The 72,089-nt window shown below is 32.4% G+C and overlaps 3 protein-coding genes across 4 annotated transcripts; 2 read left to right on the top strand and 1 right to left on the bottom strand.

Moving 5' to 3' along the window:
- Positions 1–21,527: 21,527 nt before the first annotated feature.
- On the top strand, positions 21,528–26,055 carry LOC115701452 (uncharacterized). 2 transcript variants are annotated; one of them, XM_030629259.2, is made up of 11 exons: positions 21,528–22,021; positions 22,482–22,633; positions 22,789–23,135; positions 23,267–23,350; positions 23,459–23,743; positions 23,856–23,991; positions 24,096–24,258; positions 24,384–24,512; positions 24,595–24,789; positions 24,882–25,004; positions 25,117–26,055. In XM_030629259.2, exons 3-11 carry the CDS (start codon positions 22,844–22,846, stop codon positions 25,225–25,227), a joined length of 1,518 nt encoding a protein of 505 aa, XP_030485119.2. In that variant the 5' UTR covers positions 21,528–22,021; positions 22,482–22,633; positions 22,789–22,843; the 3' UTR covers positions 25,228–26,055. The 2 variants fall into 2 exon arrangements, with proteins under 2 accessions (XP_030485119.2, XP_030485118.2); XM_030629258.2 differs by having other exon boundaries at positions 22,780–23,135.
- An 11,352-nt stretch (positions 26,056–37,407) lies between these two features.
- Positions 37,408–42,596, top strand: LOC115698781 (isopentenyl phosphate kinase). Its single transcript, XM_030625955.2, has 12 exons — positions 37,408–38,100; positions 38,710–38,940; positions 39,237–39,334; positions 39,651–39,693; positions 39,804–39,865; positions 39,980–40,036; positions 40,470–40,505; positions 40,591–40,668; positions 40,798–40,864; positions 40,976–41,035; positions 41,144–41,247; positions 41,337–42,596. The coding sequence occupies exons 1-12, from the start codon at positions 37,872–37,874 to the stop codon at positions 41,430–41,432; spliced, it is 1,161 nt and encodes a 386-aa protein (XP_030481815.2). The 5' UTR covers positions 37,408–37,871; the 3' UTR covers positions 41,433–42,596.
- Positions 42,374–44,356, bottom strand: LOC115698782 (eukaryotic translation initiation factor 5A-2). Its single transcript, XM_030625956.2, has 5 exons — positions 43,859–44,356; positions 43,186–43,308; positions 43,029–43,085; positions 42,843–42,917; positions 42,374–42,652 (listed from the first exon to the last, which is right to left on the bottom strand). The coding sequence occupies exons 1-5, from the start codon at positions 43,979–43,981 to the stop codon at positions 42,551–42,553; spliced, it is 480 nt and encodes a 159-aa protein (XP_030481816.1). The 5' UTR covers positions 43,982–44,356; the 3' UTR covers positions 42,374–42,550.
- Positions 44,357–72,089: the final 27,733 nt, after the last annotated feature.

Genomic DNA, 72,089 nt, shown 5'->3' with positions numbered 1-72,089 from the left:
TATAGGTTGGCTAGCAATTTTAGATCCCTTCATTGAGAATTTCTCAATTATCTTGTGTATGTAGTCTTCCTGAGTTAGGCTAAGTGTTCCTTCTACTCTGTTTCTCTTAATAGAGATTCCCAAAATCTTAGTAGCTTCCCCTAGGTCTTTCATTTCAAACTCTGTCTTGAGTAGGCCCTTCATTGTGTTTACTCTTGCTCTTTCCTTACTGATTATAAGCATATCATCTACATACAGAAGTAGATATATGACTCTATTAATATCAGTTCCTTTGTAGTACAAACAATGGTCATAGTAACTCCTAGAAAACCCCAGTTTTAGCATAAATCCATCAAACCTTTTATTCCATTGCCTAGGAGACTGTTTTAACCCATACAGTGACTTAACTAGCTTGCATACATAGTTTTCCTTCCCCTTTTCAAGATATCCTTTAGGTTGTCTCATGTAGATCTCCTCCTCTAGTTCACCATGTAAGAAAGCAGTAGTAACATCCATTTGGTCAATTTCTAGGTTGAATTGAGTAGCTAGACTTAGCATTATCCTTATAGTCTTGTACTTTGCAACTGGTGCAAATACTTCATTAAAATCTATACCCTCTTTCTGTGTAAACCCTTTGGCCACTAACCTGGCCTTATATCTTATAGGTTCATCCTTAGTTCTACCTTCCTTTTCCTTGAATAGCCATTTGCAGTCCACTATGCTCTTATCTTTAGGTTTACGCACCACAATCCATGTTCTGTTTTTCTTAAGAGATTCCATCTCTTCATCCATTGCACCTTTCCATTTCCTGTAATTTGGTCCTTTAATGGCCTCTTCATATGATTGAGGTTCATTATTGACCATTTCCAGCTCACTCATAAAGGCATATGCAATGTCTTCATCCCATATATTGAAGCTGTACTTAGGATTAGGTCTTGGTACCCTTCTGCCCCTGTCCCTGACCAATTGATAATCCCCCAAGTCCTCTTGAGTGCCTTCATCAATAATGTCAGTGTTGTCCTCATCAGGTTCCACCTGAACCTGGTTTCCAGGTTCCACCTGAACCTGATCTCCCTGGTTCTGTTCAGGTGTGTTCACTGTTTGTTCCACCTGAATAGAGCCAGTTCCTTCATTTGCAGTGTTACCTGCATTTTCAGTGTCTTTTGTACCTGCACTAGGGTTAGAAGAAATAGGCAAACATGGAAAAATATCTTCCTTAAATATTACATCCCTGCTATTGATAGTTTTAAATCCTCTTTGTTCCCAAACCCAAAGTCTATATCCCTTAACTCCTTCTGGATATCCCAGAAAAACACATTTCATAGCCCTAGGTTCTAATTTCCCAACACTTTGGTGTGCATATGCTGCACAACCAAATACTCTAAGATTTGAAAGATTAGAAGGTTTACCAGACCATTTTTCTTCAGGAGTCTTGAATCCATTTGCACTGGATGGACTTCTGTTGATTAAATAAACAGCTGTTAAAGCTGCTTCTCCCCAGAAACCTTGTGACAACCCAGATTGTAACAGCAAGCATCTCACTTTGTTGAGAATGGTTCTGTTCATTCTCTCTGCAACTCCATTATGTTGGGGTGTTATTCTAACTGTCCTGTGTCTCTGTATGCCATGTTCTTTACAGTAATTGTTAAACTCATCATTACAAAATTCCAATCCATTGTCAGTCCTTAGAGTTTTAAGTTTTTCATTTGTTAAGTTTTCAACAAGTGTTTTCCACTGTGTAAATTTTGTAAAAGCCTCATTTTTATGTTTTAAAAGAAAAATCCAAACTTTTCTTGAAAAATCATCAACAATAGATAAAAAATAGACACAGCCACCATGAGTACTTGTTTTCTCTGGTCCCCACAGATCAGAGTGAACATACTCAAGAATTTTCTTAGTGTTGTGTGTGCCTGTGGAAAATTTCAATCTATGATGTTTTCCAAGCACACAACACTCACAGAAATCAAGTTTGCATACCTTGTCTTTACCTAGTAGGTTCTGTTCACTCATTAGTTGCAGTCCTTTCTCACTTATGTGTCCTAGCCTCTTGTGCCATAGCATTGCATTTGAGTCATCAATGTTGCTGTGAGCAGTATAATTACAAGGTACAACTGGTTGTCCTTTTAAGTAGTATAAGCCTCCATCCTTGTGTCCTTTCATGATAGTTAGAGCCCCTTTACTTATTTTCATTTGGCTAGATTCAATTTTTCTAACAATGCCTTGGTCATCTAGAACACTTAGTGAAATTAGATTCCTGGCTAGATTAGGAACATATCTAATTTCACTTAGAGTTCTGACCATTCCATCATGCATTTTAAAACTGATAGATCCAGAACCTTGTATATCACAAGTTTGATTGTTTCCAAGTATAACTCTGCCCCCGTTAGTTTTCCTGAAATCAAACATGAAAGCTTTATTATTAGTCATGTGGAAAGTGCAACCAGAGTCAAGGATCCATTCATCTTTGATGGATGGTCCAACTTGGTACACTTCACCACTTTCATATCCAGCAGTAATATTAGCATCATGCATATCAGATTTAGGTTTAGAATTTGAGTATTTGGAGTCTCCCTGTCCATGTGGTTTTTGTTTGTTATTTCTTTTTAAGAAATAACAATCTCTTTTAAAGTGCCCAGGTTTACCACAATTGTAACAACCATTAGTTTCATCAAGATTTCTTGTGTTTGAATTTGATCTGCCTCTTTGATAGCCTCCTGGTTTGTTTGAGTTTCTGCCTTGACTTCTGCCTCTGTTATTCCAAGGTTTTCTTGGACCTGGTTTGCCTCTACTCAAGTTGACTTCACCATTTGAATGTCCACCTTTCTCTGTTCTCATTTCTAAGTCTTTAGATTTGAGTGCAGAGATCACCTCCTCTAGAGTTATAGATGTCCTTCCATACTTAATAGCAGTCTTAACTTCTCTGTAGGATTCAGGTAGTGAATTTAGGATAATTATGGCCTGGTTTTCATCACTTAGTGCCTCATTTTCCCCAGAATTTGCAAGTTCAATGTGCATCCTTAAGAATTCATCCAAATTTTGATCAAGAGATTTGGATGAACTCATTTTAAACCCAAAAATCCTTTCCTTCAAGAAAATCTTGTTGGTTAAGGATTTCTGTTGAAACTGTTCTTCCAGTTTCTTCCAAATCTGGGCAGGGGTTTCTTCCTTGTCAATTAGTCTGATAATGGCATCTGATAAGTTAAATATCATGATACCAGTTGCAGTTTCCAAGTATTCTTCTTGTTGAATCTTGGTAGTACCTTCTGGCCATTCTATAGGATCATTAAGCACTCTCAACAGTTTCTGTTGAGCCAAGAGTGACTTAATTTTCCTTCTCCAAATCCTGTAATCACCAGAGCCATCAAACTTGTCAATGTCAACCTTTAAATTGCTCATAGTTAATGAATCTAAATAATGTAAAATAAAGATAAGTGTTAATAGGCAATTTAATTGTAAAGATAATTATAATGTGTCCCAGAAATCCTTTGTTAAAGATTTCAAATTGATCTGGTTGAGTTCTTGAATTTCTTGTTTGTGTTTCTTGATTTCTTGCTTGAGTTTTTCTCCTTCCTGATAAGTTTGAATGTTGATCTTTTCCAGCTCTAACCAAGCTCTGATACCATTGTAGGAATTTTAAGATAGAAATTTACTATCTTGTCCCTACACCAACAAAACAAACAGATCAGTAATTAAGGTCAATTTCGACCTTTCACTGTTCAAAGACTTTTCAAAGTCTGAACACTCAAAACGGCTTCGTTTTGTGTTTGAACAAAACCAAAGACTCGAGAATCTTCTCAGTCACTTTCTCTCTTTCTCAGTCTTCTCTTCGAAACCCTAGCAGAGAGTTTCTCTCTGAGAAACTCGAAGCCAAACCCTAGAAACCCAGAAATCCCAAACACAAACCCAACAAATAGATCAGATCTACAATGATCTGATCTTTACACTTATACACACACAAACAGTAAAGATTTAGGGTTAGAAAACACCAGATTTTTCCCGAAGTTCACCAATAAAATTGGCTACGTCTCCGTTTGAGCTGCTCCTCAAAGATGAGAGCTCGATTCCACTATTTCAAGTCAATCTGAAGTACAATCATGGAGATTCCAAGTCACAGGTAATTTCTGACTGGTAATCTCAAGTTTATACAAGTGTATGTGTTTAATCTGTGTTTAATCCCTCTCTCTCTCTAGATCTAACCCTTTGTTGTTTCTCTTGCATGTACGAGCTTCAATCTCTGGTTCTTCAAGCTTCAAAGTTCTGGATCTTGAAGAACACCCTCAACCGTGTAAATCTGGGCTTAGATTGCAGGTATATATAGATCTAGGGTTTCTCTTTTTGTTTCTGCATGTGTTAGTTAGGTAGTTACAGAAATTAGTTAGGTGTGGATTTAACCAAATCCATTCTAACTAATTTCTGTTAGGGTTTTTAGAGACCGAAGGTCAACTTAGGGATTTACTTGTATTTACAGTTCTGTCCTTGTGTTTAATTTGTATTTGGTCTTAATATCAGTGTAAGTGGAGGTTTATTCCAACAAAAATTTTATTAATTTCATTTTTTATGTGAAAATCCTTTGATTAATAAATATTAGTAGAATAATTAACAAAACACCGTAACTTGCCTTAACATTTCTATTTTTCTTTTCCTCCTTTTCTCCCATACTAAACAACCTTCTTTTTTTTGCTTCTCTCAAAATTTTTCTCCAAAATTGTCTTTCCCCCATTTTTCTTTCCTAACAAAGGTTAGTGTTGGTTGTATTTCACGTTATTGATTAAAATGTTACTAATTTAAAAAGAGCAAAAAATAAAAGATAAAAAATAAAACATCTGAAGATCTGAATTTATCTAAGCAAAATGAGGTTCATGTATGTACAGATTTAAATTTGAGAAGACCATACGAATCCCAATAAATTAACAGAAATAAGTCCCATGTGATAGGTTATAATATATAAGCTCAGCTATAAATTTGAGCCCCTTTAAAAATAATAATAAAAATAATTAGAAGATAACTATAAATTTGAACATGTGGAGTTTAATGCATTGCCAAGTTGCCATCAATGGATGGCTTACCCTTTTAAAATTATCTTGTATTCTGGTCTTGGGCGTCCTTAATCTTTGTCCCCCAATGCACTGTGGAAGCTTTATACAATATTATCTATAATAAGATTGTACCTAGTACAATGTGTGTGCATTTAACTTTGGTCAACACTGATTCCATTCCACTTATTGATATGAATTCCTAGCCATTAAGCTCTCATCATAGGTTAACTGGTTTATTATGTAATTTTCCAGATCCCATATTGGTCAATTAAATGGGTCAAAGTTTGGTTTGCAGATTAGGATCAAAACCACTAAATAATAAAAAATGTATGTACCCAATTTAATATCTTAATTATAATATTATGTTTAAGAACTCTACCTAGAGAGTTTTGATGAGATGTTTTCCAATCCCCTATTCTTGTAACATAGCAAGGCATTGACTTGGTTATGTTAGGCAGAGTTGAAGAAAAGGCCAAAAAAATTGGCTGAAGTAGTTGAGGGACTAAGTTGCAAGATTCGAAGTCTCAGTTCACAAACCATATATCATATGATATAAACCAACTAAGTCCCATTTCACACATTATTGAGTAATTTTAATTTCTTTTCCAAGGTAAAGTTTTTTTCACCTTCGTTATATTAATATATATGATATATTATGTATAAAATATTTGTAGAAGTATATTATATATAGGCAAAAATTTCTGAAACTAATTAGGAGCTTCTCTCTCTTGCATATAACTTAATTTGTAAATGACTACTTTTTTTTTTGAGGTTGTTGAAGTGGGGAGTGGTTCTTATTTGGCTGAAGGGAACAAATACAAATCCAAGGCCCTGAAGTGTTTTTGTAGCTGTTAACCACAGCACAATAATTGGTTTAGGTGATATGAAAAATAATATCCTCTTTTTTGTTTGGTTTCCATCAAACAAAACTTTATTAAATAATAATATATATTATATATAGGATTTTTCATTATAATTAGAGGACCCTCCACTTTCTGCATTAAACAATTCCTATTTAATATTAAACAATAAATTGAGAAAAAGAAAGGTATTCTGAATTGGTCAAGAAGCTCTACCAAATTTTTAAAGCAAGATGAATGAATAATAAAAGGAAATATTATTATAAATAATTATTATGATTTCGATGTAGTAGTTAGATATTCTCTATCCTGTTAAGTTTTTTTTTTTCTTTTTATTTTTCTTTTTTTTTTCTGGATCTGTTAAGTGTATTTGCACTTTTCATAAAATAGTTTCAATATTGTATTGTCTTATTTTCTTGATTCGTTTAATTTTAAAACTTTTATGTTAAATGTGATGTAATGTTCGATAGGGCAAAGAAAAGCCACATAGGAAAAATATTTTGGTGTATCAAAAGAATTTAAATGATATTTTTGTTACAAGTTTTGTCTTTTGAGTAGCTAGTTGTCCTTTCAAGTAGCAGTTCTAAAAAATTAGTTGTCTTTCCAGATAGAGGTTTCAGGAAGCTAGTTGTCTTTTCGGAAAGCTAGTTACTACAAAGGAAAGAATTTTAGGAAAGCTTGTCGACCTTCCAGAAAGCTTGTTCCATTAAGCTTGTTGCTCATCCGAAACCGTCCCTCCAGAATACTTGTTATCATTGCGGAGAACTTGTTGCGCTTGCTGACTTGGAGATCTTAAAATGGATGTTAGTTAAGTCGGTTAGTATTGTCATTAGCCTATATATACCTATCACCTACTGTAATCCAAAGCTTGATAGATTTAACCACTAAATTTTTAAGAGGTTAGAGAGAGAGAGAGAGAGAGAGAGAGAGAGAGAGAGAGAGAGAGAGAGAGAGAGAGAGAGAGAGAGAGAGAGAATTCTTGGGAGAGAAGTTAATCTTGTAACTCTCAATTGGCTTTTGAAAAATTCTTGTAACCTTGTAAACAATGATCAATGGAAGAAGAGTAAATGCTCTTCCAACCGAGATATTAAGCATTGCACTTAGATCGAACTGGTTAAAATCCTAGTGTTCTCTTCTCCTATTCTCTGTACTTAATTCATTGTTTTGTTTTTGATTCTTGGATGGTTTGGTTCTTGAAAGTGTGTTTGTTTGTTTAGAAATGTTCTTTGCATCATAAGCCTTGATTAATTCTCAATAAACTGGTATCAGAGCGGGTTTTAGAAGTCATGGTTGCCGCAAAATATGATGTTGAAAAGTTCACTGGTTCGAATGACTTTGGGCTATGGAGAATGAAGATGAAAGCCCTACTGGTTCACCAAGGCTTGTATGAGGCTTTGCTTGGGGAAAAGGCTCTTCCTAAGATATTGTCCGACAAAGACAATGAAGAGATTCTTGCAAAGGCTCATAGTACAATAACCTTGAACCTTCGAGATAAGAATCTGAGGAATGTTGAAGCTTGAAGGATGTATATGACAAAATCTTTCGTGAATAGATTGTATTTGAAGCAGACCCTATATTCATTCAAGATGATAGAAGACAAATCTATTAGAGAATAAATTGATGAGTTTAACAAATTGATCCTCAATCTTGAGAAAATTGGGATTACCATTAAAGATGAAGATCGAGCATTGTTGTTACTCAGTTCCTTGCTAAAATATTTTGGACATTTCAAGGATATAATATTATATGGGAGAGAATCCATTACTCTTGATGATGTTCAATTAGCCTTGAATTTAAGAAAATTGAATTAAAGGAGTGAGTTAAAGAACTATGGAAATAGTGATGGATTGTATATAAGAGGCAAAAGTAAGAAGAGAGGAAGCAATAAAAGAACAAAGGGAAAATTAAGATCGAAATCATAATTTGGTGACCAGAACAACATCAGATGATATCACTGCAAGAAAGAAGGACATGTAAGAAGGCTTTGTCCGAAAAAGGCAGCAGTCAGTTGATACAAGATCTAAAAGAGATGCAGTTGTGATCAGTGATGGTTATGACTCAGCTCGTGCTTTACCTGTTACCTTTGAGAATTCAGATTCTGAATGTATCTAGGATTCTAGGTGTTCATTTCATATAACACCAAACAAATCATGGTTCAAGGAATTCAGACCAGGGGACTTTGGTATTGTGTATCTTGGTGATAATAAGTCTTGTAAGATGGTATGAATCTGAACTGTGAGGCTGAAACTTCATGATGGCATGGAAAGGGGTATTGAAAGATGTCAGATTGGTACCTAATCTTAAAAGGAATTTGGTCTCCGTTTGCATGTTAGATGATTAGGGTTTTTTTGCCAAGATTGAGAATGGAGTCATGAAAGTTTGTAGGGGTTCAATACTGGTTGTGAGGGGAAGAAAATAAAATGGAATCTATCATATTGAAGATGTTACTGTAACAAACACCAAAGCATGTGTGTCAAGCAAGTAGTTGGATGCAAAAACATAATTATGGCACAAGAGGCTTGGCCATGTGAGTAGAAGGGGGCTAATTAAATTGAGCAAACAAGGTCTTCTTGGAAAGGTAAATCTTGAAAAATAAGATTTCTATGAATATTGTGTGTTTGGTAAATCTTGTAGGGTCAAATTTGGAACTGGAAAGAAGAGAACCAAGAAAACACTTGACTACATTGACAGTGATCTGTGGAGGCCCTCGAGAACTACATCTCACTCAAAAGGAAGATATTTTCTATCCATTATTGATGGTTTTTCTAGAAAACTATGGGCTATTATTTCAAAAAAATAAAACTGAAGTGTTAGAAAAATTCAAAAATCGGAAAATAATGATAGAAACCAAACCACTAATAAAATCAAAAGACATAGGACTGATAATGGCCCAAAATATTACTTAAATGATTTTGACATGTTGTATAAAGAATGTGGTATAGCCATGCACAAAATAGTGAGGAAAACTCACCAAACGAACTTGTAGAGAGGTTCAACAAGACTATATTGGAGCGGGTTACATGCATGCTATTGAGTGCTAGTTTTCTTATGGTATTTTGGGCAAAAGTTGTTAACACAACAACCTATGTCATCAACAAATGTCTCTCAACATCATTAGATTTTAAAACACCAGATGATGTATGGTTTGGAAAGCCATCTGGCTATGAATATCTCAAGGTGTTTGGATGTGTTTTCTTTGCACATGTGGGGTAGGACAAGCTTGAGCCTAGAGCCCAAAAATGAATTTTCTCAAGGTATCTGGAAGGAGTCAAAGGTTATAGACTATGGTGCCTATAACTAGGAATGAAAAAATGCATAATAAGCATAGATTTGACATTCAATAAAGCAAGCATGGGATTCATTGAGAAGTCTTCTAAAGCTAGAGAAAATTTTGATCAAGAGATAACAAAAGCATAAGAAATTGAGCTTGAGGTAGAGTTAGACACCAAAAATGGGAAACAACACCAAGTGATCCTAAAAGTAGTGGCTTTGAGGATGAGGTTGCACAACTAGACCTAGGGAGTTACTGGCTTGGAAGGGATAGGTCTAGAAGAGATATTAAACCACCAGATAGGTATGGTCATGATGCTTTAATTTCTTATGCTTTTAACATTGCTAGTAAAATTATGTTGCATGAGCCTATAAGTTATGCTAAAGTAATGAAAAAACAAGGAATGTAAGCAATGGAATGGTGCAATGTCTGATGAAATGAAGTCCTTGCACAAGAACAATACCTTAATAGTAATCAAGAAACCAAAAGGTGCCAAGGTTAATAGGCTGTAGCTGGGTATACAGGTACAAGGAGGGTATACTAGGAGTTGAACCACCAAGGTACAAGGCAAGGTCAGTGGCTAAGGGATTTTCTCAAATTGATGGTGCTGATTACAATGAACTTTTTTCACCTGTTATCAAGCACAGTTCTATCATGGTAATTTTTTAATTAGTTTATCAGTATAATCTGGAACTTAAGCAACTAGAAGTCAAGAATGCATTTCTGTATGGAATTTTAGAAGAAAGAATTTTAATGAAGCAACCAGAAGGCTTCTTGGAACCTAGAAGGGAAGATGAGGTATGCTTGGAAAATCATTGTATGGTCTAAAGCAATCTCCAAGATAGTGGAATAGGAGATTTGATGAGTTTGTTACTAAACTTAGGTTTAAAAGGAGAAAGTTCAATCCTTGTGTTCATTTTTCAAGAAACAAAATGAAGAAATCATGTACTTCTTACTCTATGTGGAGGACATTTTTTTGGCTAGTAGAAGCATGCAAGAAATAGACAAACTCAAGTTGAAACTGAAGGAAACTTGACATTAAAGACTTAGGTCCTGTTAGTACAATCCTTGGCATGGATATTAGAAGAGATAGAAAGAAAGTGTTGTTGCACTTACATCAGAAAAGGTACTTCTAGAAGGTACTTCAAACTTTTGGAACGACTGATTCCAAGGTTGTGATTACACCCTTGGCACAACACTTCAAATTAAGTGTTGCTTAGATGCCAAAGACTGAAAATGAAGTGGCAGAGACGTCAAATGTCCCTTATGAAAATGTTGTAGGATCTCTGATGTATGAATTGGTCCATACTAGACCAGACATTGCATATGCCTTAAGCATTGTAAGCAGGTTTATGGTGAATCCCGAAAGGGAGCATTGGGAAGCTATGAAGTGGACACTGAGGTATCCAAATGGAACCTTGGACAAGGACTAGTATTTCAAAGATGCGAGAATCAGATAGATTAAGACATAGTAATGGGTTATGTAAATTCTGATTATGCTAGCTGTATTGATACTAGGAAGTCCCTATCTGAATATGTGTTCAATATGTTTGGTACAACAATTAGTTGGAAAGCAAACTTTCAAAAGGTAGTGGCTTTTCCCACAATTGAAGTTCAGTATATGGCCTTGACAGAATCAATCAAGGAGGCACTTTGGTTAACTGGTCTAATGGAAGAGTTAAACCTCAATCAAAAAGTTATCATTGACGGAATTAATCAAGGAGGTACTTTGGTTAATTAGTCTGATAAAAGAGTTGAAGCTTAACCAGAAAGTTATCACAGTGCATTGTGATAATCAGAATTGTGTGCACCATGAATGTACCAAACACAAAAATATAAAGCTTCATTTCTTAAGGGAAATTAAAGAAGTTGTTAAGATTGCAAAAGTTCCAACAGAAGAAAACCTTTTCGATATGATTACTAAGGTGGTGCCAAGCAATAAATTTGAGCATTGTCTAAAGCTAATTGGGATATGAGTCAACTGAGCATATACGTGGCTAGGGAACAACAACATCGAGCAATCTTTTTCCAAACAACTTCAACTTTCAACCAAGGTCGAGATTTATTAGTTATGGTTACAATTTTTTTCTTCTGGGTAGCTAGTTGTCCTTCTAGAAAGCAGTTATAAGAAACTAGTTGTCCTTTCGGATAAAAGGATTCAGGAAGCTAGCTGTCCTTTTGAGAAGAGCTTTTAGGAAGCTATTTGTCCTTCCAAAAAGGAGTTATAGAAAGCTAGTTGTTACTCTAGAAAGAAGTTCATGAAAGCTTGTCGACTTTCCATTAAGCTTGTTGCTCATCCAGAACGTCCCTCTAGAGAGCTTGTTACCATTTTGGAGAAATTATTGTCCAAGCTGACTTGGAGATCTTAGAATGGGTGTTAGTTAAGTTGGTTAGTATTGTCATTATCATATATATACCTATCACTTATTGTAATCCAAATCTTGATCAAAATAATTACTGGATTTCAAAAAGGTTAGAGAGAGAGAGAGAGAGAGAGAGACAGAGAGAGAGAGAGAGAGAGAGAGAGAGAGAGAGAGAGAGAGAGAGAGAGAGAGTTGAAAACTGTTGGTTGAGAAATTAGTCTTGTAATTCTCAATTGGCTTTTGAAAAATTTGTGTAACCTTGTAAGTAATGATTACTGGAAGAGAAGATAGTTGTTGTTCCAACTATGTTGTAGAGTATTACACTTAGCTTGAACTTGTTAAATTCTTGGTGTTCTCTTCTCCTATTCTTTACTCTTTATTCATTGCTCTGTTTTTTTGATTCTCGGATAGTTTGGATTTTGAAAGTGTGTTTGTTTGTTTAGAAGTGTTCTTTCCATCATAAGCCTTGATTGATTCTCTAAAATTTTCATAACACAAAAGACTATTAATTTACAAGTACCATTCAATGAGTAGTGCTAAGGAAACTAAAATGATATTATTTATGGTTGCATGCATTACGCTATTTCAAATTATTTATTACACAAAATTTTCATTTTCACGTAATGATTCTACTTTATTTATTTAACTATGGAATTAAGTTGCGGTTTGCGTGAGTTCGACTCTACTTTTATATTTTTACTGATTAAGTGATATAATTTAAAAAGAAATATTTTAATATGTGTATCATTAATATAGTAAAATTTTGAAATTAGAAACCTAATTTACTATTTTTTACATAGGTAAGAATGTTGTGAAATTATAAAAGTAAATAAAGTTGCATATCTTTATGATAAAATAAATTAAAATAACAATTATTTCTAAGTTTAATAAACGGGAAGTGTAAATAAAAATTTAATATTTTCTCCACAAAACGTGAATGTAGGGTAATTTTTATAAAAGGGACCACACAACATTTTATAATTTTGAAAACGAAAATTGAGGGATTATATAATAATGTTAGTGATTGAATTTTTCTATATAAGTATTTAGATAAATAATTAATTTGGACAAATAAATAATTTTAATTTTTAAATTATATATTTTTTAAAAATTAATTTTTTTAATTATGAATGAAATTTCAAACTAATAATACTTATTATATTTTTAATTATATACTCAATTTAATGGTGCATATATACATATACTAATTAAGATATGTATTAAAAATAATTATAAAATAAAAAAATATAAATTATTAACAAAAACAATCAAATATGTGTATATATTTATAAAATTAAGTTTTTTTTTTACATATTTATATAAATTTAATTAATTAAAAAAATAATAACTAATTTAGAAATATTAAGGTATTCAAATCACCTATACAAAATGAAAGAAAAAGAATACTAATATTTGGACAAACTGAAGTTAATAAAGAAATACTATATTTATAAACTCACATAATCTATAAATACTACGACACTTTTACCACACAAAAAAAAAATTAAAAAAAAAAATTTACTACGAAGACATATTATTCAATATATATACAAAATTATAAAAGAAAAGACAAACTCACTAAAATCTAATAAAATAAATAAATAGTAAAAATAATTGTACAAAGTTACCTCATGTGATTGTGATTTTTATTATATAAATAATATATAGATAAATATGGATGAAATCAAGTGCAATCGGAGAGCCTTGGCTCCACCCAATTTTTTTTTTTTTTTAATTTATAATAAAGGTATATAAAAATTCATAGAATTATGCTAAATATTTTGAAAAAATTGTATTTTGACCCTCATCCTCGATCTTATTACCTATGTTGCTAAGGTCAAGAATGATTTTGTTGAATTCATCAAGATAGTTTTTGAGGTTCTTTGTATCATCCATCTTCAAGGTATACAACTTTTTCTTCAAGTAGAGTTTATTATAAATTGAAGTAAGTTTCTCCCATAACCCTATTGTTGTTCCTTCATCTAAAACTTCTTTGAGCACTTCATCTCCTAAGCTCAAAAGTATGGCATTGTGTGCTTTAATCTCGATCTCCCTGATCTTCTTTTTGTCTTCACCTAGTTCTTTCAATTCTTCTTTGTCTATGGCCTGATGAATGCCTTGATGAACCAGTAGTGCTTTCATTTTAATCCTCCATACCTCAAAATCATTTGTTCCTAAAAACTTATCTACCTCAAAACGTGTTGAAGCCATTGTTGTCTAGAAATCTTGATCTTGTCAAGATCTTGAGTTATTCTTGGTGAACTCAAACCTGGAGCTCTGATACCAATTGTTGAAGAAAACTCAACCAAGAACACAATGATAAAAACAAAATAGAGTATAGAAATGAGCACAAAATGAGAAGCAAATGCTACAACAATAAAAAATGAATTAACAATCACAAAAACAGTAAAAATAGAGATAAATTTTACGTGGTTCGAATAGGAATAACAACTTATTATTCTGCCTACTCCACGGCCAGATGCAGCCCTTTGGGCATTAATCTTTATTGATTGATAATGAACACCAAAAGTTTACAACAAGAGCTGTTAAGAATAGTTCATAACATCTCGAGTGAAGCTTTGCTTCAATTACAAAGAGGCACATCTCTCTCTCTCTCTCTCTCTCTCTCTCTCTCTCTCTCTCTCTCTCTCTCTCTCTCTCTCTCTCTCTCTCTATCTATTCTAGTTTCTCGCTTTCTTTCTCTAATTCTATTTCAGTAGCACACCTTAAGTTTTTTTTTACTTCAGCTCAAAATGCTAGGATTCCATTTATAGGATTTGGACAATGAGAGTTGATGTCATAACTGTCTTAACAGAATGTTAGTTATGACAATTTTGACATGTTCGAGCTGTTTTCTAGCAAAGTTCAAAGAATGAGGGAAAATCAAATGTGAGGCCAAACATAACAGGCTACAATAACCTTATTTTGTTTACCTCTAAGACTAATTGAAGAGGATTGTAAATTTTTAATTCCTTGGAGTTTTTATGTTGCCTCATCAAAGTTTCATTTCATTTGAGAAACATATCCGACTTATATGAGTTAAGAAACTAAAAACTAAAAAAAAAAAAAAACAATTGAGATTTACAAGTAATAATCCAATACGAATAACAATTGAACTTTTCAACAACATAGACATGGCCATGAGACCATCCCCTTTGAATCATCTCCATGGGATGTTTGCCTTCGAATCATCTCTAAAAATAGCGAAACCCAATCCAACTCACAATCGCAAAAAAGGACATACATTTTTATTGGTCGCATAATTTAAATTGCTTATTTTTTTTTATTAAGAGTGCAAAAGATCTTTTATTTCTCCTTTGCAAAAACAATTGCCTTTAAATTGTATTAGGTCCATAAATTATAGTTAGAAAAAAATTCCTTCTGTTATTTTCTCCATTGTTGTAAATGATTCTATGGACTTGTTTGGTACCCCGTATAAGGGTCGTATTGTATTAAACAATAAATAATACTATGTTTGGATAAAACAATGTATCATATTAACTATTACGACTAAAATTTTTAATACAATGTATGTTGTATTATTTAATACATAACAAATGATTTGTATTAGCTTGTATTATTATATTTACAAAAGATTCGGGGTCAACACCAATCTCCGACCTGAACTCGAACCCGTACCCGAACCCAAATCTGGGACCCAGACTCGGACCCGGACCCCGAACCCAGACTCTGAACTCGGACCCAGACCCGAACTAGACTTGGGACCCAAACCTGAACCCGAGACTTGGACCCGAACTCAAAGCCAGACCCGGGACCTAGACCCGAACCCAAGAACCAGACCCAAACCTAGACCTGGACTTGAACCCAGACCCAAACCCGAACTTGAGACCCGGAACTCGGACCCAGACCCAAGACTCGGGACCCAGACCTAGATCCAGACCTAGACCCGAACCCGAGACTCGGACCTAGACCCGGACCCATACCCAGACCCAGACTTGGATCTCGGACCTGGACCCCGAACCCCAAACCTAGACCTAGACCCGGACCCAAACCTGGACCTAGACCCGCAACTTGGACCCAAGACCCACGACCTGGGACCTAGACCCGGGACTCGAACCCGAACCCGAACCCTAGACTTGGGCCCCAACACAGACGCAGACCCAGACCCGGACCCAAACACGAACTTGGACCTAGACCGGGACCCGAACCCAGACCCGACCTGCAGTTAGTATTTTACACAATCTATTAATACAAGTCAATACCAAACATAGTTTTGTATTAAATAATACTAATACAATATAATATAATACAATCCAACACAATACAATACAACATACCAAACGAGCTCAATGTCTAAATTTTTGTTGAAAAACTTGAAGAATTTTAAATAATAGCTTATGAAATAATTAAAAACTTAATTATTTTTAAAAATTTGAGATTAACTATGCATAATCTATATCTATTCTATATAAATAAATTTTGGTTTAATGTTGTTATTTCTTATTCTGTTAATTTAAAACATAAGCATTTAACCTACATTAACTCTAAAAAAAAAAAAAAATTAAAATATTCAATATAAATAAAAAAATACTTAAAATCTTTAACTTTCAAAAAAATTAACATTTAAAAATAAATAAAAAAATAACAAACAATAGCATAATTTATGGACCTAACATTAAGTCTAAAAAAATTAAAATTTTAAAATATTACTAGTGAAGTGAAGTACCACGTGCTTCACACGTGTTAGTATATGAATTATACATTATGTTAAATTATATTTATGGTGATGTTTAGTTGTTATTTAATAAAATAGAATAGAATGGAAACGAAAAAAATTCTCATTCTATTTTTTTAATTGGTTGCATTTTAAAATATTCAAATGTCTTTTTTATTCTTATTCTTATTTTTAGGGAAACTTACAAAAATACTGGAATTTGGGTTAATTTTTACAAAAATACTGTCACACGGAAATCTTTACAAAAATACTATGTTTTTATAAAACACTAGTAAAACACAAAGCAGAACAGCTCAAAACAACAGTAGAACACCAGTAAAACACCAGTAGAACACCAGTGAAAACTTAACACAGTATACTGCAGTATGAAACTTATAACAAAACACAGTAAAAAAGTAAAAAATACCGCCTGGCAGTATTTTTGTAAAAAAATAGCAAAAGTTAGTATACCATGTAAATTTCCCTATTTTTATGGTAAATATCATTTTAGACTCTGTATTTTGTAGAAGTTAGCAAATGAACCATTTGTTTTGTTAAATAACGAAATGAACTCTATATTTTCCAAAATAATAAAAATAGGACCCTGAGCTCAATTTTTAATAATTTTATTTTTTAATATAACCAACTTTAAGACAATTTCTAACACGAACAAATACAGAAAATGTAACCAGTTTTGTCATAACATTACTATATCAGATTATTATTATGTTTTATTTAGACAAAAAATTAATTCAAGGTGCTATTTGTACAATTTTAAAAAATAAAAGGTCAATTTTGTCATTTAACAAAACAGAGGGTCCAATTAGTAACTTTTATAAAATACAGGGTCCAAAATGGTATTTACCTTTATTTTTATATTTTCATTCCTGCTAATCAAACATCATTTTAATATTTTAGTGATTATATGATAAGATCTTTTATAAAATTTAAAACCTAAATAAGTCATTTTTTATTTTAAAAATATAATGTATGTATTTATATTTTTATGTAGAATAAACAAAACTCTCCGTTTATTAGTTTGTTAACTTTTATTTTTATTTTCTTTGTAAGATTTTTTATGTAATACAATATATTATTATGTGAAATATTTAAATATATTTATTTGAAAGCAATAATTAAAATATTATTAGTAAACTTATGATGTGGTATATTCTTTTATTTTTTACTATTGTTTATAATAGTATTTTTTTAATATTAAAAATAATTTTTTTTTCTTTCTAAATTATTTACGTTGTTAAGTTTTTTTGAGTGTATATATGTACATTTTCTAGAAGGGTATATTCAACATCAAAAGTTCAAAATATTGTGACTTTTAATGAAGTTATTGAAGTATAAATAAAAAAATTACTAAAATTCTTTCTTTTTTTCTTTTTAGTAAAGGTCTGTTAATATAAATCAAATATATAGTCTTAATTAGCTAGATTTCAATAGAATTTGACATAAATTCGTGCTGAAAAACTAATTTTTTAGGCTCCCTAAACACAACATGTATTTCTAAAGTCTAGTTGCATGAATATTGCTATTGGGCACCAATGGTGCCTACCATTCTTAAGACGTGTCGCCTTGCGATTGGCTAGCGATACTTCCTAAAAGCTATTATATTAAACTATATGAGACTCGATACTTAATTAGACCAATAACAATATTGCACGTAAGAGGGTGTTTGGCACCACCGGTGCCTTTTAGTATTTCTCATATATTTATATACATAGAGTATATTGTTACGGGTATACTCAGAGTATCTTTAACTCATACATTAAATTTAGTGTCACAGTATCATTAAATTTAATATCAAAAACTATTTCTACTCTAACTATAACATTAAAAAATATTTCTTATTATTATATTAATTTTTTAAAAAGTGCTTCTACAATGCAACAGATAATTTGAACTTTATTTTTTGTGTGTTAAATTTTCTTGAATTTTTCAAAATTTTGTAAGAACTCTTAAATAATTATCATATACACGACCATAAAAAAAAAAAATAGACTAATATGTCACTATAATTTTTTATTCTAACTACGTCACTAGAATTCACACTAAAAAAATACATTTTTTATCATTATAATATTTTTTTTAATAAAAAATACAATATATATCTTTATATATTAAAAGTGTCTATCTAACGGCAATTCTTGGTTTAACAGAATATACTTAAAAATAAAAGAATATTCTGTTAAATTTAACGATTAGGTTTAATCTCCCGTTAACAAATAAACCCAATAATTAAACCCAAAAAATTAAACAATCTTTTAAATATTAATAATCTCTTTTTAAATTAAAAAAATCATCTATCTCTCTAACAAACCTATCTTGGGAGAATATTAATATTTTTTTTTTTATTTATTTTTTAAAAAAGAAAAATCTTTATATATTAAAGTTAACCTCACGTTATCTAATGTTTTCTCTGGATAAGCATAGGAAGCAAAAATCCCACTTCTATCTTTGTGTGATTGCAGATATACCACTTCTGTCATTGACCCACTTTTTAGCTTTATAAATGGAGATGTTCATATAATATTAACACTTTACAGAATATTTATAGATATAAACTTACATTACAATGCTATGTTAAAAAAAGAAGTAAATAGAATAATCTACTACTCCAATAATAAATTTATTTACAATTTTATAATTACACTAATATTATTTTTAATACATTATTAAATAATATTTCAAATATAAATATTTAATTTTTTCAAACAAAAAATTTGTAATCTTTAAAAATAAAATACATTCAAAATCTTAAAAAGACCAAAATCTTAAATAAAACTAGCAATACGTGGCTCGGCACGTACATTCACCTAGTATATATATATACAAAGAACTTATGAAATATTAAAATAATAAATAATTAAAAAAAAATGTAGTTGTTACAGTGTTACTATATGCAGTGCACTGTAACTAGCTAGTACTGCATATGTAGTGTTAAAATAGTGCTATGTTGGCAAAAAATTCCTACTTGAACTCCAAATTTGAGATTACATTGAAGATGTTCTAGTTTTTTTTTTTTTTTTTTCTGAAAATGAAATATCAACTTTATTGAAATTTAACATTCATCATACAAGAGAGCATGAAGCTCATTAAGAATGTCATTCCTATGAATGCTACGATCAGAGAAAAACCGAGAGCGCTTAACAACAATGTGACATAATGTTTTATAATTAATTATTTATAAGAGTATTAGGTACCATATAGAGATACTCTTTTAACATCTATTATATATACCGTTTGTATTTATAAATACATTGAACTCAAGTTTGAAAAGGGATTAAACAAGAGTCGCAAACAATCTTTGAAATTCCATGACCTAACATTGTTGATTTAAAAATAAAAAGAAAATGGAAATCAACAATTGAGGTGTCCTATTTCAGATCTTTATTAGTGTTAAGTTAATTTAAGTTGTTGATTTGCTTATTTTCTTAAAAGATTGGTTGGTGAGAAGGGATAAAGACAAAACTCGTCTTGAGATTGAAACTCCCTTTACGGCCCAACTACTTCAACACGGCTACAACCTCTGCTCCGTCCACTTCAACAATTTGTTATATTATTATATAATATAACCAATTATATTAATTAATTAATACACTCCTAAGTCCTAATCACAGGCCAAAACCCACTAATTAATTAACATTTTAAAATGGGTTGTGCTTGAGCATCCTATTCTCAAAAACCTTCTTTTAGAACTTATTTTATGTTTTCCAATTTTTTTATTATTTATATTTTCGTCATACTCTTATTGGCAATCATTTAATTCTATTGGATGTAGAAAATAAACATGCTACTAGTACTCATGCTTGAAAACTGAAAATTTTGGCAAATGATAATGATAGATATATACGACAGGATTTTATTGATTTACTGATTTATTTTTTATTTTTTTTTTTTTTTTTGGGCTTTCTTTGTCATATGTGGCGTAAGAAGTGGGATAAAGACATAAAAAAGAAAAACTTTAAACCCTTTTCTGAAAAAAAGACTTAAGAAAAGGGAAGTTGATCTTAAATAAATATATAATTATATATATAGTATATTTTGCGTAAATGGAACTTCTGAAGGTTGATGAGTCTGCTGACGTTCTACTAAAATTTCAGATTGAAAGCTGCGTAGTAATTCTCAAACCTTTTAAGAGACAGAATTCCAAGTTTATTAAAAACATCTCTGAAGTACTTCAGGGCTTTTCAAGCTAACTCGTAATTAGAGTTCATTAATATTCACATCTCCTCCTTTTCCATATCTTTGATTCATTTTCTTAATTCTTAATTTAATATATTTATTTTTGGAAAATCTCCTTCAAAAAATAATTATTTATATTATTTATAGGAATAACAAGTTGTTGGTTCAATTATATATAATAACAAATAAGAAAAATATATAGTTTATGTATGTGCCGACTGCATGGTGAAGATGAAAGACCCAGAAAAGTAGTTTTTGCTTGGTGGCTAATCGGCAGTGCCACTCTGCCACGATGTTGACATTTGACAAAATAAAAATTAAAATTGATGATAACTGCTATGCTACCAAATTTATTGCATATTATGGCTACGTGCACGCTCATCAATTCTCCATTAATAAAACTCAAATAATATTTTTTATAACAAAAATCTCAATAACTTCTCTAATTATATCTTTATATATAAAAAATGAGTTATTTAATTATTTTTATTAATTTAACAAAATATACTTCAAAAATAAAAAATTCTGTTTTTTTTTTTACTTAGTAGGATTAATTTTATAAATATATATAAATATTAATATTATTTATTTTAAATTAATTTAAATATATATACAAATATTAATATATTATTTTAATATTAGAAGTAGGTTGAATTTTAATATTTTTAAATTTAATATTTATTTTATTTAAAATTTAAAACTTTAATTAGATTTTTTTAAAAAAATTAAAAAATTAATAAATAATTTTTTTTAATTTATAAAATTTTAAAATACATATAATAAAATAAAAATTAAAAATATAATTAAGTATAAATATTCTTACGCTAATATTATATGTTCGCCTACAAAAAAGTCATGCATAAGAAACTTATTAATTCATTTAATCCATATAAATAAAAAAGGAAAGTACGTGTTCGTTTTTATATAATTTTAATTAGGCTTCGAATAAATAATCAATAAATATTAGTTAATAAGTTTATCGCATAATAATTAATGTCATGAATAAATATGATAGTATTTTTCTTTTGTGTTTGTGTGTGTGGCAGTATGATACTGTATATTGAGTTGACTGAAGCCAGTTTCTGTTGAAAATTTATATATGATAAATAAATCTACAACTGAAAAAAAAAATCTATATAACATAAAGGTAGAATCAATTTTGTTAAATGGAGTAGTATTTTTAGTTTTATTTGCTTAAAGAGTGATCATTGATCACACGTGGGGAAGTAGAACCGCAGTCGGCGGGAATTTATTATCTTAAAGTTAAAAAGCTTTGTCTCTGCTTTGCCATAATGCCATATGCCCGGTAATACTAATACATACATAATTAGTCAGAAACTAAAACCTTATATATAAATAAACAGAAAGAGAGGAGGACAGAGAGAGAGGTTTAAAAGATTGGATCCGAATAGAACGGACTTCATTCAATTTTGTGCTCTGTCATCGAATTGTGTTATGTGATATATTTTCTCCATATTATCTGGCTTCCCTTTTTCTGTCCTCGGTGGATTCCTTATCTATTTTTTCACAGAGGGAAAGAAAAAGGAGGAGGGAATTCCCCGTTCCTTCTCCCTTTCATTTTTTTTAATTCTTTTTCTTGACAAAAATAAACTCATCAATGCTGGATCATCTTTCCATCCCAGGTATTTATATTTATTTTTGTGTGTGCATGTGTGCGTGATTTAACTTTGTAATGAGCCTCTTAGAATAATTATTGGGTTCAAAGAGTTTATCATTTTTGTAAATAATTTATATATTTATATATTTAATTTTATTTATCGTGGGGTTTTTGCTTTTCATATATGGTTATAGAAAACGCTTTTGTAATTGTTTGTCTATTCCATAAAGTGTTATTGCAACATTTTTATCACAATCAATCAACGTATCAACTTCTGTCCTCTACTCTTTTGAAATAAAAATCCTATTTGATAGTGATAGGAACTCTCATACATCACTCGTCCCATAAACATTGACATTTGAATGTACTCATTTCATTTGCTAACTTGTAAGGAAAAAGAGAAAAGAGAAAAAAGTTCATGTTACTATTGTAAAATTATATGTTGTACATATCATTATCTTACTACTATTCTGTGTGTTTTCCAGGCTTTTTCCAGGGATGGAGATCAAGGGGATGGAGTATTTATATTAGAGTGGCTTCTGGGGTGGTTATATTTTAAAAGGAATTTATTCTTTTCTATTCTTATGATAACCAATTTACTCAGGAAAACTTCCTAGAAAGGCATATCAATTTTAAGGTATGTACTCAATGGTTGTGATTTGCTTCCTAGGAAAATTTACTTTAATGATTTGGCTGATTGCAAAGCTTAGCTTGCTCCTATTTAGTTAGTTGTAACTCCCAGGTGTCCATGACCTTTTGTTTTGATACTTTTTCTTGATTTAGTTGCTGCAGGTTTATTTTAGTATATCAACTGTTCTTGGTGTTTTTCTTCTTCTTCGTCTTCAAAATGGGGGCCTGTGTTTCGAAATCAAATAGAAGGATCGTAGCAAGTCGAAATGGCTGTAGAAGATCTAGTGGAAAACGAAGGGGAATAATCTCCACTTCCATTCCTGATGTGCCAATCAGACGAGTTAGTGATGCTGGAAATCGTGTTAGAGATTTTGATGTAAGTGAGCTTGTTCATCTTGGTTTCAAGAAAGGTGATGCTACAACAACCCGCAAGAGATCAGAGGTCTCCAACATGAAAATTCACCTTGCTCAACTTCAATGGAACCATGCCCAAGTTGACCCAAATGGCGGTATAACAACTCTCTTTTGCATTTCTCAACATTACCCTTTTCTTATTACACATTCTACTGTTCTGTTTTTTTTTTTAAAAAAAAAAAAGAACCCTTTTGTTTTCTGACTATATAATCCAATTTTTATGCAGGGGTATGCCAAGAAGAAGCCTGGTTTGACTCGGTTAGCATTCTTGATTCTGACTCAGATGATGACTTCAGTAGTGTTCATGGAGGTAACTAAAGTACTTTCCATCTCTTTTGTTCTGTTTATGACTTTATAAATGATATGTGATATTAAACTCTGCTTCTTTGTATTGAGATTTGGTTGCTTGGGTTTTTAGATGGTTTTCCTTTAGCGGCTAATCCGATTGGAAGCATACCAAACACTCAACTGGTCCAGTACGAAAGTGCTTCATGCTATGTGGATTCAGGGTGTAAGTATGAAGAATTTTATGAGAGTTACTTGAAAATAGATGGAGCCACCACAACACAGTACAATAATGACAAGAGTACTTATCAACCATTGTCTAGTAGTCCCCAACACCCTCAGAGAAAACAACAATCCACTTTGATCATGCTTTCTTACAAGAGAAAATCCGCTGATGGAAATGAAAAGACTGAATTTTGTACGTTCATTTCATTTTGTTGGATATCACTCATAATAGTAATACTTAACCCTTGAAGTTAACAAAAATCGCCCTCTTTTTCTTCACAAAAAATCTGTACCAACCAATTCAGGTGCTGCTGAGAAGCTATTATATCGTCCAAGAGCAGGACTAAGAATACCATGTTCAACTGGGGATAAGCCAGTACCTGGATGCTGGTCAGCCATTTCGCCTTCTGTTTTTAAGCTCCGCGGGGAGAATTATTTTAGGTAACTTTCTTTTCTTCCTCTTCTTTTGTTGTTGTTGCTGCTGCTTTGTTTTCCCATTAGAGATGGGAATGTGTTAGGCTGAAAATGTTTTGGCTTATATGCAGAGATAAACAGAAGCAATCGGCTTCAGGCTTTAGTCCTTACGTACCGTTTGGTGTTGATTTATTTATATGTCCACGAAAGATTAATCACATTGCTCAGCACCTTGAGCTCCCTTCTGTCAAAGCCAATGACAAAGTACCTTCCCTACTAATTGTTAATATTCAGGTTCATTCTCTCTCTCTCTCTATATATATATATATATGTGTGTGTATATGAATGTCGAATGTTTGATATGATATGACAAGTCTTATTTGATCAATCTGAATTTAAATTCGTTGTCATTTTTGCAGCTTCCAACATATCCAACTACCATGTTACTTGGAGATTGTAATGGAGAAGGCATGAGCCTTGTATTATACTTTAAAGTTTCTGAGAATTTTGACAAAGAAATCTCTTCTACATTTCAAGACAGCATAAGGGTATTGCTTTCTTTTCCATTTTGCAATGTAATACATGTATAAATTGTCCATGAATATTGACCTTTTCTGTTTATTTCAATAGAGATTTCTTGAGGATGAGACAGAGAAAGTCAAAGGATTTGCAAGGGAGTCAATTGTGCCTTTCAGGGAAAGACTTAAAATTTTGGCTGGAGTGGTGAATCCAGAGGAGCTACAGTTGGGTTCTGCTGAAAGAAAACTAATCAATGCTTATAATGATAAGCCAGTACTCTCACGCCCTCAACATAGTTTTTTTAAGGTTAAAATAATAACTCTTGTTGATGATGTACAGACATGAATGAACTCATTCAACCCATTTAAAATTTTAAAATGCTGATTGTGTTCTTTCAGGGACCAAATTACTTTGAGATTGACCTTGATATACATAGGTTCAGCTATATCTCTAGGAGGGGACTTGAATCATTCCGAGACCGTTTGAAGAATGGTATTCTTGATTTGGGCTTAACTATTCAGGTACCAATTTTATGCTAGTTGAGCTGATTATTACTTAATTAATAGTTCCTCAATTTGTTACAAGTATAAAGAAACTGACTGGTTTTTATCTATAATATGTTATGTTTTATAGGCACAAAAACAAGAGGAGTTGCCAGAGAAAGTGTTATGCTGTGTGCGGTTGAATAAGATTGAGTTTATAAATCATGGCCAAATACCAACTCTTGTAACTATTGATGATTGACTTGGAGTTTGGACTATATATATATAAATATTTATATTTATACATATAATTAACGGTACCATGGGGATGGGGACATTGCTTTTGAAAGTTTACAATTCCGGCCAAACTACAAAGAAAGTTATATCAACGTAGTTGGCGTTAAAAATGACACAGAAAAAATTAGAGAAGAATAATTCTTTCGGCATTAAAAAAATATATATATGTCCAACAAATCAACAATTGTTCTACTTCTTGGTTCTTTTGAAGTGTTTTGTATCATTTATTTATTTTTTTTAGTGACATTTTTTTTTTCTCTTTGTTATTGATTCTGTGACCATTTATATAATATGTTAAAAATTGATCAGGATGTAATATTAATTTGTTTAATTATGATAAATGGTTATTCTTGTTGTAAATATTAATAATTATGTGGATGTTCAAATCTTTTATTTATTACCATTAATTGTAATCAATATTCATCTTTTTCTTAGTTTCCCTTTTTTCTTAGTTTCTTAATATCTCACTCTTGTATTTGTATAAATAGGGGTTCACCCTATTGGAATAAACAACTCAGAAATTCTCATTCACTTTCTCTTTCTCTCTTCATCTTCTTCTTCTTTCCTCTCATTTACTTTATATTATTTTATAACACGTTATCAGCACGAGTCTCTGCCCAAGCTTCAAGCATGAGTCTCTGCCCAAGCTTCAAGCATGAGTCTCTGCCCAAGTCCCAATGTAAGTATCTTGTTAAAGTTCTTGAATTGTTTCAAAGTCAAAATACACTAAATATATATTTATATATATACTCCTCTGACTGAAACAATTTCAAGAATCATTTGGTTTCTTTTTTCTTTTTATCTATATATCTATATATTATATATGTATGTATATATTTTTATATATTTATTATTGATTTTATATATATATAATGTTCTTATCATTCATAATATTTACAATATATGTGTGCCTATGATATGATAGAGAAAATCTATATAAATTATACATATATCCAGAAGATTATGTATCATCGATAAAATATTACATGTATCCTAAAGATTATGCATCATCGATAAAATATTGCATATATCCTGAAGATTATGCATCATCGATAAAATATTGCATATATCCTGAAGATTATGCATCCTCGATAAAATATTGCATATATCCTGATGATTATGCGTCCTCAATAAAATCTTGCATATATCCTGAAGATTATGCAAACGTAATATTCATTATATAGTTGATGGATATATAATGAAAGAGATGAATACATATTTATATATATGTTCTTGGATTCTTTGAGGACAATGAAAAGTAATCTAATATCGATATAGATTTTGACAAACATTTCCTGAAGTAAATGTTTTATATTTATCGAAAAAAATGATTGTATTTATGTGAATACAACTTAAGAATCATTAAAAATGATTATTATTGATGCAATTTTATAGTGGGTTTTGAATACCCAAAAAGAATGTTAAGAAAATTGCATTGAAACATTAAAGTATAAGAATAACAATGAGCATGACTAATGTTATTTAAATACATGAGGCAATATTTATTGTTCATCATTCCCTGCAGAGAATGATACGAATTGAAGTCAATCACTTTTAAAGATTCCTCGTATTAGTCATGTTATTATACATTGTTATTACTTGCAATGTTGAAAATTATTGAATCTGACATATGTTACAGATTAAATTTTGCATACATCTTGGAGACTATGCAAAAATTGCATTCATATATTCTTTGAAATATCGTAAAAGAAATTGTTGAATAATTTCTTATATTTTTTATGGATGAACAAGTAATAAATTTTTAAGAAATTTATAATAATGTTCTACTTGTTCAACGTCATTCCCCGAAGTGAATGTAATGATTTTAAATAATCAATGACATTATTTACTACTCAAATATTTCCAGAAAAAGTGGAAACAACTAAAAGATGAGATACCACACATAATCAAAGTGCATGAAATTTATATATCATGTGTGGAATTGAATAATAGTGGTCGCGTACCTGTAGTACGGTATAATCAAGATAAAAGTATACTTGATTATTTAATAGAATGTGAATTGTACAAACTTATTGTACATTTAGAATATTTAAATATCATTACCTAAAGAGAATGAATAGACATGAAATTCTATTTCAAAGAATATAGATTTCACATATATTGGTAATGCCAGAAGTAAATTAATATATACATATTTTATTATTTCTTGAAATCAATAGTTTTAAACTATTGTTAGTACAGGATATGTATATATATAGTTACTATATAATTCAGTTTGCATATTCCCAAAAGTGGATACATAATTTACTAATATTTGTTAGTGATCCAATATAATCAAAGTGATAAAGAATCACAAAATGATTATTTGAAAAGCTTCCTGAAGAAGTCTTACATACAATTGCTACTTGGAGTAGTAAAATATATTTGTATGTACCTAGATGTATAACTTTTATCTAGTTATGAAAGTAATAAGAAATAGCTTATTGTATGTACTGGTTGTACATTTAAATATATAATATATCAAGTCATGATAATTAGACTAATGAATAGTATATTAATAAATTAGACGACTTGTTAAAAAGATACTAGGAAAAATGAATGATATATTATGGTTATATCTATTTGACCATTACAATAACATGATGAAGTTGTCATGTATCTTTAAATTATACACATCATTAAATTGATGATAGTGATTCCTGAAGAAATATAAAGTTTAATAAACATAATAGTGACTCCTGAAGAGTGTATATGTTTTGGAGAATAATATAATTATATTATTCGTGTATATAAAAATGAAAGTTTTTATGATTACTTATATGTTGTAGTGATTTTACATTACCTTGTGAAAGTTTCATTGAAATACAAATTATAGTGAACCTGAAGTTCATGAATTGAGTTATTTTGACATGATCAATCATATGCAATAAATTGTCAAAGGATTTGACTAAATTTTGTTGAAGAACCAGAAGATTCTTCTCATTATTAATTTATAAGGCTCAAAAGAAGAATATGCATATATTTGTACATAAAAAATATTTAGATTATATTTCTTAAAGAATCTTGAGCCATTGTTAGATTTTTATTGCATAGTTTCTTATCGATGTGATAAGGTTTTATGATCATGCATTTATAAAATGTGCAAATTTATGTATTTCTTATTATACATGTGTGACTCATTCTTAGAAATGAATTAAGTTCATAAGTATTGAACTTGAACCTGAAGTTTATTGAACCTGAAGTTCAATGTCATATAGTATATATGGGTTTAAATAAATATTGATTCATTGTGATATATTGAAATCCCTACAGGTGTATTAATATTATTAGATATCACAATTTTTAAAAATTCTCTCGAACAGGGGGAGAGAAGCAGTTGGGATCGATGATAATTTTTGAAAAATGATCCTTGCACAAAGTATATAAGAACGATATAGTTCAAAATGATATATACCAACTGCAAATCAATATTACTCAAAGTTGAGATAGAATGAGTTGAAAACGCCTGAAGCGTAAATGAACAATATAGAAATTATTAGTAAATGTTCATTTGATTTGCCCTGAAGTTGTTAAATCTAGAGGTACTCATGGAGATACCTTAATGTTATAAAGTATTAAAATGATAACCGTGATGAAAACGGTACTCGAAGAGACTCCCAAGAGAAGTTAGACATAACACATTTCATCATAATTGAATCCCTGAAGTGATTCGTTATAGGTACCTATAAATGATAAACATATTTGAGAATATGTAATTTAAAGAGATCTCTATAAGTTATGTCAATATGGGAGGAAATTATCATTTATTAAAAATTTTTGTCGACAATAAATATTGAATGTGTGCATATGCAATAAACTAACATGAGATAGCAAGGATCATTGTATTAGATTTGTCGAGAATTATCGACATACATTTTGATTTTTGGCCAAAATATTATGACGCAGTCCAGGAAAATTTACTCACATAAAGTGAAGTAAGACCTGTAGGGTGTGCAAATAAATATTTCTAATGAGAAATTTGCATATATGTATTTGTACATAATGAATTGTTGTACAAAGTTTGCATAGACATGAGATTGATTGAAGTAAGGCTTAAATATTGAGAAAATATAATCATGATTTGATTATAGCCTGGAATATATTTTATGAGAATTTATAAGCGTCACATAAATGTTGCAACAAAAGATTATTTATTTGGAGCTCCTAATATAGTGAGAATTTGAAATAAGCCTTATTTAAAAATTCTAGAAGAATTTAATACATGTCTTAAGTGATATAAATTCTAAGTCGCGCGCACTATATGACAAAGATCTTTGTATGACATAAAGACATGTAAGTAAATTATTGTTTGAAAAATACGTATGGTTGTCTATGCAGTATAAATACGTAAATTATACGTTGTGATAGACTCTTGAAGAGTTTTTGATTAATTGCAAAACAAACTTTTATTTCTTTTGTATATCGAGAAATATTAAATGTATAAAGTTTGTTCATTAGTATTGAAGTCCTGAAGTACTTCATATGTATTAAGAATTATAGATATATGATCATTTGATATGGAAATTAAGATCATACAACAAGATGGAACAAATATATGGTCTTGGAGTACCATCATTGTTACAAACGAAAATTTATATTATCATTAATGTGTTATGTTCATATCTACTTGAAATGTTAAATTTTAGTATGAACAAGATTGTATATACACATGAATGATACAATTAGTTGGATAAAGATTAATGTTCCACGAACCCCTCATCTATAATTTAGAAGTCCATACATACTCTGGAAGAGTTATAGAAAATATATGATCAAAGATTATATATGATGATATTTTAAAAGTGATAACAATAATCTTATGAGATCTATTATCACCAAAAGAATTATGGATCATATGTGCATGAGGGGAAGACATATTCATGTTGCACTCTTTTTCCCTTAGCTCAAGTTTTGTCCCACTGGGTTTTTCCTGGCAAGGTTTTTAACAAGGCAACTTGCAAATAGTTATGAATATGAAATATATATTGTACTCTTTTTTCCTTAGCTCAGATTTTGTCCCACTGGGTTTTTCTGACAAGGTTTTTAAAGAGGCAACTTTAAATCATGTTAACATACTTGCATTTTATGAAGCAAGTAGAGAATGTGTGTGAGTGAGATCATTGACATAGCATATTCGGGAAACATATGGATTGCACTCAATAAAGAAGTATCAACCCAAGCAATTCTCTATGGATAATACTGCTTGCATCGCTCAACTAAAAGGATGGTACATTGAAGGAGATAGAGTTAGAACACATTTCACGAAGTTCTTCTTTATACGCTTCAAGAAAATACATATTGGTGTTCAACATATTTAATCAAGTGTCAATCTTGTAAACTTATTCACAAAGTTATTACCAACATCAACATTTGAGAAGACGGCAGATAAGATCGAAATTCGTCGATTAGAAGATCTCCACAAATGCTTAAATGAGGGGGAGTTAGTTTACACTATACTCTTTTTCCTTTGATCAAGTTTTCAGCAAGATTTTTAATAAGACAGTTATTATGGACATCCAAAGGGGAGTGTTATAAATATTAATAATTATGTGGATGTCCAAATCTTTTATTTATTACCATTAATTGTAATCAATATTCATCTTTTACTTAGTTTTCCTTTTTTCTTAGTTTCTTAATATCTCACTCTTGTATTTGTATCTATAGGGGTTCACCCCATTGAAATAAACAACTCAAAAATTCTCATTCACTTTCTCTTTCTCTCTTCATCTTCTTCTTCTTTCCTCTCATCTACTTTATATTATTTTATAACAATTCTGTATATTTGTATATTATTGAGGCCCTTGTACAAATGGCATAGAGTACATCTTTCTATTTATCCTTAGTATCTATACTTTGTTTATATCAATTAATGGTATGTTTACTTAAAGAGGATGAGACTTAATAGTTTGATATTGATTCTCTTTACTAAATTTTAAAAAACGAAAAAAATAATAGAACCCACACAAATTAGGAAGAAAATAAGGAATATCTTTCCGTTTCCTAACTTAGTTTATTTTAACTTTAATTTTATTAATTAAAAATGATGAAGATAAATATGCCCTTTAAAAATCTATAAACAGAAAATAATTACATGTTGTAGTGATGGCAATTTTATCAAATAAAAGCATTCTGATTACATTTCCTAGTAGTGTAAACAAAATAATATATCTGATTTTTTTTTCCGAACAGTCTATTAAACAGCATAATAAAATATTGTTTGCGATTATTTTCTATTTTAAACCAATTCATTTCTCTCATTGATTATTCTAATTCCACTTACAATTTAATTAACGCGCTATAAAATCTTTCCCAATTACATCAATCAAAGTAAAAGGAGCAGTAGACTCCATAAAGTTACAATTTGCGTTAAATGGAGAAGCTTCAGCCAAATAGTAAACAACTCATTTAACAAATGGCTTAACAAAACATAAATTTATATTATGTAAAAAAGACAACAAAACCTAACATTCAATAGTATACCAAATGCATAAGTCATTCTAACAGAACTTCTAGTGGCTTGTACAATAACCAAGCTATTAGATTCAACCACTACATCACGATTAATGATTATCCTTCAATCAGTTCAACAGTACTTCCTTCAGACCTGATAATCAATTAAGTTTTGTTGGTTAAGTTTTTATTTTCTGTGTCACAATTTCTAACGAATTCTATTGTAACAGAATTCTAGTTTGTATTTTGTCTTAACATACACTACAAATAAAATGTTTTCCTCCTCAGAATGTTTAAGTAAGTATTCTTGGTTCTGAGGCTTTTCTCTTACACTCTATCTCTGTTTTCCTTTCCTTGCACTCTGTGTCTGTTGTTTCATGGTATCGGAGCACCTCTCACGTCCATGGCTTCCTCCGACAACAATTCGTCTCCACTTGGCATCACTGATCCTAGGCCTCAGGCGCCACCCCCTGCTGCTGCTCCTCCTCAATGAAATCCTTTCTCGAATTCCTTAACGTCTTATCTTACAACCAAGCTCGATCGAGCTAACTTTCTTGCTTGGAAATCTCAAGTTGTTCCCATGGTCATTGGTCATGACCTCGATGAGATATTGTTTACCAGTATCAGTCCTCCACAAAATCTTATCAATGGTGATCCCAATCGGATGTATCTTCAATGACGAAAGAAAGATCAATTGTTACTTTCTTGGCTCAGATCATCAATGACTAAAGTGATTCTTGGAACAGTCTCTAACTACAACTCCTCCCATGCTGTTTGGATGACCCTTGAGCAAAAGTTTTCCAGTCAAGCGAAAGCTCGGTTACTTCAGCTCAAAGGATAATTATCCAACATTCACAAAGGTAACCTCAGGATCTCTGACTATGTTGATAATATCAAGTCAATTTGTGATTCTTTAGCTATTGTTGGTCATTCAATCATTGATCTTGATCTCATTCTTCATTTGCTCAATGGCCTGGGACCAGAGTTTGATCCTATTGTTTCTAGCATCACCTCTTGAAGTGATGCTCTTACATTGGAAGAAGTCCATGCTCTTCTCATGTCTCATGAGACTCAACTTGAACGACACACATCCATGATGGATCTTTCTAATAAGAGGCTGCCAATCTCACCTTTTGATCAAGAAATGGCCCTTATCGTCATCCTTTTGCCTCTGGCAGAGTCATTAATGGTGAAAACCAATCAAGATTGCCTCCTCAAAACTATGGTTGACCTCCTTCAACCAATAGGCCTCTGTGTCAGCTATGCCTGAAATATGGGCACACTGCACCAATCTACCATTACATATTTGACAAGAATTGGGTGACCCCAAAAGAGGCCTTACCTCAACCACAAGTCAATCTCACAGAACAAGGTGGTGGCCATGATCATCAAGCACATGTCACTCAAACTCTTCCAGACTTTGGTGATGATGTTAGCTGGTATGTGGACACTGGAGTAACTAATCATGTTGCCTTTGCTATGGAAACTTTGGATTCTGCTACTCCCTACACTGGCCAAGAATCTGTTGCTGTAGGAGATGGTAAAAATTTCTTATCTCTCACATTGGTAAAACTACTCTTTCCTCTTAGTTCAAATCCTTTAAAACTTCAATTTTTGTCTTACATGTCCCTTTAATTACCAAAAACATGGTTAGTGTTTCCAAATTAACTAGAGATAATGATATTTTATTTGAATTCCACAAATCTTGTTGTTTTGTCAAGGACAAACAATCAGGTGTTGTCCTACTCAAAGGGATTCTCAAGAATGATTTGTACCTGTTAGGGGATGATCACTCCAAATTGTTCAGTCACTCTCTTGAGTGTGATCTTGCCACTTCTATTCTAGCTTCATGTAATATCACTTGTAATAAAATAGCATCGTTTACTTCATGTTGTAATTCAATTATTACTGCAGTTTCATCTTGTAACAATTTTTCTATCAATAAAGATGATCTTTGTTCGAATAATGCTAATATGTCCCTAATGTCTTTAATACTACTTTGCATAGTGATATAAATTTGTGACATAGCAAACTAGGACATCTAGCACCTGCAACGCTAAGCAAAATATTGTCTACATCCAACATAGCACACTCTCTTAAGCATCTTAAGTTTTGTAATTCCTATCAACTAGGGAAATCCATAAACTTTCTTTCTCCCTATCATCTAGTAGAGCCTCTCAACCATTAGAACTTGTCCATACTGATCTTTGGAGACCATCACATGTTGTCTCCAAAGACAACTATAAATATGACATTATATTTATTGATGACTACAGCAGATTCTCTTGGATCTTTTCCTTAACACTAAAATCTCAAGCCTTTGAAGTGTTCATAAGATTCAAAAGTCTAGTTGAAAAAAAATTCAACTTACCAATTAAGGTTGTACAAGCTGATGAAGGAAGTGAATATATACCATTTGAGAAGTTTCTAACTGACCAAGGAATTAAATTTCAGCTGTCTTACGCACACATTCATGAGCAAAATAGAAGAGTGGAAAGGAAATATAGACATGTTATAGAAACTAGATTAACATTGCTTGCTGATTCAGGTCTTGACATGAGTTATCGGTGGCATGCCTTGTTGGGATTTTATGCCCTAAATAAAACCCATCTTAATCTAATCTGATTTGTTATCAATAAAAGATTAGAAGTCATTTATGTTTACATGTAGTTTTCATGTTTATGGTTTAATATATACAAAATCTGTTAAGTCCAGAACATATAGACATTTACAATTATAGTGATGTCAACACAGTGGAATGTGATTGTGATTATATGCTTCAAAAGACAAAGTCCCTGTTTCATCAGTGCATTGGATTTACACTGATGTGATAATCAGCGATGAAGTGTACTTACACTTTACATCAAGTGTTATGTTCTTTCCAGAACATTGGCAAAGTATGCTAGTTTCGAATGTATGGAGTATACATTGGAATGGGACCGGTATTGATCTTGGTTGAGATATTATAATCTTACCATTGTATCTTTCTGAGTCAATATCACTAATTGATCTTAGATCAAAATATCTTAATCCTGACATGCTTAGGTTCAATCTCAGGAGTGTTATTCATGTTCTTTGATTTGTTCGTTAAGCCTACTTTTTGGTCAAGGTGATACGTACATTTTGGGAACATGATAGTACAATTGAGTGGAAGCGCTAAACATAGATATGGAATCTATAGCTTCTATCTGGACATAGAAGTGAAACGATGATTTCCTTCGAGCTTGGCTTAATAGAGATAAATGGAAGAGCTCTTGTTTCAGTAATTATATTAGCTCACTGAAACATCATTTATAGGAAGCTAAGTGTTTTAATGATAAAATACATTAAGGGGTGAAACAGTAAATTTATCCCGACTCGGTGTAAATCATCTATAGAGGATCTTTGATTATTAAGATTAGAACGATGGTTAAATATTTATAGCGTATCTATATCGTGGAACATGTAGAGCGTTCTATATGACTGAGAGTGCAATTCCAAGTTCTATGGTGGATGCAATAAGGAATTAATAAGTCAGGGAATTTACTTGGTAAATTCTAGTTCTGCTTATTGGAAGCTAGGTTGTATAACCCCATGGTCCCCATACTAGTTGAGACCATACTGCTTGTAAGACTCGGATAATTTATTTTAATTAATCAATTATAATTCTAAAATTAGACTATGTCTAGTTTATGAATTTTCACGAAGCAAGGGCTTAAATGTGAAGAAAAGAAGTTCAAGGGATTATTTATTAATTAATAGACTTTATTAAGTCTAATTAATAAATATATTAAATGACAATTTTATTTGATAATTAATTTTAATTATTAAATAAATAGTTTTGGCATTTAAGTGGCTAAAATTGGAAAAATGATATTTTTGAGAAAATAAGGAAAAAATTATAGAAAATTGGGAAAATACCAAAGTGGGGGTCCACATCCTATGGCCGGCCACTCGGGAAGGATTTTCCATTTAATGTCTTCAATATTTTAATGCCTAATTAATTCTAACCTAAACCTACGTGGTTGCCTATAAATAGATAGTGATGGCTCACACTAAATGATGATGAAAATTCACCTTCAATCAAATTTTCCTGAGCCTTCTCTTCTATTATTTTCGAACTAAACCTTCTCTTCCTCTCTTCATATTTTTCATACCTTGAGTGATAGAGTAAGTGCCCACACACATCAAGTGGTAACTCAATCATAGTGTGTAAGGCTATGAAGAATCCAGAATCAAGAGAAGGACATTCGGATTCAGATCTTGGTGATACCCTGCTATAGACAGGATACAACAAGCCATTAATATTCCGCTACACCCACTGTAAGGTTTCTGAAACTTTATATGTGTTTATTTACATTGTTTTAGAAATTCATATTTAGGATGTTAAATAACATACATGGTAATAAATCTAGATCCTGGTAAAATATATTCTAACAGTATAAACTTCTTCATGAAGGTCCCCATGGAGGAAGGCATTGTTTATGTCTAATTGGTGAATATGCCAATTATACATGGCAGCATGGGCCAAGAATATTTTTAAAGTATTGAACTTGCAATAGGGGCATAAGTTTGTGAAAAATCAATGCCTTGCCTTTGGTTGAAACCTTTGGCAATAATGCGAGCTTTGAACCTGTCAACATCCCCATGTTGGCTATATTTAATTTTCTGGATTGGAATTGCTCTGCGATGGAGATCTAGCATTGATATTTCTTCGAGGAACAGCTGAATTGTTCATGGTAGGAGCAGCAGCAGGTGGATCGAACATGATATCAGTTGCTGGTGTGTTGACCAAGGATAAAGGAGCACCATCTTGCGATCGAGTGGAATGTCTAGCCATGGAAGCAGTGGGCAGAGAAACTTCTGATACCATATGAGAGAAAGAAACAGAAAGAAGAAAAGAATTGAAATCTGTTATTTCTCATTGATTGAAAAAATGAATACAGGGCAGTCTATATATGTAGCCAACGGAGCTTAGTTAGTTAGGAAGGAAGAAAGACTAACTAACTTTACCATCTAATTAATCACTAATTAACAATAATAACTAACTCTAATAGTATTATTTTTATTTCATTAATTAGTTATAAGATATTTGTTTAAAAAAAAAGTTTAAAAAAGTATATATTTTTAAATTTTAAAATGATTTATTTTATTATTATTTGATAAATCACACTAATAATTGATCAAATTATTAAAATTATTATTTAATATATACTGACAAGTTTCATTTATTATTTATTTATTATATATTAAAATTATTATTTATTTTATAACATTTATTTTAAATGTAATATTAAAATTATTATTTATTTCTAACATTTATTTTAAATGTAATATGAATACTACATATTATTCACACACGAGTAATATAGATAAATATATACTGACAAGTTTCATTGATAATTTATTTTATTATTTAAAATTTTAAAAATAACTTTTTAATTTTAAAGTTTTTCAAATAATTTAAATCAATGTATAAGTGCCATGTGAAAAGTCTAACATAATAAGTAAATGAGAAAATTAGATGAAAAAATAAGTGATTTTAAAGGTTTACACATTAAAAAAAATAATAATAAAGAGCATTATTATTGAGTACAATAATATTTAATACCTTTTATAAATGACATTTTATGATTTGTTAACGATCTAAAGATATATTTTTTTTTAAGTTATATAGAAGTACATACTTAATTATACCATATGATAAGGGTGACTTATAGGAATTCTTAAAAATAGGTTGAGGCTTAATTGCTATTTGGTACCACGAACAAAGTTGTGGATCTGATCCGCTAGTCCATGTCTCTTCTCCCTTCAGTCTCCCTCAAGTACATTCCAAGATCTGTCAAAAATGTTGCACATGTTCTTGTTAGGGAAGCTCTTCGGCTCGACGAGGACTATTAGACTATTAGTTGAGAAACATTGTTTCTACTCTTTGGGCTGCTACTTCCCGTTTGCTTTCTCTTTGGTTGTAGCTCCTTCAAAAAAAAAAAAGTTGAGAGTTTGGCGCCAATTTAATCTTCTTTGGAAACTACGCCAAACACACCTTACCAGATAGGAAACTCATCATTTATACGGGAAATTTCACCTTTTTTTTTTGTTTTTATTTTTTTGATAACTTACGGGAAATTTCACTTAACATCTGCATAAGTCCACTTTATTCGGAAGATGGAAAAGTAATACATGTCCAGCAGACAAGAGTATTTAGTTGAATATAAACCACGTGGCACTCCCACAACTTGGCACAAATTTAGGACCAAACTACTCAGTAAAGAAGCGTTTCCGAAAACCAAAAGCAAAGCATTTTCAAACAAAACAAAACAAAATCGAGAAATGGAGAAAAAAAACCAAACCATGGAACAAAGCGCCTCCATCAATCTCTCAACACCAATCAGATGCATCGTCAAGCTCGGTCTGTCATCTTATATATTTAGTATTAGATTTTGTTTTCCTTTTTCAATAAATTAATAGTCGTTTATATTTATTGTGATATGATCCCATAGAAAGTGTTAAATTTATTGATATTTTAAGAGAACCATTGCACTAATTAACACAAATAAGGTTCTTACATGCTCACTTAGCTTATTAGATTAATGGGTGTGTTGTGAAATACAGTAGTTGGTTTTGGGAGGATCTTGCTGGATTCACTGTACAGTAATTAAATTAGTACCCATTCCGCTGGTTACCAAAGATAAGGTACTCATAAGTTCACTTGGCTATTTAGATTAGATTAATGAGTGTATTGTGAATTTACAATAGTTGGTTGTGGGATGAGGATCTTACTGGGTTCAGTGTACAGTAATTAAATTTGTACCCATTACACTGGTTACCACAAATCAGATACTCACAAGTTCACTAGGCTATTTAGACAAATGGGTGATTGTGAATACAGGGTCCGTATATTTTGTTTGCTTTGGGGTAATTGGGGTCAGTTTGATTAATGTACAATTATAGAATGCATTGGCAAATAGTTTTGTTAATGCTTTTTACAACATCCCACTTTCGTAATTTAATGGAGCAGGGGGGGCAGCAATTACTTGCAAGAATGAACTAGAGACAATACATGATGAAAACCTCAAGGAGGTTTCATTGCAGCTGAGGGAATCCATGAATGTGCAGTCGCCTTCTGGCAAGATTCTTGGGATGGATTGGAGCAAAGGAGCTGGAGAATCAGAAATTTCATGCAGCATAAATGATTTTAGTGCTGTGCCAGCAATGGATTCCAGCTCATTTATTGTTGTTCACGGTGCAGGTTAGTTTTGTGGAAAGCTTCATTCACAAGTTGAAATATATGAGATTGAATAATGGGTATTCATATTACATATAATTTTACCTGTTGATCCTTAGTAAAAGGTTCTCAAAATCAGACCTCAAACTTGATCCTTTAGGCTTTAGAAACCAAAGCTTTGATATTTGTGTTTTATATGGTTTATGATCATATGAAAACAACACTATAGGAACATCTTTATTTGTAGAATTCACCACATAAGAAAACTTAAATTGAAGATATGCAATAAGAAGTTTTGTCTTCCACAACTATGGCCTCAGGTTCTTTTGGGCACTTTCAAGCTAGTAAATCTGGGGTTCATAAAGGAGGACTGAACAAACCTCTTGTTAAGGCTGGTTTTGTTGCTACGCGCATTTCTGTAAGACTTGAATCCTTTTATTTCTTGTGATTCTTTTGAAGTTTTAAATTCATCCACTACTAAACACTGGAAACTTGCAAAGTTATTGAAGATAATGATGGATAAAGTAGACATTTATGACACTTTTGTCCTAATAAAAGTCAGCTTCTTGAGTTGCTGTGTTTCTGTCTTTCGAAACTTTAGTCATCTTAAAATTTGATCTGCCTTTCTCTCATTCCTTTCTTTTCTTTTTTTTGTTGAAACCTTTCTCTCTCATATTATTCATAAATAACAAGATCTCTATACTTATTTTGATAATTTCTTGATGGTCTTACAGGTTACAAAGCTCAATCATGAAATTGTTAGAGCTCTAGCCAGAGGTGACAAACCATTTAATACAATTTAGTGATGACCATTTCTCTTTCAAATTCACTATTTTGATAAATATATCAGATAAAGTCAATTTAGTTTGTCTGCACTTTTGTTTCAGAGGGTATTCCTTCTGTTGGAGTGTCTCCATTTTCATGTGGATGGTCAACCAATATGAGAAATGTGAGTAACTTTATTACTCTTGGCATAGTATTCTAAAATTACTCATTTTTACCTTTTCTGAAGGGAAAGGGTCATTAAATGTTTTATAAGTTTAAACACTTGTTATTTTGACAGATAGCTTCAGCTGATTTATCTGCAATGACTAATGCTATTGATTCTGGTTTTGTACCTGTAAGTTTTTGGCCTATAATTATTCTGACACTTCTTTCATCATAATTAGCTTACCTAGCTTCTTACTGTTTAAATCTTTTTTATGCTTTGAGTGGCATGAAATACAAACTAATAGAAATCCACCATCAGAATTCTCTTTGAAATTGACCACTGTAATATATCAACAGAGCTAGAGTCCTTCAATAAAGTTTATAAATGTGTGGAGGCATTTCTTGATGGGAGGTTTGTTATGAGACCCAATGCTTCTTAAGAAAAACACACATTAGGGGATTGGTTTAGTGTACTTGGGTTTGATGGCAAATCACATTATTTAATTATTGAAATTGGCCATGCTCATGTCATAGTGTATACAATTCTTGAAGATTGCAACAGAATACATATCCACCTTGTACATCCTTGTGTGCTGACTAATGCGCGAATATCTTCTTAATAGGTTACCCATGGAGATGCTGTACTTGATGATGAACTGGTGTGGTCCCTCTGTTTAAATTAATCAACTCTAAGTTCTGTAGTTCAATCGTAAGGATGTCTAGCTCATTGACTTTCTTAATCAGGGATGCACCATACTGAGTGGAGATGTTATCATACGACATCTGGCAGCACACTTCAAGCCCGAATTCGTAGTTTTTATGGTATTTACTCATGAGTAATAACTTGCACTCGCATATTTGACATTTTAGGAAGGGACCATAACTTTTTATTCTTGGAACAACAACATGAATGGACCATAATTTTGTTCTGTCATTTTATGTGGATTAAAGACAGATGTTCTTGGGGTATACGACCGACCACCATTGGATAGCACTGCAGTGCTGTTGAGAGAAATTGGTAATGCATCTTTCAAAACCTTGCTTTCTTAGACCAAAATGCGTTTTGTAATAGTGAATTGAATTTGTGGAATTATTTCTCTTACTTAAAAGAAAACAATGTAATCAACAGAAGTGCATGAAGATGGGAGCTGGTCAGTTGTGAAGCCAACACTTGAGAACATAAGTAAAGGTTAGTAAAAGTCAACTGTTTTTGTGTTTTATATCACAATACTAGATGACAGTTTCAGGATACAAAACAACAATTTCAAAATACCCAGTTCGTTGGTTATCATTGCAGTGAAAACAGATGTAGCAGCTCACGACACAACAGGGGGCATGGAGACCAAGATTTTGGAAGCTGCCATGATTGCAAGACTTGGGATAGATGTCTACATAGTCAAGGTAACTTATGTTTTTCAAAGAAACTTGTCTTTGTTTTCCTCAGTTCATATATCATATTCGGGGTGTTGAAATATTTATCTTCATTACAGGCGGGAACAAACCATTCTTTGAGGGCATTGCGTGGTGAATTGAGAGGCAATGTTCCTGAAGACTGGCTTGGGACAGTAATTCGATTTTCAAAATGATCTAACTTAAATTGAATAAAATAACTTTTTTTATTCTTTTGTCCACATGAGCCATTAACTTGATGAAGCGCACAAAACTCACGGTTGAAACTTCCATGAGACTCTAAATCTCTTATTTTGTGGGGAAAATGAGATGAAGACACGTCAAATTCTGACATTCATACTGCAAGCACGTACTTGAGTTCACTCAATCTGCTAGACATTAGATCATTCTAGTTTCAAGTACTTTTTCGTTTGCCTGCCTACTGATGAATATAACTCTACCTAATACGCTCACATTTTCATGTATTTTCTTCGAAATTTATTTTATTGACCCAGTTATATAGACACATTTGGATCGTGGTGAAGAGCATGGTTAGGGTTCTGCAGCCATCACCAAAAGATAGAGATTTGAAGTTATTTGAAAGCCCCAAACAAGCCCAGATAAATAAAACAACAGGACATAATTGCATCGTTCTATCCGGGCCAACTAATCAAATGGAATGCTTTTAGTCACACAACGACCATAGCATAAACTCCGCCTCGAGCATAGAGCAAATACGACACAAGAAACAAAAACTTGCCTTGGACAGACAATTCGCTATTAATAATAATGGCTTGCTCTTTTCATTTTGAATTGAAAAATTGCAAGTTCGTGTCATACAAACCCAAAATAAAGAAACCCAAAGCAAAACAAGACTAGGATCAATCCTGGAAAGTCGCAAGCAAAAATTGTTTGGTTGACGTACCCTCGAAAGTCGTAACCTACAATCTATATCAAAACTTGGAATCAGTATACTAACTACTAAGCAGGGCGAATTACTCTTTTAGCTGAGTTAACTGCCAATACTGGCAAAATAGCTGACTTAATTTGCCAATACTGGCAAATTAGATACAAATACAAAGATTGGATTGCACGTTTTGCCGGTTCATACAACATTAAAAAAAATATTGAAGTTGAATATGATAATTTTGGTAACATCTCATTCAGAATAATTTGCAGGAAAAATAAAATAAAACGTGACCACATATTCTCAAAGCAAATAAAACCACCATCAACAACAAAGCTGTATCACAATAAATTTATGGTCTTAAGATAAAAAAACATTTTGAGTTTTGATAGAGCAACACGCAATGAACTACTTGGGGCCAATGTCCTTAAGGGCACAGATCTGCTCCTCTCCCATTGCAGACATGACAGACACGACAAGATCCTTCCCATCAGCAAATCCATCCTTGATCTGTACAATTCCAAAGCCATGACCATTAATTATTAGCTATAATAATCACCACCTAAAAATTTCTATCAGCGTTGCAAGGCCAGAATAGATAAACTGACACATCAATTCCCAAAAGAGCATAATTAATGACACATCAATGTCTACAGAGATATTGACACAGATTTAGCAGAAGTCATTCATATCAACAAACCTGCGTGAGCAGACTGTCATCAGTTGGAAGCTTCAGGTCATCCTTGGTATTTCCATTATCAGTAAGCAGACTCACCTAAAATATCATAACTCAAGTTAGCCCAAGTTGAAATGACTAGTGAAACAATACAAGAAAGGGGTGAACAAATATGACCCAAAAGTAGTAAAAAAAGGAAATAAATCTTACAAATCCATCCTCAGAAATATCAATCAGCTGGTAGTCAGTACGATTGACATGAGGGACCTGCAATAAAAAGACACGAGAATGGATAAAGTGAGATAAGAAAAGGTGTCAAAACGATAACACAAACAAGACAAAATAGAAGAGCAAAGAATGATCATACATCACAATTGTGGGAAGATGGAACAATATCTTCCAGCTTCTTTGCAGTGAAGATATCAATGGCAACAAAGTGACACTTAGCGTGACCGTGCTTTCCAGTTTTGGAAGTGGAAACTTCAACAACCTGTAAATATTGCAAAGTCAAAGATTTTCTTTAGAACAATAATAATAAACTCATCAATAGAATCAATAAACAATCATTTCCATGATAAGATCCTTCTTGCATCAAAAGTTTTCTTTAATAATTCGTTTAATTAAATCAATCCAAACATGTGAGTTATATATAACCGCCACGACGAAACAGAAACAAAGGAAAAATAACAAGCTATCTTCAATAATCCCTAAATTATTGACCCAAAACATGCAATAAGAAACTTAATAAAGGGTTTCGAATCCAACATTTTCTAATACCAGACAACAAATTTCTCATTTTCGACCGAAAGCTATCACATAAAGCACAGACGCTTATCACTACCACAAGCCCAGTCAAACCCCAATATACCAAAACAACATCGAACAACAAAAACCCAATAAAGATTATGAGAAAAAAAAAATCAAACTTTAACCTTATCTTATCGCTTATTTGGAACAAATAACAAATAATAAAGAATAAAAATCCAAGTTCCAGATCCGTAGTGAATCCAATCTGATAAAAGGAAAATGATAAAGAGAACCTTGCAGGGCCTGCCCTTAATGACGATGTAACCATTCTTGCGGATAGTACCAGCTTGCTGAGGATAGGTCTTGGAAGCTCCGGCGTCGGCCTTGGACTCAAACTGGTGCTCCTCGTCCGACATAGCTGATTGAGCGGAAAAGATGAAGAAGAAGAAGAAGAAAACCCCAAAAAATGGAAGAAGGCAGAGAAAAGAAGGGTTGAGGAAGATGAGAAATGAGACAATTTATATATGGGTACAAGTTTTGAAATAATATTTGTGAAAGAAAATGAGGAGGAGTGCTGCGGACTTGATCTCAAACAAAACCTAGGGTTTCAAAACAAAATATTTAAATAAAATAATAAAAATGTATATATCTGATGAGAAATTGGAGATTTTCCACCGTTGGATGGAATGAGTTGAAGAGAATCAAATGTTTATTAATCAGCGTTTATGTGACGCTTGCGCATGTGGGATTCTGTCACGATTCGCCTCCTCAAAAGGGCAGTAACTTTTTCATTTTCTTTTTTATTTTTATGTTCATTTCTTTTTAGAAAACTTGCCATCATCCAAATTCCTCAAATAGGCAAAAGCTATACAATGATACTAGTCTCGCTAAAACCGAAATTGCCCTTGTTCTTTCCATACAATTTGCGATTTTGCTTTGCATTCCCGTCCCTTTGAGTCTTGCCGTGAGACTTTGAGTCGTTCCTCCGTCACTGTTTCTGGCTCCTTGTGACTGCTTTAGTGGTCGTGAGATTGTGGTTTTGTTCAGCAGTGTTCTTAATAGCTCTTTCACTTTAGTTGCCTTTTTCCTTTAGTTCTCTTTGTTCTAGGCGATTTTGAATCTCGTCCTTTCGTCAGGATCCTGTCTTAGTTGGTGTTGCTCCGGTGGCTTCTCAGGACGTTGGGAATGGATTTCTAGCCTTCTTTCTCCATGTTCTAGTTCCCCCCGTATGGTGTTCTAGTAACGGGATTGAGAGTTTTTGTGTTCTTTCATGAGATTTGGGATTGTTCCTGGCTGATGTTGTAGCTTGTCATTCTTGGTGTTCCCTCGTCTTTTGTTTTCGGTTTCTCGGAGCTTGTTTCTGGTTCAGCTGTGGTCTTGTTTTGTCGTGCTCATAGGCTTGTTTGTGTGGTTGTGGAGGGGATTGTGTGTAGCTCAGTGCCCGATTAGATCTTTCTTTTGGTTAGTGTTGCTTGTTGGCTTGCATGGTTTCTCCCTCTAGCGACTTTTGGTAGTCTGCTTTGTTTGTGTGAACTCTCTTCTTTCAGTGAGAATATGTGCCAGATTTGTGCACTTCTTTTTATCTTTGCCCCCAATTACAATTGGAAAATGTTGGGTTTTATGCCCTAAATAAAACTCATTTCAATATAATTAGATTTACTTATTAATATAGATCATAAATAACATTTAATGTTGCATGGTTCACATGATTTATTTCATGATTATATGTACATAATGTATGAATTCTATTTAAGTCCAGAACATATCAATTTGTTAATGATTATAGTGTTGTCAACACAGTGGAATATAATCTTAATTATATGTTCGAAAGTTCATTCCCTGATTTGTCAGCACACTGGATTTAGACTGACATGGTATAATCAGCGATAGGTATTCTTACATCTTGGATAAGTGTTATGTCCTTTCCAGGACATTGGCAAAGTTTACCAGCATCGGATGTATGGACTATACATCGGAAAGGACCGATATTGAACTTTAATTAGATATATTAGAATTTACTGTAATATCTATTCAATTCAATATCACCTGTTGATCCTAGATCAAATGATCTTAATCTTGATATGATTAGGTTCAATCTCAAGAGTGTTATTCGTGTTCTTTGATTTGTTAGTTAAGCCTACTTTTGGGTCAGGGTGATACGTACATTTTGGGAACACGGTAGTGCAATTGAGTGGGAGCGCTAACATAAATATGGAATCTATAGCTTCTATCTGGCGAATAGAAAGTAAAGGATGATTTCCTTCGAGCTTAACCAAACGAAAATAAATGGTGGAGATCTCATTTCACTTAGCTGAAATATCATTTATACAGGGTTAAGTGTTTTAAGGATAAAATACATTGTAGGGTGTTACGGTAATTTAATCCCTTTACAGTGTAAATCATCTATATAGAGGATTATTGATCACATTAGGGTTATAACAATGGATAACTAATGACGTGTCTATATCGTGGAACATATAGAGCGTTCTATATACTGAGAGTACAATTCTAAGTTCTATGCGTGGATTCAACGAAGAATTAATAAGTCAGTGAATTTAAGATATAAATTCTTGATCTGCTTATTAGAAGCTCGGATATATAGACCCATGGTCCTCATACTAGTTGAGACCATACTGCTTGTAAGACTCAGTTAATTGATTTTGATTAATCAATTATAATTCTAAAGTTAGACTATGTCTACTTTATGAATTTTCACTAAGCAAGGGCGAAATTGTAAAGAAAAGAGATTCTAGGTTTATTTATTAATTAAGAGACTTTATATGTCTAATTAATAAATACATTAAATGATAATATTATTTAATAATTAATTTTTAGTTATTAAATAATTAGAATTGGCATTTAAATGGTTGAATTTAAAAATTGGCATTTTTGAGAAAATGAGATGCAGAAATGATAAAACAGCAAAATTGCATAAGTGAGGCCCATTATCCAAGGCCCATGGCCGGCCACACTTATAGGCTTTTATCATTTATTTTTTCATTATTTTAATGCCAAATAGTTCTAACTTAAACCTAGGTGGTTACCTATAAATAGATAGTGATGGCTCTCATTCACACTTAACTTTGTCAGATGAAATTGAGCCTCCTATTCTCTATAGCCGAAACCACTTCCCTCTTCTTTTCTTCTCTAAATTTCGAATCCCTTGAGTGAATGAGTGAGTGCCCACACACATCAAGTGGTATCTCAATCATAGTGTGTAAGACTGTGGAAAAACAACCAACAAGAAGGAGATTCAGCATCAAAGGAAGGAGAGAAAGAGATCCAGGTTCAGATATTGATAATGCTCTGCTACAGAAAGGAATCAAGGGCTAGATATCTGGACGGAAGGAGTCATTATATTCCGCTGCACCCAATGTAAGGTTTCCTAAACTTTATATGTGTTTATTTCATTGTTTTAGAATTCATATTAGGATGTTAATGAAACATACTTGTTAGTAAATCTAGATCCTCGTAAAATATATCCAACAGAAAATTTGACATGTTATACTAAAAAATTACACATGTTGTATAACTATACTACCATATTATAAAAAAATTTAAACATTCTTTTAATTCTTTTTTATTTTGAAAATACCCTTCTTCTAAACTAAAAAAAAAAATCTCATTCATCTCTCTCTCTCTCTCTCTCTCTCTCTCTCTCTCTCTCTCTCTCTCTCTCTCTCTCTCTCTCTCTCTCTCTCTCTCTCTCTCTCTCTCTCTCTGAGACCTCAACCACGACCTCAGACCTCAAGTCAAACGTCTATTTCTCCACCACGACCTTAGACCTCAGGTCGGACCTCCCACACACTCAACCAACCTCCACATTCATTTTTCTCACCTAAAAGCATTGGGTAAGTGCTTTTATGGAAAATATTATTGGTTTTTGTTATACTTAGTGTATGTTGTATGGATATGCACATTCTTGGTTGTATTTTGTGCACTTTATGTTCTGATTTGAAAGTAGACTATGATTCATTTTTTGCGTTTTTTTTGGGTTTTTCATTTTCTTGCGATGTTTAAACAATAATTGGCAATTTTGTGCAATTGTAACCAAAGTTAGAGGTTAGGGATGAATCTATGCGATATTTGAACGATGCTAGTGCGATTTTGTGCAATTTATGGGCAATTTTTGTGCGATGTTTGGGTGGTTTCTTACTTGTTGTGTTTCTTGTGCGACATTATGTGATATCATTGCTTTCTTGTACGATTATTGTGCGATATTATTTACTTGTTGTTTGTGGTTTTTTTGGACATATTTAATTATATTTGTGCCTATACAATATGATGACGTTTGGGTTGTAGAAGGTTTCAAGTGGGTATTCAATTTCGCAACAAGTAAGACAATGATGTTTGACAGTGACACTACACTGGAAAAGGTGCGTGAAGTTTTGTATAAAGAGTTGGATGTGAACCCTTTGGTGTATGAACTGAAATTAGAAGTTTGTTACATGTACATGAAAGGCACCAAGTTTTCACTGGAGGTTTTAGTGAAAGATAGTCAACTACAAGTGTTCTTGAGTATGAAGGCTAAAATGAGTATGGACAACTTGTTGCCACTATTTGTGACTAAGGTGAGGAAGAATGTGAATTTGGAGCCTACTCCTCCAAATGCTCCCCCAACTGTAACCCCTCGAAGTGTGGTTGGGACCTTTGTCCCTGAAACTGATTTGGGAGTTGGTTTGAATGAGCAACTTCCTACTAATATAGATGATCGCAAAGTTGATATCGCATTTGATCATTCAGATGAGTTCGATGCTCCCTTTTACAATAATGATCATATGGTAGATTTGGGTGGGGATGATGATGTGGCTGTAGAGGTACCTCCCCTGAGGATGGAACTAACTCTAAGCAACCAAGGAGAGCAACAAAGAAGACCCCCCGTAGTGAGAATCGCCAAACTCCAGGAACTAGTAGCAGTCGGCTAGGTCCTTTTATTAGTACTCTTGCATCTGAATTTGAAGTTTGTACGAAATTCAAACCTCTTATGCGGACAAGGGAAGACATAGAGAAAAATAATGTGTATACAACATCTCTTAGTGGTACGCCTTCAAGGAGATATATCTTAGCAAGTTGTACAAAAACGAGGAAGAATTAAAAAATGTAGTGGGAAGGTATGCACTAAAAAAGAATTTTGAGTGGATGGTTAGTAAGTATGGCACTGATGTGTTTTACGCTACTTGCAAGGAAGAAAATTATAAATAGAGATTAAGGGGGAAGAAGAAGGCACATTGTGACATGTTTGAGGTTAATATGTTCCACAATGATCACACATGTAACTTGGATTCTAAAAATTTTGATCACCGTCAAGCAACACCGTTAGTTATTCGGCTCATTATTAAGAACAAGTACACATTAGATGGAATTAACTACAAGGCAAAAGACATACAGAGGGATATGTTTGATGAGTATGGCGTCAAGATGAGTTATGAGAAGGCTTGGAGGTGCAGAGAGAAGGCAGTTATGTATGTGAAGGGTACTCCAGTAGAATCTTATACGAAGTTATATGGTTACTTCTACATGTTGGAACAAAAGAATCCTAGTACTATTACTGACATTGTGAGAGAAGATGACCAATTCAAGTACTGTTTCTGGTCACTCGATGCTTGTAGGAGGGGATTTGAGTTTTATCGTCCTGTGATTAGTATTGACGGAATATTCTTGACGACAAAGTATGGGGGCACAATGTTAGTTGTTGTTACGTACGATACAAACAACTAATTATTTTCGGTAGCCTTTACAATTGTTGACAGTGAGAATCACGACTCTTAGAAGTATTTCTTGCAGAAGTTAAGGGAAGCCATTGGGGAGGTTGAAAACCTTATGTTCATATCGGATAGGCATTAAAGCATTGAGCATACTGTTGAGGTTGTTTTCCCAGAAGCATGCCATTGTGCATGCTTCAATCATATTACTATGAATATCGTTCACAAGTTCAAGACTGATGTATGCAACAAGCAAATATGGCTTGTAGCTTACGCGTGGAACAAGATGGAATGTGATAGACATTTTAAGGTACTCAAACAGATGGATCCTGCCATTGCTACATACGTCAAGCAAATAGGGTTTGAAAAGTGGCCTTGTCCTTATTGTCTAGGCGATCGATACAGCATATTGACAAGCAACGCTACCTAAAGCTTTAACAAGGTGATAGAAGAATTTAAAAAATATCCAATAACTAGTTTGGCTGAATTCATCAGGTTCACACTTCAAAATTGGTTTGTTGATCGTCTCGAAAAGGCAAGTAAGTGCACTACCCCTTTGGCTACTACTTTTGAAGATGATTTAATAGCACAACACACAGATGGTAGGTTCAAGAGTGTCCTTCGTAATGGTGTGCAATTGTTTAACATTGGTATGGGTCCTCAAGGTGAGAGTGGTGGTGATGTGGAGTTAGTGGAGAGAACATGCACTTGCAAACTGTTTCAATCGCTAAAAATAACTTGTCCTCATTCATGTGTTGCAACAGTTAGTCAGAATGCGAGCCTGTACGCACTTTGCTCCCCCGTACTACACAAAAGAAACGTGGAAGAAGATTTACAATGCAACAATTAATATTGTTGGCGAGGAGGATGAGTGGGTACTATCGGAACACATTAAGAACTTAAGAGTTGGGGTACCAGTGAGGAAAAAACCAGTAGGTCGGCCTAGGAAGAGCAATGCAGGTAAAAGACCGACGAAGCGTCAACCATCTAATGGTCAGGTGCTAGTGGAACCTCGTCATTGTTCGCTCTATGGCAGTTCAAGGCACAGCAGAGCTACATGCAAAGCTCGAGTTTGAATTTTTTCTCTAATAGTTTCTTAGCCATCAATATTAGTTACAAAGCTTGAGTTTGGATCAAATTTATGTCTTGTATTGCTGGTTGTTGTTTAACAGGATTGTGTTGGCCATGTTCATTGGATTTTGTGCCCTAAATAAAACTTATTTCAATATAATCAGATTTACTAATTAATAAAAGATCAGAAATCGCTTTTATGTTGCATGGTTCACATGATTTACTTCATGATTATGTTTAATGTATAAATTCTATTAAGTCCAGAACATATGTAAATATATTTATATTTGTTCATGATTATAATGTCGTCAGCACAGTAGAATATAATCATGATTATATGTTCAAAAGTTTAATTCTCATGATTTGTCAGTTCACTGGATTTAGACTGGCATGATAATCAGCGATAATGTATACTTACACCTTGGATAAATGTTATGTCCTTTCTAGGATATTGGCAAAGTTTACCAATATTAGATGTATGGAGTATACACTGGAAGGGACCGATATTGAACTTGGATAAGATATCATAAACTTAACATTATATCTTTTTAAGTCAATATCAATGGTTGATCTTAGGTCTATGGATCTTAATCCTGATATGGTTAGGTTCAACTTAGTTGTGTTACTTATGTTCTTCAAGTTGTTCGTGGATGCAAACTTATGGTTCTAGCAGATATTTACATCTTGAGAACATAGTAGTTCAATTAAGTGGGAGCGTTGATCCTGGATATGGAATCTATAGCTTCTATAAGTATTTAGAAGTGAAACAATGATTTCTTTTGAGCTTGGCTTGATAGAGATAAATGATTGAGATCTCATTTCAGTAATTATATTAGTTTTTTAGAAATATCATTTATAGGTAGCTAAGTGTTTTAAGGATAAAAACATTGAACAGTAAAACGGTAAATTTGTCCCTATTCAGTGTAGATCATCTATAGAGAATCTTTAACTATTAGGATTGTAATGATGGATAATCATAACGTATCTATATCGTGGTATATATAGAGTCTTCTATATAATTGAGAGTGCTATTCAATTCCAAATCTATAGTGGCGCAAGGCGGAATTAATATGTTAGAGAATTTACTTGGAAATTCTAGATCTAATTATTGAAAGCTCGGTTATATAGGCCCATGGTCCCCTCACTAGTTGAGATAATACTGCTTGTAGACTCAGTTAATTGATTTTGATTAATCAATTATAATTCTAAAATTAAACTGTCTTATTTATGAATTTTCACTAAGCAAGAGCTTAATTGCGAAGAAAAGAGATTTTGAGGTCAATTTGTTAATTAAGACACTTTGTATGGTCTAATTAATAAATAACATAAATAGAAATTTTATTTATTAATTAATTATAATTATTAAATAAATAGTTTTGACATTTATATGATTGAATTGGAAAATATGATATTATTGAAAGAAGAATAAGTGGTTGAAATAAAGTGGCAAAATTCTAACTAGAAACTGGTCCTATTGAGTGTACGGCCATAAAGTATTTTTTACCCAATATTTTATTCTTTTTTAATCCATATAATTCAGCCCTAAGCCCTAGTTGAAATACTATAAAAAGAACATGATGTTCTCACTCATCCAACTCTTGTCAACTTGACTATTCAACCAACCTAGATGAAAAAGTTCATTCTTAGTGATTTCAAACCTCCTTCATTGTTCTTCCATATTCGAAACCCATAGTGAATGAGTTTCATGCCTACACATAGCAAGTCAAGTACTCAATCATAGCGAGTAAGACGGTGGTAACCAAACCCGAAGGAGAGAAAGAGATTCAGGTTCAGATCTTGATAATGCTTTGCAACAGAAAGGAATCAAGGGCTAGAGATCTTGAACGGAAGGAGTCATTATATTCCGTTGTAGCCAATGTAAGATTTTCTTAAACCCTTATGTGTTTATTTCATAGTTTTAAAGAATTCATATTTAGGATGTTAATTCAACGTAGTTGTTAGTAAATCTATATCCTGGTAAAATATTCCCAACAACTGGTATCAAAGCCATGGTAATGATTTACTTTCATGAAATATATATTTAAAATGATGATATTATTTATTGTGTTGATTTGGATGTGTTCATGTTGGTTTATGTGCATATTTGATGATTATGTGGAAATTATAATTTTATGATGATAAATATTTTTAGTTTCGTTCTGAAAGTATTTTTTTCTAGAAAGTAGATGAAAAATTAATAAATTTAGGCTTTTACAGAACTTAATTTGGATTTTTATTGAATTAGTTATGATTTTTTGAAGTTTGAATGAAAATATCTCAAACCTGTTGCACACGTGCGCGGACAAGCATCACGCGGCCTTCACATGGCTTCAGACAAGCTCATGACCGAGTTTTCTCAGATAAGGGCTGTCCTAAGCCCCAGCTGACCAAGTTTTTCCCCTCAAGAAGGCTGCGTGCAGCCTCATTTCACCCCGTTTGCTCCCATGTGTGATAGGGTTGTACAAAAAAATTCGTAAACCGCCCAAACCGAATAATCAGCCCAAACCAAACCGAAAAAATCGATAAAAATCACAAACCAAAATAACCTGAAAAAATTTACAAACCGCCCAATATGTTAATTGGGCGGGTTGAAAATAGGTCCAACCCGCCCAATTAAACCGAATAACCCGACCAACCCGACTTTGGATTTTAATTTTTTTTACGTTTTAGTTTTTATTATATATAACATAAATGATTTAATATATAATAATATAAAGTTATATACTTGATTGTTAGTTTCAAAGTCATATATATTGTGTTGTGCTTTAGTGAAATGTGATATTTTTAATTTATCTTTTTAATTTTTATTGATTTTTGACTTTGAAACCAAAAAAAAAAAAGTTTGGCCGCCCAAACCGTTAGTCGATTTACATATATTTTTTTTAAATTGGGTGAATTGCACTTAAATTTTAGCAACCCGAACTTTAGATTGGGTTACAAAATATATAGGATAAACTGCCTAAACCGACCGATGTACAATCCTATTTGCGCGTGTATAGGGAGTATGCAATGCATACTCCCTGTGCCAAACTTGTTTTTGTGATGTTTTGAGCTTCAAAAATTATTTTTCGATGAAATAAAATTCAAATTTTGGTAGAATTTTATGTAGAATCTAAATTTTTAAATAAAAATCTAATTAGTCATCATAGTTCATGGATGTCTTCCTTGTTATGTACAATCTTTCTCCCTGGTTAGTGATGAAGAGGAAATTTAATATGCTTTCTTTAATGATATCAGGCCCTCAACAACCCGGACATAATATCGATGTATATTTAGAACCATTGATTGACGATTTAATAGAATTGTATGAGAATGGTGTTTAGGCCTATGATGGTTTTAAAAAAGAATTCTTTAATCTAAAAGCAGTGTTATTGTGGACTTTTAGTGATTTTCCAACTTACAATAATTTATCAGGCTTAAGCACAAAATGTTACGAAGGTTTTCTGATTTGTTGCACTAACACATGGGCTCGTCGCTTGGCAGATGGACACAAGATGTGTTATATGGGTCATAGACGGTACTTGCCTACAAATCATCCTGATAGACGAAAGAAGAAAGCATTTGATGGTACTGAAGAGGGAAATATGGCTCATTTGCCACTGTCAGGGGAACAAATTCTCCAATAAGTAGAACTAGTAGATTTTAAGTATGGAATGTTGATTTATGTTATAATGACTTCATTGTTGGGCAACTAATTCATGAACAATTTTTGGAAATTGACCGTAACCTTGAGGAAGACAATTCTGAATACATTATGAACGATATCAATGAGGGAATATGGGTCAATTGTGATTTAGGCAAACATAAACGAAAAAAGAAAAGAAAATGTGTCTAATTGGTAACTTACTTGTGATTGCTTACTTGTGATAATGTTTGTTTATGTAGTTAATATTTGTTATAGATTACTTGTGATACTTTTTTTTATGTAAGTAGTTACACTGTTATAGCTAATTTTATATTTTGTTTGTCAATGGTGTAGATATGGCTAACTCAGGTTCATACTCATATTCAAACCCAGCAGCAGAGTGTCCTATAGACTTCCTCTCCAAGTCAATAATAAATGAGAGTATATAGGCAAAAACGATGCCAAGCTAGTATCGACTTTAGGAGTTAGATGCCGTCAGACGATAGGGTTGTCCTATGAAAATTAGAAGCAAGTCAACCCTACACTAAAAAATAAGATTTGAAAAGATATACAGGTAAGCGGTTGTTTGTGAGAATTTTAATATGTGCTTGCTTAATTTAGATGTTAACTCTAATCATGTTTGTTTTCCTTAAAACTAGACGGGTTTTATAGTGCGAGATGATTTCAAACATGATTGCTTGATCCTTGCTGGGAAGTTAATGAAAGACCTCAAGAATAGAATGACAAAAGATATCATCATGCCCACATTAAAAGAAAATGAAAGTCGACTAACTCTTGAATTCCAGGTACTAATTATATTTGCAGTAAGATAAACGTTTAAATACAAGTACTGGTAGCTAACGTATTTTTTGGCATTGTAGGAATTGAGTAAGATGCAAAGGGAACATTCAACAAAAATCCAATCCAGATATCGGAGTGGTCGGAGTGGAATGGTGAACGTAAGGGAAGATGTGGTAATTAATCAATAATTTTTAACAATGTGCTTGAAACAGTAATTGTACTCATTTAATTTTCATAAAATAATGCAGAAAAATAGTAAGCAGATATTAATCGTCGATTAAGTACTAATAATGAGTTAATATATGTAAATCATATACTAATTGCTTGAATATGTGCATTAGGCTCAACTAGAGGAGCAAGTTACTCAGGGACAAGTTCAGATCCATGGCCAAAATGACATTTTAATGCTGGCGCTCGGGACACCAGAGCATCATGGACGTGTTAGGGCTGTTGGGTATGCTAGTAGTACTTGAAAAATATTGTTTCCTTAGTTATACAAAATAAACTATAGTTAATTTTATTTATTTATTTGTAGGTTCCTTGCCAATGCATCTAAACTGTTTGGCAAGAAAAAAGGGAAGTTTCTGATGTTGTGGACGTGTCAGGGCTGTTGGGTATGCTAGCAGTACTTGAAAAATATTATTTCCTTAGTTATACAAAATAAACTATAGTTAATTTTATTTATTTATTTGTAGGTTCCTTGCCAATGCATCTAAATTGTTTGGCAAGAAAAAAGGGAAGTTTCTGATGTTGTGGCTTAGAAACAAAGGGAGATTGAGAATTTAAAAGCTGAAATCAAATCCCTTAAATAGAAAAATAAAAAAAAAATATTGCCCAACAAGAGTAGAATAAGGACGAGGATGAGTTAGAAGGAGAGGTGGCTCATCAGGCGTATGTTCCACAATAATACGCTCACGAGGATGAGGGTCGACCACAAAATTATGCTCAGGAGTTTGTTTCCCTAAATGAGCCACCTCTCATGTACAATTTCGATGAACAGATGGCCTTTAATCAGCTAGTATATCTCTGACAATATCGACAACGTTGTGGCCTGAGCTTATTTGTACGAACATGAGGGTCCAATCAAAGTTCACTGCAAAGACTACGATGATTCACATGGCCTGGGTTCTGATTTTAGAAATGCTGTAAGAGGATGCTGAAATCCCAATCTCAATTGACGGGTGCACATTTGTTAAGAAAGTAGCAAATATGTTCCTTCATTGGCCTAAATACTTAATTGGAACACTCGAGGTAACTTTTGTTATAAATTAATTATCAATTATTAGCGGAGTTTGAATATCTTAAATATTCAACCATAATGAAGTAGGTTCTGTGAATACATGTGATGCAGTCAGATGGATGAATAAACAATTATTTTATCTATTTTGTTTGTTATTAGGCATGTTTAAAATTTTTGGGGCATTCAATTATAGCCATTATGTTGCCAAAAATTTGATAGAATTAGGATCAAATTTGATATATTATATGGTGTTCTGTATAGGGTCCACTAGCTCAACCACCATCAAGATGTGATCTGTCTAAGGGGAAAGGTCTCATGCATTCTCGAAAAGGTGGTGCTGATTAAGAAGATCTATTATTCACACCAGAGATCATGGCTTTAATCCCTAAGTTACTAAAATAGATGGTTGATGAATTTCTAAGAGTCAAAGATAAACGTGATATAATCACAATTTGGGTACCCCGAGGATTCATAACACCTTGTACCCATATCACGTTATCTAGAGAGGATTTGCAGCATGTGGCATTGTGTGACTTCATCGGCAACTAGAGAATGTTGTTTGGAATGATGTATACTCTTCTTTATTCTAACTAACCTTATATATCAAATTCTAGTGAAATTATTATAACACACTAATATTTAACAATTTAATGCATGCACATCTAGGAGAGCATAAACGCTTTGAGAAAAAATTTCATGTTTTACGACCCAGAGCTTCTCGCAGTGAATGATATCAACGATGAAGAGAAGAGTCAGTCTTTTCAGAATGCGTCAAAACGATTGGCCCTTTGGTTATCATCGATGAATAACAACTACCAAATGTTCTTATTCCCTAGAATATCGAGTAAACACTATTTAATTTTTTAATGCTAATTATTTTCTATATTATAACTTGAAATTATTTTATACTATCTTACATACATCCCAACATACTTTTTTAGTGCACATTGGTTGCTAAAGATCGTTGCACCAAGGAAAATTATTCATTTAGACCCTATACGTAGCCACAAAGTTCTCCAACAAATTATTGAAATGTTGAAAAGGTAATAATTTAATTACTCTTTATGTAACAAAATTTTTAATTAACTAATAAATTGAAATGTTAATATAATTCTTAAAGCAGAGCACACCAAATTATAAGGGCATCAAATGCGTATCTTGGGCCGTGGCCAGGAATTCCACTAGCAAATTGTCCAAGACAACCTAAAAACTAAGAATGTTGTTTTTATGTTTTGAAATACATGACTGACATCGTCGTACGAGCAAACTCTAACCGTTATATACAAGATCAAAAAGCTATAAGTAATTATTAATTATAGTATTTATTATGTTAACAAATAATAATATATATAAACTAATATAAATTTTTACTTTTTTTTACAGTTTGGAAAAAAGCAGACATACAATCTAAAAACCGAATTATTACCATTACAGCGACAGTGGATAGAACGGTTGATGGCTGTAATTTACGAAGACTTGGACAAATGATGCTGAAAGGCCTAAGAATTTTTCTTCCCTAGCTTTTTTTTTTTTTTGGTTTACTTGTAATTAGATTATTAACTTGTTAATATTTGCACTGATTTTACAATATTTGTGTAATCTATAATTGTAATTTATTTAATTGCTTCTATGAAATAAAATTAAGTATATTGGCTAATCATAAAATTAATTAAATAATATTTAATTTAGCTTATAAAAAAATAAATATTTAATTTAAATTTAAATTAAATAATATTTAATATAAATTAATAAATATATATAATTCAAATAAATTAAATTTCTTGATTTATAATAAGTTTTGAACTGAAAAAAAAAAATTATTAATCATTTGGTTTCAGTTTTTACGCCTACAACGTCAGTTATGTTGGCATATAGCGTCAGTTATTTGAATATAACCGACACCATAGTGTACATATGGCGTCGATTCTTTCATAATAACCGACGCCATAGGGTATCATTTAGCATCAGTTGTTTTCAGTGTCGCATGGATCAGTGTCAGTAGAGAATTTTTCCAAAACCGATACTGAAAGGCCTTAAAAACTACCTTTAAAGCCCAAATTTGTAGTAGTGTGAGGAAACTAAATTCTATTTTGAATATCCTCTATAAATAGTGGATCAATTCTACTGTAAAGGGATCCAAAATCATTTGTTTGAGAGAGTCCAGAATCTGCTCATTTTTTCGTGTAAAAGCTTTCGAGAGAGATCAATCCCTTTTTGCTTCTCTACTCAAAAATTAAATACAATAATAAGGGGAGTAGGTCATTACCAGAATAATGGGGTTGAACTTCTATAACATATCGTGTTCTTAGTTTTACTCATTATTACCTATATCTCTCTTATATCTTATTGATTTCTTGTTGCTTTAAGGACTCGGTGTCGTTTACTAAAAGCGAGGACAATAATTATCTTTAATTTTAATATCTTATCCAATAAAATATTTAATTTAAATAATTAAAAGATAATCTTTATTTTATTTTGATTTATTTAATTAATAAAATAATCAAAACAAAATCCATTGGGCCTTATATGTCACCTACACGTGTGGGTCATATTTTAGAGCCCAAAATTAATTTCTCAATTTTGTCTTTTTTTTTTAAATAAGATTTATTATTTAAAATATATAATAAGTGATTAATTCTCATTAATATCTTATTTAATTTGGATTAAATCATTGTTGTTTTTTACTAAAATAATAAGCTTTTTTTCTCATAATATTATTTAACAATAATATTATATATAACTAATTAATATAGTTTTATCAATTAAAACTAAATAGTTAAATTCTATTTTAATTATTCAATTCATAATTGACATAATTATATAAAATAATAATTTATACAAAATTACTATTTTGCCCTCAAGAATTATTTCTTTTAAAATTCAATTCTTTCTCAATTCATCTTACAAATTATATCTTTCCTTATACAGTGTTGTATAGAGGTAATCTGAGAAGTACATACATATATTTCAAAGCTCTAATAAACACTGGATTATTATTGATTCTTATCAATAAAATAATCTGGTTTATTAATAATCTGGTTTATTAATTCTATTATTACTCCACTATAAATATGAAAATACACTCTTTGACAATATAGAATTATATTTACATAATTTTTACTAGTAGTCCATTGATATAATCATTACAAGTAGCTTGTCCTCTAATTACTAATTCATAGAGTTGGTCAAAAATATTATTTTATCCTTCTAATTATTTCTTGAATTCCTTATGTATCATTAATTCAATGTGAACAGTTAATCTATAACTTATTATAGATTTGAATCCAACTGTCAACACTTTCATAATTAACACTATAAGGGAACTAATATTCGATCCGTTAGGAAAACTTAGATTCCATTATTGTATATCATGTTCCCAACCACTCTTGTTATTACATTCTCAAAATAGAAGTTGTAAGGATCATCTTCTTTGAGAAACTTTAATGAGTAAATCAAGAACCTAATAAACATAAATAGGAGTTCATGATACTCAAGATTTAGACAGGTCTACCAATGATCATCACTGTGATATAAAAATTCTTTCATGGTAAAGGACATGTTAAAGAAAGATGTTATTATATATCGGTCCAGTCATGTATAATCAAATTACACACAACACATTTACTACGTGTCTATCCACATATGTGATCTGAATTAAAATTGCACACACTAGAGTATAGTGTATAGTAAACTGTACTTAATAGTTCCATATTAAAGATCCATTTACTTTAATACATTGCCAACTTATTTTATTCATATTGTATAATCTTAATTCTCTTGTACAATCTTACAAGATTATACCATCTCCATATGAATAAAAAAAATTAGATATTTATAAATTATACTTGTATAATTAAAGTATTCATTTATCTCATAATTGTATTTTATATATTCTATAATATATTATCCATTAATTACTTACTTTTAGGGATAAATCCCAACATCACACATGTCTTTCTATTTTCCAAGTCAATCGAGAATGTTTACTGACTTGGGTTTGGTTGCTGCCTCCTGACCACAAGGTTGTGAAGGCAATGCTAGGCATTTCTTCCTATGATGATAGAGTCATCCTTAGATTGGTTGCTGTGAGAGTGGTTGTTCAAAGCACTATACTGATTATTCCCCTCAAAATAGACTTCCACAGAGTCATAAATGCAAAGAAAGTCGAATTGATTGCTTAGGTTTAATTCTTCTCCATGCACTGGAGGGAAGTACTTATACTGCTAGCCATTAGGACTGCATGTGAAGTACCTACACAAAACATCCCTCTCATTTTAGAAATATTTTTTAGTGTGGAGCTGTTCGTTGGTTCTTACTCTCTGAATCTCATACACTCCAGTTTCATGGTAGAGCCTCTGGGTCCCTCCTCCAAGGTTGACTGCATGTCCCTTCCCCCTTGTAGGGTCACGGGGCCTAGAATCGTCAGACTTGTGAGGAGAATTCCACAAAAGAGATCAGTTTCTCAAAATTGTTTGGATTATTCCGAGCAGAGTCATATTTGGTCTTGTTAGTGGCTGGTGGTGGCTCTATAGGTCCACGTTCCTCAGTCTGAGTCCTTTCAAATGCTCGCTCATAGACTATTTCCCTAACAGGTGACCCTTCCACATCAGGTGGAGGGCCCATTGGTCTGCGCTCCTAAGTCTAAGTCCTTTTGGACGCTATCTTGTGTTGGGTTTTGTGCCCTAAATAAAACCCTTTACAATCTGATTAGTTATCAATCTAAGAAATTTGAAATGATTTATGTTTGCATGAATTTTACATGCTTATGGTTTAATATGTTTAATATATGCACAAAATTTGTTAAGTCCAGAACATATATTTATTCACAATTACAGTATTGTCAAGACAGTGGAATGTGAATGTGATTATATGATTCAAAAGACTAAGTCCCTGTTTCATCAGTGTTTTAGATTTACACTGATGTGATAATCAGCGATGATGTGTACTTACACTTGGAGTAAGTGTTATGTTCTTTCCAGGACATTGGTAAAGTATACTGGTTTCGAATGTATGGAGTATACATTGGACTGGACCGATATTGAACTTAGTTAAGATATTATAAACTTACCGTTGTATCTTTCCAAGTCAATATCAGTAGTTGATCTTAGATTAAAAGAATCTAAATCTTGATATGCTTAGGCTCAACTCAGGAGTGCTATTCATGTTCTTTGATTTATTAGTTAAGCCTACTTTTGGGTCAGGGTGATACGTATATTTTGGGAACATGATAGTATGATTGAGTGGGAGCGCTGAACATAAATATGGAATCTATAGCTTCTACTGGTGTATAGAAGTCAAGTGATGATTCCCTTCGAGCTTAGCCAAATAGAAGTAAATGGATGAGCTCTTGTTTCAGTGACTAGTTCTTAGATCACTAAAACATCATTAACAGGTAGCTAAGTGTTTTAAGGGGCCAAATACATTGAGGGGTGAAAACGGTAAATTTATCTCATCTCGATGTAAATCATCTATATAGAGGATCTTTGATCACATTAAGATTATAACAATGGTTAAATGAGATAGCATATCTATATCGTGAAACATATAGAATGCTCTATATAAGTCTGAGAGTGAAATTCTAAGTTCTAAGAGTGGATTCAACAAGGAATTAATAAGTAGGGATTTACTTAGTAAATTCGGTTCACTTATTGGAAGCTCAGCATATAGATCCATGGTCCCCATTCTAGTTGAGACCATATTGGAAGCTCAACAATTGATTTATAATTAATTAATTATAATTCTAAAGTTAGACTATGTCTAATTTGTGAATTTTCACTAAGCAGGGGTGAAATTGTAAAGAAAAGAGATTCTAGGTTTATTTATTAATTAAGAGACTCTATATGTCTAATTAATAATTATATTAAATGATAATATTATTTAATAATCTATTTTAGTTATTAAATAATTAGTTTTGGCATTTAAATGGTTAGAATTGGAAAATTGGCGTTTTTGAGAAAATAGAAATAAAAATTGTGAAAACTGCAAAATCCAAGTGAGGCCCATTAACACCTATGGCCGGCCACTTGGGTGAGTTTTTCCAATTAATATTTTCGTTATTTTAATGCCAAATAATTACTAACCTAAACCTAGTAGTTGCCTATAAATTGAAAGTGATGGCTCAATTCAAAATAAGCTTTTTGTCAGAAAATCAAAGATTGCTTTTTTCAGAAAAACTGAGCATTCCACTTTCTCTCTCTATAGCCGACCCTACCTCTCTCTCTTTTCTTCTTCACAATTTTGAACCCCCTAGTGATAGAGTAGTGCCCATAAACAGCAAGTGGTACCTTAATCATAGATTGGAAGACTGTGAAGGATCACACACAAAGAGAAGGACATTCGGGCTCAGATCTTGATAATACTCTACGACAGAAAGGATACAAGGGTTAGAGATCTGAGTGGAAGGAGACATTATTCCGCTGCCATCAATGTAAGGTTTTCTTAACTTTATATGTGTTTAGTTATCGTTTTAGAAAGTTCATGTTTAGAGTGTTAAACAACATACTTGTGAGTAGATCTAAGATCCTGGTAAAATAAATTCCAACAGCTTGTACTTTGCATCCCTTTGGGTTTCCTCAGTACATGTTGCACGCTGAGCAGTATGACTACCAAGGATGGTAGAAGTGTTGGGTTTTGTGCCCTACATAAAACCCATTTCAATATAATCAGATTTACTAACTAATAAAGATCAGAAACTGCATTTTATGTTGCATGGTTCACATGATTTATTTCATGGTTATGTTTAATGTATAAATTCTATTAAGTCTAGAACATATGTATTTGTTCATGATTATAGTGTTGTCAGCATAGTGGAATATAATCATGATTATATATTCGAAAGTTTAATTCTCTGATTTGTCAGTTCACTGGATTTAGACTGGCATGATAATCAACGATAAGATACTTACACCTTGGATAAGTGTTATGTCCTTTCTAGGGCATAGGCAAAGTTTACCAGTATCGGATGTATGGAGTATACATTGGAAGGGACCGATATTGATCTTAGATAAGATATCCTAAACTTACCGTTATTGTTGGAAATTATTTTACCAGGATCTTAGATCTACTCACAAGTATGTTGATTAACACCCTAAATATGAACTTTCTAAAACGATGAAATAAACACATATAAAGTTTAGGAAACCTTACATTGGGTGCAGCGGAATTAAATGACTCCTTCCGTTCAGATCTCTAACCCTTGTATTCTTTCTGTAGCAGAGTATTATCAAGATTTGAACCTGGATCTCTTTCTCTGAATCTTTGATGCTGAAACTCCTTTGTTGATGATCTTTCTTCACGATCTTCCTCGCTATGATTGAGGTATTACTTGCTGTGTGTGGGCACTACTCTAATCACTAAGGTGTTTCGAAATTATCAAGGAAGAAGAGAGAGAGAGGGTGGCGGCCAAGGTAGAGAGAGAAGGCTCAGGTTTTTCTGAATCAGAAGTGTAATTTTCCTGAAGCCTTCACTACCTATTTATAGCATTCCACTAGGGTTAGGTTTGAATTATTTGGCATTAAAATAATGAAAATATCAGTTTAAATTGCCTACAAAAGTGGCCGGCCATGGCTTATTGGGTTTGGGCCTTGCTTTTTGCAATTTTGCAGTTTCAACACTTTTGTATCTAATTTTCTCAAAAACGCCAATTTTCTAATTCAACCATTTAAATGCCAATTCTAACTATTTAATAACTATAAATAATTATTAAATAATATTGTCATTTATCATATTTATTAATTGAACCATACAAAGTATCATAATTAACAAATATGCCCCTAACAACTCTTTCTTTACAATTTCGCCCTTACTTAGTGAAAATTTCACAAATAGACATAGTCTAATTTGAGAATTATAATTGATTAATCAAAACCAATTACATGAGTCTTACAAACAATATTATCTCAACTAGTGCGGGGACCATGGGTCTATATAACCGAGCTTCCAATAAGTAGATCAAGAATTTAGCACTAAAATTCACTAACTTATTAATTCTTCGTTGAATCCACGCATAGAACTTAGAATTGCACTCTCAGTATATAGAATGCTCTATATGTTCCACCATATAGACGCATCATTAGTTATACATTGTTATAATCCTAATGTGATCAATGATCCTCTATATGAATGATCTACACTGTAAAGGGACCGTAACACCCTACTATGTATTTTATCCTTAAAACACTTGACCCCGTATAAATGATATTTCAGCTTGTGTGAAATGAGTACTCCACCATTTATGTTTGTTTGGTCAAGCTCGAAGGAGATCATCCTTTGCTTACTATTCGCCAGATAGAAGCTATAGATTCCATGTTTATGTTAGCGCTCCCACTCAATTGCACTACCGTGCTCCCAAAATGTACGTATCACCCTGACCTAAAAGTAGGCTTAACTAATAAATCAAAGAACACGAATAGCCTTTCAAGATTGAGCCTAATCATAACAGGATTAAGAACATTGGATCTAGGATCAACTTGGCGATATTGACTTGAATAGATTTTACGGTAAGTTTAATTAAATCTAAGTCAAAGTTCAATATCGGTCCCTTCCGATGCATACTCCATGCATCCAACATGAGCTTTACTTTAACCAATGTTCTGGAAAGAACATAGCATTTCTCCAAATGCAAGTAAACTCTTGTTGTAGATTATCATATCAGTAAAACCCTGCGTCTGATAAATCTAGGAAACTTTATTCACATAGTCATGTTTACTTTCCAATGTGATGACAACACAATAAACAGGATCAAGTATGTGAAAAGGGTTAAAGATGAATTTATAAATCAAATAGACAAGCAATTGATAAAGTGAACCAAAACATACACAAATGAATGAAAAATACTTCTGTTTCTTTATTGATGTTGAATAAAATAGATTACATTGAAATGGAGTTTTATTTAGGGCATAAAACCCAACAAACTCCCACTTGCACTAATATTAAACTAATTAGTACATATCAATTAATAATAATTTCTGACGGTGCTTTTCAAATGCTGTCACGGCCAAGACTTTGGTAAATGGATCAGCTAGGTTGTCCTCTGTGTCAATTTTTTCAACTAGTACATCCCCTCTTGCCACGTATTCTCTGATAATGTGATACTTCCTTTCAATGTGTTTGCTTCTCTTGTGGCTTCGAGGTTCTTTACTGTTTGCTATTGCTCCATTGTTATCACAAAGTAAGACCAGAGGCTTTTCCATTCCAGGAACGACACCTATACTGGTGAAGAACTTTCTTAGCCAGACAAGTTCTTTAGCAGCTTCGGCTGTAGCTATGTATTCAGCTTCCATAGTTGAGTCCGATATCGCGGTTTGTTTTGCACTTCTCCAAACCACTGCTCCACCCCCAAGAGTAAACACCATCCCAGATGTAGATTTCCTGTCTTCAAGACTTGCCTGGAAATCTGAATTAGTGTAGCCTATGGGATTTAAAGCACCACCCTTGTAGACTAACACAAGATTCCTTGTACTCTTCAAGTATTTCAGAATATACTTAACTGCATTCCAATGTTCATGTCCTGGATTAGACTGATACCTGCTCACTATTCCAACTGCATAGCAGATGTCAGGTCTAGTGCATAGCATTGCATACATTAGACTTCCAACTGCAGAGGCATAGGGAATTTTCGCCATGTCCTCTATCTCTTAAGGATCAGTCGGAGACTGTTCCTTAGATAGACGAATACCATATCTAGAAGGCATGTTTGCCCCATTGGTGTTGTTCATGGAGAATCTCTCTAAAACTTTGTCTATGTAGGTTGTTTGAGAGAGAGCAAGAGATCTGTTCTTCCGGTTTCTAATAATCTGAATACCAAGAACATAGGCTGCTTCACCCAAATCTTTCATATCGAATTGAGTGTTAAGCCATTCCTTGATGTGAGTCATTTTATTGACATTGTTTCCAATAATTAAAATGTCATCAACATAAAGGACCAGGAATACTACTACTTGGTCTTCCTTGAGTTGGTAAACACAAGGTTCATCTTCATTCTGAAGAAAGCCGTAGGTCTTGATGATTTCATCAAACCTTTTGTTCCATGAGCGAGAAGCTTGCTTAAGTCCATAGATAGACCTATTTAATTTGCAAACTTTCTTTTCCTGCCCAAGAAGAATATAGCCTTCTGGTTGCTCCATATAGATGGTTTCTTCAAGTACCCCATTAAGGAAGGCAGTCTTGACATCCATTTGCCAGATTTCATAATCGAAAGCAACAGCTATGGAGAGAAGAATTCGGATGGATTTGAGCATGGCAACAGGACTAAAAGTTTCCTCATAGTCCACGCCTTCTCTTTGGGTATAACCCTTGGCTACAAGTCTAGCTTTAAAAGTTTCGACTTCGCCTCCAGCTCCTCTTTTCTTCTTGTAAACCCACTTGCATCCTATCGGATGATAGTCGTCAGCCGGCCGACCATCGTTTCCGTTGCGAACTAGCCATTGCCTGTTTATAGGTTAATGGATCGTCATCAATACCGTCACCTACGACCATATTGATTTCACCATCCAAACCATACCGAAAAGGTTTTGTTGAAACCCTCCCACTACGACGAGGTGCGGTGATCTTTTGAACAGAAACTTCAGTAGTAGATTTCTCAGTTGGTTCAACTGAGGGAGTGGGATTGTCCTCTTCACGTGTGGAAGAGAACGGAACATTGGAAGGACTTATATCTGAAAGCATTTCCTCCAACACTACTTTAATTTGTGATTTGAAATTCTTAATATAGTCATCTTCAAGGAAAGTTGCGTTTGTAGAAACAAACACTTTATCATCCTTGCGACTATAAAATAGTCCACCCCTAGTCTCTTTAGAATTTTCGACAAACATGCATACTTCGGTACGTGATTCAAGTTTGCCGTCTTTCTTTCTTAAGACATGAGCAGGGTGTTGGTATTATATTTATCCAGGATCTTAGATCTATTTGCAAGTATGTTGATTTAACAACCTAATATTGAACTTCTAAAACGATGAACTAAACACATAAAAGTTAAGAATAACTTACAGTGATTGCAGCGGAATTTATGTCTCCTTCCACTCAGATCTCTAACCCTTGATTCCTGTCTGTAGCAGAGTATAATCAAGATCTGAGCCCGAAAGTTCTTCAGTTGGATGTGATCCTTCACAGTCTTCCAAACTATGATGAGATACTGAATGATGTGAGTGGGCACTTCTCTCTCACTAGGGAATTTCGAAATCTCTCTTTGTTTTTCTCTCTTATTTTCGTGTGATACACTTTGCAAAGCAAAGTTTTCTCAAGCAAACACATATGCATACAAAGAGAGGAGAGGGGCTGCTATAAATAGGAAAAGAGAAGACCACAACTTTCCAAATAAACAGTTTCCTCTTTTACTGTGTAATAGAATAACTGCCTTATTTAGTGTGATTCACCACTTTCCTATTTAGGCTAGGCTTTGATTAGCAATTAAATGACAAATTAAATTGAAAAATAATAATTGGGAAAAGGCAATGGTGTGGCCGGCCATGGTGTGAATGGGCCTCACATTGATTTTGCAGTTTCCTCAATTTTATTTCTATTTCTCCAAAAATGCCATTTTTCCAATTCTAATCATTTAAATGCCAAAACCAATTATTTAATAACTAAAATAGATTATTAAATAATATTGCCATTTAAAATTAATTATTAATTCAGACATGCAAAGTCTCATAATTAATAATTAAACCTAGAAACCCTCTTATTTACGATTTCATCCCTAAACTGTGAGAATTCACAAATTAGACATAGTCTACCTTTTAGAATTATAATTGATTAATCATAAATCAATTATAGAGTCCTACAAACAGTATAGTCTCAACTAGAATGGGGACCATGGATCTATATTCTGAGCTTCCAATAAGTTGAACCGATTTACCAAGTAAATCCCTAACTTATCAATTCCTCGTTGAATCCACTCTTAGAACTTGGAATTGCACTCTCAGACTTATATAGAGCATATCATATGTTTCACGATATCAATATGCTATCTCATTTAACCATTGTTACAATCTTAATGTGATTTAGAGATCCTATATATAGATGATTTACATCGAGACGGGACTAATTTACCGTTTACACCCCTCAATGTATTTTGCCCATTTGAACACTTAGTTACCTGTAAATGATGTTTTAGTGATCTAATATATAGTCACTGAAACAAGAGCTCATCCATTTACTTCTATTTAACTAAGCTCAAAAGGAATCATCACTTTACTTCTATACACCAGTAGAAGCTATAGATTTCCATATTTATGTTTAGCACTCCCTATTCAGTTATGCTATCATGTTCCCAAAATATATGTATTATCCTGACTCAAAACAGGCTTTAACTAATAAATCAAAGAACAAGAATAGCACTCCTGAGATTGAGCCTAAGCATATCAGGATTTAGATTCTCTTAATCTAAGATCAACTTCTGACATTGACTTGGAAAGATACAACGGTAAGTTTACAATATCTTTAACCAAGTTCAATATCGGTCCAGTCCAATGCATACTCCATGCATTCGAAACCAGCATACTTTACCAATGTTCTGGAAAGAACATAACACTTACTCCAAGTGTAAGTATACTTCATCGCTGATTATCACATCAGTGTAAATCCAAAACACTGATGAACAGGGACCAAATCTTTTGAATCATATAATCACAATCACATTCCACTGTATTGACGATACTGTAATTGTGAATAACTATATGTTCTGGATTTAACTGATTTTGTGCATATATCAAATATATGTATTAAACCATAAACATGTAACATACATGTAAACATACTTCACTTCTAAATTGATAACTAATCAGATTGTAATGAGTTTTATTTAGGGCATAAAACCCAACACAGGGCACCCCCAGATTCTGTAATGGCGTAAACTAGGTGTACGACCAATCCATAGTTCTAAAGGTGTCTTAGGGATTGATTTAGATGGAACAACATTTAAAATGTCGGTTGCCATCTGAATTGCATATCCCCAGAAGGACGTAGGTAGAGTTGAAAAACTAAGCATGGACCTAACCATTTCCAAAAGCGTGCGATTCCGTCTTTCTGCAACTCCATTTTGCTGTGGAGTGCTAGGGGCGGTTAATTGGGATTCAATTCCAAGTTCAATTAAATGATCTTTGAACTGCATATCCATATATTCTCCACCCCTATCAGTTCGCAAGATCTTTAATGATTTACCTAATTGGTTTTGAGCCAATGCGTGAAATTCTTGAAACTTTGCAAATGTTTCAGATTTCTTATGCATAAGGTAAATATGTCCATATCTAGAGTAATCGTCAATGAAAGTGACAAAATACTCATAACCACCTCGGGCTTTGACATTCAAAGGTCCGCAGACATTGGAATGCACTAACCCTAGGGGTTGTTTGGCACGTTCTCCCTTTGCAGAGAAAGAACGTTTAGTCATTTTTCCTTCCAGGCAAGACTCGCAAACAGGTAATTCACCTAAGACGACATTTTTCAATGGACCGTCTTTGGTTAGCCTGTTTAGTCTGTCATAGCCAATGTGACCCAAACGTAAATGCCATAGATATGTTTCATTATCATCAATGATCTTTTGCTTTTTGTGGTTTCTAGGTTTAGCTACGAAAAGTTCGTTATGTAGGGCAAATGGTGTTTCTGGTCTAAGAACATAAAGCCCCTGTTCCATGGATGCAACACAAATCTGAATGTCATTTCGAGAAATCGTAGAACCAGAACTCGAAAAATCTAATTTGTATTGTTGCAATTGTAAGCATGAAACTGAAACCAAGTTTCTACTGAAATTTGGAATGTATAAGACATTGTCTAATTCCAAAATTCTGTTTTGAAACTTGAGTTTGGCTTTTCCTCTAGCTCTAACCGATACCATTTCGCCATTACCAACTTTAAGTTTCAACTCTCCAGATTTCAAATAATTCCAATTCTCAAGCAATTGCAATGAACAACTTACATGGTTTGTAGACCCAGAATCAAGAATCCAAAATGGATTTATTATTCTCTAACACACATGATTCGAAGACTAAAGCATTACTGCTTATTCGTTTGTTAATTGTTGTTCTTGCTGGTTCATTTTGTTGTGAAGTATAACTTGAGGAAGTGGAATCACTTTCTCTTATCTTCTCAACTAAGCTTGAAGTAGTAGGATTTATGGAGTTATGAACTTTTTGCTCTTCAGAGTGAACAATTCCCAGCTTACCTGCTTTCTGGAATTTAAAGTCCATCATGAGCATATGTGAAGTATTACTCTGACAAGAAGTTTATAACTTCAAGTTCAATTGCTAAGATATTAACTAGGAGTGGAATGGGAAGAGGGTTATAGACACTACAACACATCAATAAAACAGAAGTAAGGTTTTGGTTCAAAATTCATACACAAGTTCAGAAAATAACAAATAATCACATATGTTATAAAAATACTAAATCTAACATAGTTTATTTTCCAAGGTTTCCAACATAATGAAATACAGTGTCCTGGTAGGCGAGAGTCAAAGATAACATTAGTTGAATAGAGTTGTCAGCTCATCTAAAATAAAACCATTTTAGCAACCTTTTATTCGATCAAAATGAGAATCCAACGTTGTCCCGGTTGGCGAGAGTCAAGGTTATTCTCATTTTATGAGCTTCCACCATTGTTTCATGTTTTATGAGTTTATCTCTAAGTAGTCACTGTAGGGGAGAGTCTAATAGAGACAAAAACTCACAAAACACTTATCAAATGAAATCTTACGGTGCTAAAAGTGTTCAACGAATAACAATCCATAGGGGGACGAAGTCTAGCGTCTCGAGGTTATATTGAAAAAATTTAATTATTGTAAGACCAACAATGGAGATCGAATATCTTTTGATTAAAAGCTCATTATTAAAAAAATATATATATATTTCGCATAATCATTTTATTCGATATTATAATAATGAAAAATTACAAATTAAAGTTGGTTTAAATAAAAAAATCAACTTTAATTAATTTTCAATTATTATTTAATTCGAAAAATAAATTCGAATAAATATCGAACAAGTTCCATATTATAATAATGAAAAGTTACAAATTAAAGTTGGTTTAAATAAAAAATCAACTTTAATTATATTTCAATTATTATTTAAATTCGAATAAATGGAACAAATTTGAAAATATCTTGTTTAAGTTGTTTTAGAAGAATCTAAAAAAAAATCAACTTAAATATCTTTCAAATTAGATTTAATTAAATTAAAATTAAGTTGTAACCACTTAATTTGAAAATATTTCATTTTAAGTTAATATTCGAAAAGATATTAACTTAAAAAATATCTAAAATATTCCATTTTAAGTTAATATTCGAAAAGATATTAACTTAAAAAATATCTAAAGAATCTTAATAACCAATGCCTAAAATTCCTCAACTTAATTTTGAAATTTTAAATCCAAAAGATATTCAGATTTAAGTTGGTTAGTTGTAGATAACTAAATATCAACTTAAATAGGAATATTTAATGAAAAATTTAAATTAAGCTTCAGAAAGAATCTAGATGGTTATAATTCTATATTTAATTAAATACAAGAAAATGCATATAGTTTAGCTTAGAATATAAAATTCTTTAAACTATGGTTTTCTTAAATTAATTTCAAAATAAATGAAATTAATTATGTTGCTAATCAATTTAATTGGGTTAAACTAGTGCAATTAACCTAGTACAGTTATTCAAATCAGGCAAATGGGCCTTCACAATTGGGGTAGTTCATGTGAGGGAGTGCTGGGTTCAGTATGTCGTACCCACTACTATGGCTCCCAACTCTCACCCAAGGCCCAAAAGAGAGGAATTTAACCTTAAAATGAACAACTGTTATTAATTGAATAAGCCCAAAAAACTAAATGGGCCTAAATAAAATCTATCAAGAACTATGATATTTTATTTAGCAACATTAACCTATATGCATCTATAATGAAATTAAACACATAGGCTCACACAGGCACACTTTAGATGGGTCCTATCATGTTGCTAGGTCATACACAGATGAAAGAAGATTGTAAATATACCTATTACAAATTATTAACTTGACCAAGGGAGCCATGAGTTAAAATCAGATCATTGGATCTGTCAACAAGTTAACCATGGCTATTTGCAATCAAGCAATAATAGGTTTTAA

Source organism: Cannabis sativa, chromosome 8, assembly GCF_029168945.1.
Source record: "Cannabis sativa cultivar Pink pepper isolate KNU-18-1 chromosome 8, ASM2916894v1, whole genome shotgun sequence".
NCBI lineage: Eukaryota > Viridiplantae > Streptophyta > Magnoliopsida > Rosales > Cannabaceae > Cannabis > Cannabis sativa.
The sequence above is the reverse complement of the archived record's forward strand: the minus strand, read 5'-3'. Positions and strand labels throughout refer to the sequence as shown.

Excerpts from the sequence above, each read along its gene's own strand:
- LOC115698782 (XM_030625956.2), bottom strand. The coding sequence starts at position 43,981 with ATGTCGGACGAGGAGCACCAGTTTGAGTCCAAGGCCGACGCCGGAGCT. Across the intron at positions 43,086-43,185 it reads CATCTTCCCACAATTGTGAT|GTCCCTCATGTCAATCGTAC; the intron begins GTATGATCATTC and ends TTTTTATTGCAG. Across the intron at positions 42,653-42,842 it reads ATGACAGTCTGCTCACGCAG|ATCAAGGATGGATTTGCTGA; the intron begins GTTTGTTGATAT and ends GGAATTGTACAG.
- LOC115698781 (XM_030625955.2), top strand. The coding sequence starts at position 37,872 with ATGTCCAGCAGACAAGAGTATTTAGTTGAATATAAACCACGTGGCACT. Across the intron at positions 39,335-39,650 it reads TTGTTGCTACGCGCATTTCT|GTTACAAAGCTCAATCATGA; the intron begins GTAAGACTTGAA and ends ATGGTCTTACAG. Across the intron at positions 41,036-41,143 it reads ACTTGAGAACATAAGTAAAG|TGAAAACAGATGTAGCAGCT; the intron begins GTTAGTAAAAGT and ends TTATCATTGCAG.
- LOC115701452 (XM_030629259.2), top strand. The coding sequence starts at position 22,844 with ATGGGGGCCTGTGTTTCGAAATCAAATAGAAGGATCGTAGCAAGTCGA. Across the intron at positions 24,513-24,594 it reads CATTTCAAGACAGCATAAGG|AGATTTCTTGAGGATGAGAC; the intron begins GTATTGCTTTCT and ends TTATTTCAATAG. Across the intron at positions 25,005-25,116 it reads ATTTGGGCTTAACTATTCAG|GCACAAAAACAAGAGGAGTT; the intron begins GTACCAATTTTA and ends TATGTTTTATAG.